The sequence below is a fragment of the Diadema antillarum genome, unplaced genomic scaffold (assembly GCF_040938485.1).
Source record: "Diadema antillarum isolate AM-2024a unplaced genomic scaffold, OU_Dant_1.0 scf00000091, whole genome shotgun sequence".
NCBI lineage: Eukaryota > Metazoa > Echinodermata > Echinoidea > Diadematoida > Diadematidae > Diadema > Diadema antillarum.
The window spans coordinates 501,659-573,747 of record NW_027270980.1 but is presented as its reverse complement, the minus strand read 5'-3'; the positions used below and the strand labels follow the sequence as shown (position 1 = coordinate 573,747).

At 38.4% G+C, this 72,089-nt stretch overlaps 2 protein-coding genes across 2 annotated transcripts; one reads left to right on the top strand and one right to left on the bottom strand.

Annotated features, from left to right (window-relative positions):
• Positions 1 to 17,485: 17,485 nt before the first annotated feature.
• On the bottom strand, positions 17,486 to 27,997 carry LOC139718175 (3-oxo-5-alpha-steroid 4-dehydrogenase 1-like). The gene is made up of 5 exons (XM_071629655.1): positions 27,614 to 27,997; positions 22,685 to 22,851; positions 21,098 to 21,199; positions 19,808 to 19,958; positions 17,486 to 18,103 (listed from the first exon to the last, which is right to left on the bottom strand). The coding sequence occupies exons 1-5, from the start codon at positions 27,955 to 27,957 to the stop codon at positions 18,037 to 18,039; spliced, it is 831 nt and encodes a 276-aa protein (XP_071485756.1). The 5' UTR covers positions 27,958 to 27,997; the 3' UTR covers positions 17,486 to 18,036.
• Positions 27,998 to 30,682: 2,685 nt separating this feature from the next.
• On the top strand, positions 30,683 to 60,720 carry LOC139718246 (ribosomal protein S6 kinase delta-1-like). The gene is made up of 12 exons (XM_071629728.1): positions 30,683 to 30,778; positions 39,162 to 39,197; positions 42,925 to 43,042; positions 45,234 to 45,349; positions 47,992 to 48,409; positions 50,238 to 50,786; positions 51,510 to 51,631; positions 52,356 to 52,502; positions 53,005 to 55,445; positions 57,474 to 57,684; positions 58,326 to 58,424; positions 59,994 to 60,720. Exons 1-12 carry the CDS (start codon positions 30,683 to 30,685, stop codon positions 60,102 to 60,104), a joined length of 4,464 nt encoding a protein of 1,487 aa, XP_071485829.1. The 3' UTR covers positions 60,105 to 60,720.
• Positions 60,721 to 72,089: the final 11,369 nt, after the last annotated feature.

The window sequence follows — 72,089 nt, the reverse complement described above, 5'->3', positions numbered from 1 at the left end:
AATCAATGTTAATCATAGAAGTGCCTATAGCTATACAATAGATTGAAAGTGGCTAAACATGCTAAATGGCTAGGATTTTTCTCCCAACAAAATAAGGAGAACATTCAACTCTTGAATATGATATACACCGTCTACCATCCACACAAAACAAGCAGGCAAACACAAAAAGCATGCGCAATAAGACCTTATTTTTTGTGAGAGAGAGAGAAAGTCTGATAAAATCAAGACTGTTTAGAGCAAAAATGTTATTGTGTTGAAACATGTTTCATTTGTGTTTTCCTTTTTTCCCCTCGGTCATCCGGTTTACAGATTAAAATCCCATCGCTCCTGAGCAACATAATGTTAATGAAGATATGAACTACAATAGCAGGGATTGGGCTCGTGCAGGAAATGAGTTTTCCAATACTTAACATTGCTTAAAGTTCTGCATCGCTGATCATTAATTTGCGGTGACCTTGGCTTCAGAAGCAATGAATGAGCAAACTTTTATCTTCTGAGATGGTGCAATATAGATAACTTCATGTACTTAATCATGTTTTTATTAGTTGTGGTTTGGAATACATTTCCATAACAAACTCTCAATTTACATTTGCCATACTGTTGCAGGTAGATATATTGATAAAACAAGAGCACTGGAAGGAAGCAAAGGAATGTAAAATGGAACACGACCCAAGAGCCAAGAATTTTACTGGACTCGAAGTCATCCATGCCTGCAAACTTTGGCAGAAGGCAGTAAATACAATGGCAAAAGCGCTATATTTCACTCACGAATTGACTGGCAATTGTATCTCTTTTGTTGCATTTAATTTAATTTAATTTCACTTTATTGTTTCTGCATGGTACAAATAATCATCTATGATCACTTTCAGAAATATACACATGGTCCATCATAATTCATGGCTGATTTTGCATATGAAAGGTAATCAAATCATTGTGACAGAGAACGGAAACGTAATAAAAGAAAAAAATGCTGATTTCAACTACTATTCTTACTACTTTAATCTTTCTTTATTGATAATGATATTCTTTGCATTGTACATTGTATACGGTATCTTCATTAACTTATGTATAATTTGTTTTGTAAACGGGAATTATAAGTCTTCGTGCTTTTCACGTACCCGTCTGTGGATTTTTTGGATGATAATAAACCTGATCGATTTCAATTTCAATTTCAATGTTAACTATAGATCATGGTGTCTTTAGCGTGAACTTGCTCCGAAGGAAAAGTAAGTCGAATCTTATAGAACAATAATGACTTGTCTTTCAATTATATGCCACGTGCTTTCTTAGCCACACAAGGGCACCTCGCGATTTATACGGAGAAACAGGACTAAATGTTCCAACGTCACCTCTATAAAATCATATTCATATAAAAGTTGAAATACCTACCTAATATGGTATACGGTGAATGGTAAAGACTACTGTCATGCTGTTATTGATTATTTTAAAACAACGCAAATCGAACGTCGGGTTCAGCTCCACCGAATTGATGGAGAAAACAATGGAAGCACTTATTTACAACCACCTTAGCTCTGGAGTCTTTCGACCTTCTGACATTTAACGTCATTGTAATGATTTTCTCCAAGGGGGTAAAACACTGGTCGATTAACGATAGGATTATCGGTTTGTGGTGATGTGGAGAAAGACAAAAGGAAGCCGACACACCGGCACTTCCCATGCCATGTCTTATATTCTGCTTTTAACCGTTCATCTTGTTCAGCTCATATCTTAGCGGCTTTTTCAAATGATGCATCATCAGTACTATTCCGTGCTATTTTTGTTTTTGGTTTGCTCTGTGAACCACTTTGAATCGTAATCAACGAATGCAATCTTGTTTCCAGAACGATAAAATCGGCCGTCAGATATAGGCAAGAGTAGATATTATGTTTTTAATGATTATTATAGAAAAAAATATGTGAGCAGGTTTCCTCCTATAGCGAAAGACTATTTTGGTTTTGTTTTGTTTATCTTTTAATCTCTGCTTATACTTGTTAATGACATTATGAAATAACACTGCTGATCACAAGAGCTGTGGTCAAGAGATACTGCTTTAGTTAGGAAAAAGGAACACATTTTGCTGAAAAAACGGGCTTTTCCCATTAAAAAGAAAAATGTCAAATTCGTTAGAGAGAAAAAAATACTTTAAGTATCCGAGTCGAGAAGCGCCTGTAACCAATCGAGGGGGGGGGGGGGGGGGCTTATACTTCCAAAATCATATTTGCAAATTCACTGCATAGCAGGCATTAAAAAAAAAGTCAGTGCTGCATCGCCGTACGCAAGTGTGTGTGGGGGGGGGGGCGGGAAGCATTTGAATATCGGCTCTAAAAGTGCGAAATGTGTTTGTGTGTGTGTGTGTGTGTGTGTGTGTGAGGGGGGATGCTCAGTACCCCCTTCTCCATACTCTTTTGGTCCATCTTAATTGACTTGATTAGTACACAGTGACGACACGCCCGCGGGGGGGGGGGGGTAGGCGGTGACAGACACAACAATACAGTCATTCACATTTTTCGTGAATATTCATCCACCCTACACACCTTCTCGTTTCCATGCCCCAGATATATATATATATATATATATATATATATATATATATATACATATATATAATATATATATACATGCATATATATTATATATATATATATATATATATATATATATATATATATATATATATATTCTTGCTATTCCTTCGTATGGCCATGACCAGTTGTTACGATTACGACTTAATGGCAGCATCCGGCAGCATCCGGCAGCTGGAGATTTCCGTTTGCAATATCAGCGTTGTCAGAACGACGACATAGAATGATGATTATTCTAAATAATCAAAAAATAATAAAAAAGTTGATAATGAGGGGGGAAAGAGAAGAAGAAGATGAGTAGAGGGAAAAAAAAGTTGTGGTTAGTCAGGTTATTTGTATGAACAATAGAGATTATTTATGAAAATGAGATAACTGATTTTTTTTTGATATGTGTAAGATCTGAAAGTTTTTTAAGTGTTCTAATATGAATATGATTATATATATATATATATATATATATATATATATATAGGCCTATATATCTTTTTTGACAGAGAAGAATATAATCGATGTTTTACTGAAAGTTATATCGCCCATGCACCCTGTGTTTTGTTATTCAAGTTCCGCCTTTTGCAGGCACGCCGAAACTCTCTCTCTTTGATAAAACACTCAACTTTCTTACGAATTCATCATTGTTAAGCTGTTTTTTTTTTCTCTCTCTCTTTGTAATGATGTGTTTGATTATGGGCCCTCCATTCATTCATTTATTTCTGATTTCATCTCAATTTTTTTTTCACTTGCCAGAATTTTTTAGTCTTAAGCAGACTCTTTAGATCAGTTTAGTTACCATATTATGTTCCTTTGTTCTGTGTGATGTGAAATAAGAAATTTGGCAGTTTGAATAATTTTATTGATATTAAACCAATGTTTTATATAATACATTGCAATAATATATATATATATATATATATATATATATATATATATATATATATTGTGAATAGTATATTTTTGATGAATGTATATTGATTGATTTTTTGTAATAGAGAGGTCCTCGTTTTCTTTGCTGTGTTGTTGACATGTCGGCAAATAGAATATCAAGCATCATGGCTTTTAAGCCACTCTAATTAAATAAGGAGAAAGCTGGAGATGTCAATCTTGCAAGATTATTGGAAAATGATGCGGAAAAATTGCGTGAGGATGCTCCTTGCGGTATCACAGTAATTACCCTCATTTGAAATCGCGAGGAAATCTGCACCTGTATTTTCATTCTGCGTGTGTGCGTGTGTATGTGCTCTTTTCCCTTCGCAGTATAGCGGATCACGTTATCCTTATGATAGCTGGAGCAATGAAAAATAAGATTTGAGACACGTTCAAAGAGCGTCATTGTTTATTGCTCATAATTATTGCATGTGTGTGTTTCTTTTAACGCACACTGCATTTCTTAATACTTTGCAATTACCCCATTCCCCTTCGCCGGTCAGGTCAGCTGATGAAAAAAACACACGACAAAGACGGTCAATATAATGTAATAATGAAGATGGACAAGCGAAAAACAGCGCTTGAATACATTGAGTCCTGGCATATTGATATCAACCGTGTACATTAGAACTTATCGTGGTTATGACTTCACTCCAACGAAACCAAAATACAGCTCTTATAGAATGACAATTCATGCATTCATTCATTTATTCATCCATCCACACACGTATTCATTCATTCGTTTAATTATTTTACAATTTCCAACAGAAACATTATGTTTTTATTGTCAAAAAGAGAAGTGCATAAATTAACTTTACAATGTGCAATACGACATAAACAGGTTTGCGACATTGTTGGAAATGGGTGGGCGGGGGATGCTTAAATGCAGTGGTTTTGGAGTGCATTCCCCCAAACATGATGATACAAATAGATTATACTATTATACATGAAAAGTGGAATTACGAAATGTACTTACATATTTAAAAAAAAGACTGTGTATAGCCCTAAACAGGAAAGACCTTGGACAATTCCCAACACTGAGTTGCTGTCACGAAGAAAAGAAAGAAGAGAGAAAGAAAAAAACCAAACAAAAACAAAGAAAAATGACGTGGTGCGAAACTAAAAGGAAAGACAAGAGGTTGTGAATGGTCGGTGGCGCTGAATAAACTCTCGATATTCAAAGAAAAGAAGTTTGATGTTCCAGTACTTTTGCAGCCATCACAAATTAAGTCAGCAAAGTTTTACAATTTAGTTATAGCATTAACATTTATTGTGTGAAATAAACACAAACTTTAATGAATGATGGGACTCAGATTATAAGTTCTTATCGGTAACTAAGAATTTGTTGGGGGGGTTGAAAATTAATTTGGAAAGAGTTTATTTTTCATCTCTTTTTCTTTGCCTTTCCTTTAAAGAGGGAGGGAAAATGGTTAAATATGATGAGATGTTGCGAATAATTATATAAGTATTTCAAGTCATCAATACGGTGTACTGACTGGGGGTTTAGGAAAGAATCGCATAGGCCTATTCAGGGTCCTAAATGCAAAGTCTGTACAAAACTAGAAGTAAGCAAAGAACCTATTATAACCATCTCGATAAGGAACGAAAAGCGAAAACAAGGTCCGCAGCAACAACAGCAACAACAAAGAAAAACGTACGGGGACGTAAGTGCACTCAGTTTATTTTTGGAAACATTGTGTCGATGAGCCAAAACAAGCACAGCATACCAATATACGTCCGTTCATGCAGAGGCCCTAATTAGTAATGATTGTGTTCCTTTCTAAGACGATTAACTCGTTTAAGAAACTCACGTGTCGACTGGTCAACGTGACCGTTTCTCTCGCCGACTCACGTGTCAGCTTCATCGAAGTGACGTCATGATAATGACCGTTACGTGATAACCGCTTTCTTCTTGCATAACACTACCTATACACTCTTTACATAAAAATGTACATTGTATGCATATCATCATTGTTTGGCGGAGGTTGATTGTGCACATTCCAGGGGGCATTTCATAAAGCATTTTGTCAGATATTTTGTGTGACAAACAGTTAAAAGCTACTACAATCCTTGCATCTGATTGGCTGAGAGCAAAATTCCCCGGTTGTCGGACATTTAGAATATATCAGGCGTATTATCATGACATTTGTATCTACAAGGAAGGATCGTTCTTTGGCAAGAGTAACATTTACATCTGGAAGAGAACTTGCCAGTTTAAAACTATGTTTCCTTGTGAATCAACCTCTGATAAATAATAGTAATATCTACTCATTCAATCGACTTGATCATTATGTAACATAAATATATGAGCGAAATAAGGCAACGAGACATCCCTTTAAAGGATCCCTGCGAAAATCGGGCAAACATCCGATCATGACTGCGTGAGTATTCACGAAGCTGTTAAAATCATAAAGTAAAGGCACCTCTTACCTAATATACAGTTGCGTTGGACACGTGATTATGACGTCATCTCTAACATCTATACTTTGTCTCGCATGCTGCTGGACACTCTCTGAATGCGGATTAAAAGTCGTCATCCTCCGAGAAGTTTCCTATTCTTTCTTCGAGATAGATGTTGCAGTTCGTTATTACAAAGGTCCGTTAATACGAAAATGAGAAAAAAAAAGTTCGTTATTCCGAAGGTTCGTTAATCTCAAAAAACGAAATAAGGTTCATAATTCCGCAGCTTTGCTATTAGGCCTATACACACATTAATTTTCTATCTTTTTTGTTTATAATTTTCGGATAAACGAACCTATGGAATAACGAAAACAACAACAACAACAACGACAACAATGCCAATAAACGAACCTTCGGATTAACAAACCATAATTCATATTTGCATTATCGAATCTTTGGAATGACAAATCTTCGGAAAAAAACCACAAATGTTCCCTATTTCATTTTCAGACTATCGAATAGCTATGATAGGTAGACGGAAATTGTGTGTTTCGGAATAACGAATCTTCGGGGAAAAAACCCAGACGTGCTCTATTTCATTTTCAGATTATCAAATAGGCCTAGCTATGATATGTAGACAGAAATTTTGTGTTTCGGAATAACAAATCTTTGGAATAACAAACCTAATTTAATTCTAGGATTAACGAGTCTTCGGAATAACGAAGATCATAAGCGATTACTTTGGATATCTTGTTACTCGCAGTCCTGTCGCAGTATCAATCTTTCCTATCATAACACGTCACTCTGTTCTTTCAAACTAAATCATTCGAGCAAAGCGTCACATCCTTTGGGCAGTATAGGTGCAAAAAAAAAACCCAACAAAAACAACAACCCACACACATAAACAAACAAAAAACGAATGGGAGTTATGACGTACAGCGTATGGTAGCACATTAAAGGGTAAAGCTGTATTGTATTAGAAGCCCTGAGGGCCCAATTATTGTATTACATTCGGCCATTGAGAGGGCTATAGCACTCTATCATTGTTAGCCAGATTTTACTTGCTCTGCTGTTCTAATATTGATGTCATTTTATTCAAATCAACTCTCTCTCTGGGATTAAATTCTCCTTTAGAATGTGATTTAATTTCATGCCCACCCGTTAGTCTTGAAGGTACACACACACACACACACACACACACACACACACAATATATATATATATATATATATATATATATATATATATATATACATACATATATATGTATATGTGTATACATTATATATATAAATGTGTGTGTATATCTTGTATATGTGTATATGTTATATTATATATATATATATATATATATATATATATAACAAAAACATCCTCTTATTGAAAATATTCCTACCTGACAACTGAAAAGGCAAGGTAATGAATGGTAAGTCCTGCATTATTATTTCAATCTATCATCTCCAACATTAAACGGAGTTTCCATGGAACCAAATTTCAATGCAAATCTCTAACTGACTTCATACTCTAAGTTGAAATGATAGCCAATGCACTTTTATATGCCTTTCGATTTTTCTCTTTCTATTCCTTGTCTCTCTCTCTCACACACACAGACAGACAGACAGACAGACACACACACACACTCCTGTTATTTCTGATTATTAGCGTGTTGCCAGGCTCTTGCTCTTCCCTGTTGACGCCCTCCCTTTATACATAATCATAAGCATGTATACTTTCTTGCTTTTTTGTTATCCTTTTTTTCATCAAAACATTGTCGTTACATGACTATGCATGCACACACACACACATACACACTCACATTGATTACATACATAATTATATAAAACATGTTATATATATATATATATATATTCATTTGTCAGTGCGTGTGTGTGCGCGAGCGTGTGTGTACCATATATATGTGTATTTGTTGTCTTCGTATATCTACTGTTGTATCCTATATGATGAATGGAAATAAACTTCGATTAAAAAGGTAATTCTTGCGTGATAGGGTTGTTAAAATCGCTGTCGCAAATGCTAACAAGCATAACATCTACACTATAAACTGAGAGTAGAATTTGCGCATTGATAAATATACAAGGGGGGGGGGTAATAATTTTTTGGAGTGATGCCAGGGACCGCAATAATTAACTCTAAACGAGTTCAGTTTCCACATTTTCAAGTCTACAACTGTACATCAGAACTGAAGAACGTTGGCTTGAGGACGACATGAACGCAAGTATCTTCGACCTGATTCCTCCTCACGTACTCTTGCAGGTGCGGTCAGGTGGGTGACCAAACGAGTCTTAATGCACTTGGATCGATATTATGCTGTCCACTGGGAAAGCTGCCAGCCATAATACTGCAGGTGTGTGTTCGTCGTTCAACGCAGACTTCCAGTGTGGAACGCGCCTTGCACTCGTGTCGCCATACGCCATCTGTGTTGCAGTCAAAGCGATATGAGATCGTGGATTTGGTTTAAGTAAAAACATGCACATAAGTGAGACTGTGGATTTGGTTTGAATAAAAACATGAAGGCCTACATAATCATGAATACATCTAAGTGCAAGCATATTTTCTTATATATTTTTTTCATTGTTATTTCTTTCTATAAAGAGAATTAATTGATTCAATTATGCAACACAGAAATCCCTCACTCCATGCGCCCCCCCCCCCCTCAGTATTCAATTCAATTCAATTCAAATGATTTTATTTTCATATAAAGTAATACAAAACATTATAGGCTACATAACGCTTACATGAAGACATAATATTTCAGGGAACTTTGAATCACATAAGTTCCAACAAAACATGGAGACAATATCCATGTTTTATTGAAACCTATGTACCGTAGTATCATCTAGGGTACGCATTATGCTCGTTCCTTCCCATTGAAAGCACCCCTATCTCCGCACTGCCAAAATTTCTGAACTCTCCTTTCGAGGGCTTTCCGCATGCTTTTCTTGACCCCCCCCCCTCCAATACAGAACAATGCTCAATGCACTACTCTCTAAAAAAAATATCGAGTGAAAATTTTCACTCTTGAAGAAGTGAATACAAAAAAAAGAGTGAATTTAGAGTGAAATTGGAGTGAATTTCGAGTGAAAATTTTCATTTATTTTTCACTCGTTTTAGAGTGACGTCAGGGATTACTCCATAATCTTTGAGTGATCCCTGAGGTCACTCCAAAATGAGTGAAAATGTACGTTTTCACTCGAAATTCACTCCAATTTCACTCTAAATTCACTCTTGTTTGCATTCACCCCTTCAAGAGTGAATATTTTCACTCGATTTTTTTTTTTAGAGAGTACCCCCCCCCCCCCCCCCCAACTCAGGTAAGCTGTCATTTAACTACCTTTTAAGACCGATTTCTTTTTGTGTTTGAACTGGAATTCAATTCATTCGTTTAATTTCATTCTTCATAAAAAGCATAATAACAAACATTCATATAATATATACTCAATAAATCATGTACAGATAAAACAACAATAAGCATCATAATAAAGAAATATGAACTTGGATGTATCAGCAAAAGCATATGAGGCTTGACAGGTAGATGCACCCATTATGGCATAAATTTACAGCACACATTATTAACTCATGTGTGTTTGAGATCTTACAGAACCTATAAGAAACCAAACAAATGAGAAAATCTCATGTATATTTCTCGTCAGGAAACAAAAACGCACCGTCTCTCTTTTATCAGAAATCTCCAGGCGAAAAGTCACAACACACCCTTCTTTTTCTAAACAATTCTGTGGACGGATTTCGTCCTCGAAGAGTACCCCTTTATCGGAGATTTAGGGGGCACGCACGCGGTCGATGACTCTATACGTGATCAATGCATACGTGCGACGTCTTCGGTGAATATGTACACTCTACATCTGCACAAAATGTGGCTTGCTTCTCTTATCACAGAATGTTGTCTGCGCCAAGACTAACCAAAAACGATGAGAGCAAAAAAAAAAAAAAAAAAAAAAAGTGGAGGAGCAAAGCTAAAAAAATGGACTCTAATCAACTCAGCCATTATCTTCGTTGTTATGCTTGGGTAGTTTTCATTTTGTTTGCCTGTTTTATTTTTCAAAAATCGTACAAGTGTACTTCTTGCGCGATTGTACATGTATTTCCTTTCCGCTCATATTATTATCATAATTATTATCATTATTATCATTGTTATTATTATTATTATTATTATTATTATTATTATTATTATTATTATTATTATCATCATCATCATCATCATCATTATTATTATCATTATCATTGTCATTATTGTTATCATTATTATAGTTCGGGCACAACAAATGCTACATGAAGCTAAATCATCAAAACATTTACACTGTATTCAACTTAAAGAAAAACACATGCACATTGCACACACACACGCACACACACACACACACATAGATACATGTATATGTATATAGATAGCACGAGAAGAACGGGAGACAGAAAAAAAAAGAAAGGGAGAAAGAAGGTGGGAGAAAGAAGACTTGACTATCTCACGTGGCTATAGAGATACGGTGATTGTGCATAAACCGGTTTCGTAATGACATACACTGTGTTTCTTTTTTCAATCAGATGTTTTGCCAATGTACCTATTTTCAGTATTTCTCATTTCATGCCGACAGTGCATTAATATTTGATAATCAGTTCTACCACATTCACTGTCAGTTCTATACAATCATGCTCTGGTCGATAATATCTTCCACACTACATTATTGGATCAGCATTATCAATAACTCTGACATCACTTAAATGTTCATATATCCAGTTTCATTTAGAAATGGCAGTCACTATTCATTCACCGGCACACTTTTATTTCACTTTGCATAATCTTATGCTTAGCAGCATCAGCATTACAAATATACAACTCAAAATATGATTATAATATACAATTTTAACATAAGGTACAATTTTAAAATAAGGCACATAAGACAATAATTTCATTTTCCTGTTTATTCAAAGTACAAAACACCAGAAATTACATTTGACGCACATTGCACATCATTGTTAGTCAGTATTCTTGGCTCCAGTCACCCTAAATAAATCTGGCACCAAAAATTAGTAACAGTTAACGACATACAACATAAAATCTAGAAGAAAACCTTAATCCTTTGGTTGCATGTTGAATCAAAGTTAGCGAATCTTTCACAGCACACTGCACATAGACTAAAATAGGACACATTTTGCACATCATCAAGCTTGTGTGAGGAAGAATGCTGCCACATCATAACCTGGCAGACATTGCAAAGAATGAGGAGTCAGAAAACAGACAGACACACACACAAAGATCACATTCAATCATTTTGTAGACAGGTGGGAAATTATAATTTTGTTGGAAATTAAAGGGAGCGTACAGTTTCGGTTAGGACCTAACTTCAGGTTTTTAACATTTTTGGTGAGATAATGAGGCACCGCTTATGAAATATGAAAGAGCTTGTAATTCTAAGAGGAATTCAGCATTTATTTGATGAAAAATGGTTATGAAATGGCCGAGATATCCAAACAAGAGCGATCCTAATAAAAGGTGGGACCCACCTTTTATTTCAATCACTTTGTTTTACTTTGTTTTTCGGTGCCTCAGCCATTACAAAGCTGATTTCCATCAAATAAACTTTGAATTCCTCTTAGAATGGTATCCTCTGTGCTATTTCATTAGTGGTTTCTTGGCATCTCACAAAAAGTTAAAAGCCCAATTCTCATCTCCACCAATACTATACCATCCCTTTAAGCTAATCACCTTTAAAGGACAAGTTCACCTTCATAAACATAAGGATTGAGAGAATGCAGCAATATTAATAGAACACATCAGTGAACGTTTGAGGAAAATTGGACAATCGATGCAAAAGTTATGAATTTTTAAAATGTTTGTGTTGGAACCGCTGGATGAGGAGACTACTGTAGCTTATGAGTCATATGCGTACAACAGTATAAAGAAAATGTAAAAAAAATTCAACATATTTTCACTTTTTTCGCATAATAAAAGAGCACTTGACTTGCCTCTTTCTAAGGGCAGGGGGAATAATATTACCCATAACATATGTCGGTAACGAGTCAAGGGAATGTGTACTTTTTTCAAAAGATGAAATTTTGTGAAAATCCCTTTATATTTTCCTTATATTGTTGTACGCATGTGACATCTAAGTTATTCATACACTGCAGTAGTCTTCTCATCCAGCGGTTACTGCACAAAAACTTCAAAAATTCATAACTTTTGAACGGATTGTCCGATTTTCCTCAAACTTTCAATGATGTGTTCTACTGATATTGCTACATTCTATCAATCCTTATGTTTATGAGGGTGAACTTGTCCTTTAAAATAGGGAGCTGCCCTCCCCCTCTTTACAAACAGAAACACAAAAATCAAAACATCGATAACAGGAAATGATGTTTGGACATATTGCTTTCACTTTTCACAAAATCTAGTATATGATTATGTTAACAGTATTCTACTGGGTTTGTGCAGTTTTCTTTCCAATCTTCTAGATTTGAATAATTGTGACATCAGTCTATGCACAAAATAATGCTTCAATTAGCAAAATTGTTCTGATCAAGGACTAACTTTAATTTAGCATATTACCAATTAACCACACTATACTTGCACCAACGCAAATCATCTCTTTAAGCAAACCATTTCAACTACATGTACATTGTAATTCCATGAAGAAATAAAGAAAGTCATTGCAGTTGAATCAACTTAAATGAGCATACTGAAAAAGAAAGAGTTAATGTACCACTCAATTGTTTTGTTGTTATTTATGTTCATATATGAATTATAAGGTCCTACATACTTTAATCAATAATGATGCATTGAAGGGCAAACTGAATCTACAGTCTTACATTCCTCATAACCAGACTAATCAACTCTTTGCATACTGAAAATTCCCAATGCATTCTGTACATAATAAACACATTTCCAATAAGCAGTACGTTAACACAAACCAATGCAATGAAAGCCTTCCATAGGATATGGTGAAAACAACTGAATACATTTGTTAAGACACCGACAGATTCACTTCACACAATGAGGCTATGGAATCCATTATATGCTATTAAATTGCACTGCTCTTAATAGCCAAATTCTGGAAATTATGATAAACAAGAGGCATATACACGTAAATTAAGAAAACAAAAACAACTAGAAATGTCGCTAAGGCGACTGCTATGCCTCCGCCATAATGCATGATTCTCCTAATAGGTCTATAGTACATGTGGACACATTTTCACAATATTGGCAAAATATTGAAATTACATGTTTGTCACAAATGTGTTGAATGTTCACCTTCCTTTACCTAGGTTTAATTAGATGAATAGGAGAGCATGTATTTGGGGATTCAAGGACTTTAACTTGACTTTGACCCATTCATAAGTGTATGAATACTGTAATGTTCAAGGTATGGAGAAAAAGTGTAATTTCTGTATTGAAAAGTACACTGTTACCATTTTCTTTTGGCCTTTGACCCTAAAATTCATAGGATAATCACTGTCAGGCAGAACATGCACAAATATGTAGTAAGTTTCAAGATAACTTGAGCAACTTCTGAGATATGGAGAAAAAAATTAGTTCAGCACTTTCCCTTGATCTTTGCCCTTCTGACCTTTGAGGCAAACCCTGCCCCCCCCCCAAAAAAAAAAAAGAGAAAAAGAAAATTTCCAGATAATCTAGGTTATACATGCATACACCAAGTGTAAAAAAAAAAAAAAAAAAAAAAAAAAAATCGCTGGCATTACATAAATACATGTATGAGGGAAATAGTAAAAATTTGAAGTGTTGCACTTGACCTTTGACCCCTGACCTTTGACCCTATGAACCCTAGATTCTCTAGATAATAACTGCCAGTCAGTACGTGTATATATACTATGTTCCATGAAGATACCTTGAACAATTTCCAAGGTACGGAGAAAAAAGCGAAGTTTTAATATTTTAACTTGACCTTTTGACCTTTGACCTTTGACCTCATGACCAAAAACTTTCACCAGAGAATCTTAATTGGGTAATACATGTATACACTAAGTTTCAAGAAAATATCTTCAGGCATTGCATAGATATGGAGGAAATAGTGAAATTTTGCGTATTTGACCTTGACCTTTTGACCTTTGACCTTGACCATGTGCACCCAAAAGTTGATAGGCACAACTTCACCCCCTAATACACATACAGGCCAAGTTTCATTAGGATACCTTAAAAGGTTTTGATAGTTACCCTGTCCACAAAATTTATTATGGACGGACGGAAGGACGGACGGACGGAAGGACGGACGGACGGACGGACGGACAACCCGAAAACATAATGCCTCCGGCACCACTTCGTGGCGGAGGCATAAAAACCCAAACACACACACACACACACACACACACATGGATATCAATGCCCTTATATGTCTGTGCGTGCAAACATTAAAGACTTCTTTTCTACAGGAATTTGTACCACCATCTGCCGATAAAACATGATTTGACCATGACAATAGTCAATGAATTATTCACAAAAAAAAACAAAAAACAAAAAACAACATAGCATAACAGGAAATGAAGAGTACTGGTAGGTGAGACAATTTGCTTTTTTCATTCTTTTTGTCTGGCTTCAAAGTCCCGGAACGAAATTCACCTTGCCTGAGATTTTTCCACATTCCTGAAGAACTTGAATTCTTCTAACACACAGCAAGGACAGCAAGGTACTGATTACAAGAATACAATGTAGGTGGTTGTTGATACATGCTCACTTCGAATGTGCTCAGAAAGCACAGATCTGGTCAATATCATAGCAGTTTTCCACAAACCCTGTAGATATAACAATTGTGGCTCACCAGAATAGTGTAAGTATCCAGATTAAAATTTGTAATGTTATAGAACCCATGTTACACCATATTTTTCCTTCCTACAAAGCCTTTTTTGAGGAGTTACGTGAATGCTGAAACTGCCCTTACTCACAATCATAACAAGTCCTTTAAAATAAGAAAGAAAAAGAAAATTAGACTTAGATAAAGATCACCATTACAAATATTCAATACAGTGTGATTTTGTTCCTTGGACCATTTCTGACCTTTCAAAAAAAGTCATTCAATTTTTAATTCTATCTTTTTCTCCTTCTCTGTATGCAACTGCTCATGAACATGCAAGTGATCCAACCAGCAAATGATAGATGAAACATAACTGCCTTGATAGCAGTGAATAACTTTCATGTCCACATCAAATTTTTCACCTGCATGCAGCCTGGGACCCTTTCACCTCCAAAAACATCAAAGAGCTTGAACGAGTCCAACATGCTGCAGCCAGGTTCACCACATCAACTTATGGCAAGGATACAAGTGTCTCATCACTTAAGGACTCCCTTGGTTGGTCGCCACTACAAGAGAGACGACGGGCAAATAGACTAACCTGCTTCTACAAAATGTTGAATGGGAATGGGATCCTGGATATTGACCATCGTAAATACATAAACCCAAAGACCCACACAATAACAAGAGGACACGACAGGCAATTCCAGTTGAATCATACAAGAACTGATGTCTACGCAAATTCATTTTTCCCAAGAACTGTAAGGGAATGGAACGACCTCCCTTCTACTGTAGTCTCTGCAAAAACAATTGATGCTTTTAAGCGCAAACTATCCAACCAACTAACCACAAACTAAGTTAACCGAAAGTAATGACCACTCAAAGCCACATCTCCAGTTAAAAATTCCCTGGTGGAATGTTCCGGAGGCTACTAATCCAAGATCCAAGATAAATCAAAACGAAATTCAACATCAAACTACTTCATAATATCCCAGTGGATACAAAGGAAGGATTTTCAAGGTGTCTATCATCAGGTTAACCCATTAAGGACACGCTGATTTTGCCATAACATGCATTTTCCATAGACACCTGTCCAAGTATACTCGGGACTCGTCTACAACGGGTTAAGATATTAGCACAATATGTGAGTATGAACTATGATATTTGCCTTTCACAATTTCACATCTTTGCAGTTTTAAAACATGTGCTTTTGTGATTTGAAAACCTAACCACACCATATCTGTCCCTTACTCAAACAGTGCAAATCGACATTCTAAAAAAAAAGAAGAAAACAAACACTTGGTCTTCTAATTCTTCTCCAATTTTCAGAAAACTTGTACAGGCTGGTGAGGGAGGGAGGGTTTGGCTTGAAGAATGGTCTATTATTAGCACAGTGTGGACAATAGCTCTCACTTAGCTTTGTAACCCATTTAGTGCCCCAAGCACTCAGCTGAACTTGCCAGGCTCTTTCAGCAGCATTCTCCAATGCACCCAAATTGACCTTATTGTGAAGTTCAATAGGGAAGCCTAATATAAGCACTATGTGCCTGGGACTAAGGAGGAAGGTCATGGTGACACAATAGGGACTAGGATTAGGACTAGATAATCCCTATGGACTGACAATTAGTTTACATGTCAGGGACATGACAGGTGATGTCTTTTACAGTACATGACAGCACATGGCGGGTGAGGGCTGTCAAGAAACAACGCTGACACAAGTTTGGCGGGCTCTCTCTCTCCTTTGTCAGATAGGCGGCTGTGATGTCAGTCATTGGCCTGGCTCGACAATTCCAAAGAAATTGAAGGTACATGAAAAGGGTTCCTACTTCCCACACTCATCACAACGCTGTCAAACCACAAGTTGTCATTTTAGCAAACTGGCCAATAGCTGGCGCTCTCCTTCTTGTCTTCATTTTTAGTTGCTGTTGTATGAACTTCTACTACCATACAATAAGTTTTAATATTAGCAATCATGATGTGTTTGATATATAGAGCTCTTGCTTTCACATGTTGTCCACTCAATTTACCCTCTCATCTCCTTCACAGTTGTAGGAAAATCTTATTTTCTTGTGGGTTTTTACCTGAGCACAAACACAGACAAAAAGAAGAAAAAAATACACCACCCTCTGAATGATGGAATTCCATTTAAAGGTCAGTCAAAAAGACCTACTAGTGTAAGCTACAGCCAAAGGAATGTGGTGCCACTTGCTCTTTTGTTTGCTTGCTATCAAGTGATGTAACAACATAAATGCCCCTTTGACTCCCAGAAATGTTTCTTTTCATGAATCACATGGTATGCTGCAGATGCAATGTCCTCTCTAAAACACTGAAGCATAGTCAATACTCCCAACTATTTCTATTCTTACAGTGGTCTCTACTGATAGCTTTTTTTTTCTTCAAAGTTCTATGCTTTACTGTCGCAATCATGTGACTTTTGTCGGGTGAGAATGAGAAGGGCGTTAAGTTGCCACTAAACCCATAGGCCCGAATTCACGAAGGTGGTACAAATGAAACCATGGCTTAAAACATGGACAAAAACCATGGAGCGCCAAGTGTTGCATGGAATATTGTGTTACGAAATCAGTCATTTTGTTGATGAAGTGATTATTTTGTAACAGAATGACATTTTGTAACTAAGTGAACATTTCGTCCATGAAATGAAAATTTCATTAACAAAATGGTCATTTTGTCAACGAAATGACCAATTCCGTAACAAATTATTCTGAGCGACACTTGGTGCTCCATGGTTTTTGTCCATGGTTTAAACAACGGTTTCATTTGTACCACCTTCGTGAATTTGGGCCCATAGTGTTCAAGACAACTTAATGCCCTTCTCATTCTCAACTGACATTATGAGCAGGACTATATGGCAGTTTTCATGATGTGACATATTGCTAGTTGTTTCCTGACATTAACAAGGTCACAAATGTTTCCTTTTAATCATTCCTCTCATTCTGCTCAAATTTCCACTCATATGTTGCTCCACAATTCCTGACCTCCTCAGCATGCAGTTCCCTCGAGAAACAAACTCTTCCCACTAAAAAACTACTTTGAAAGTTTGCCAGTGTAAGCCATACTGGCTTTGAATTCAAGTGCATTAATGAGTGCTTTTACCAGCACATTTTCTGTCTCATCCATATTACATCATCTTTGTCCATCAATAACTGCCCTTTTTTCCCCAATAGAAGACGAAAAGTTATTGCAAGAAGCATTGCATTCTCCATTTTATCATTCTTTCCATAAGTACTACAATGATGAACACTGCTCAACAAGAGCTATCAACCATCTAACCTCCACCAAATTGACAATGCCCCTCTTGCCAATGATAAGATCACTATAATGATGTTACATTTCAAAATTCAGAGAACAAATGGGATGAGGGCCTTCCTGGACTTGGGGTAGTCTTCAAATTTCTCCAAATAGTACCTGGGCAGAAATGATATGATTTAAAAAACAACAACAACAACAATTAAAAAGTCATGTGAATAATTACGGATTTCAAAAATTCATTGTTGATACAGAATGTGCAAGGGTACCTATGCGGGAGCTGAACACACAGAATATGTATTCCATTTAAAAGTATTGAAATACTATGCCTAGACTTTATAATATGGTGGGCAGAATACAAAATGTTCCATTCTAAAAGATTGAAATGCTATTTCTGGACTTTATAATACTCTCTCTGACGGAGAATTTCATGCTTCTAGGGTTAAAAGAACATTGTGTATCTAGGAAAGTAAAAAATTCAGTTTCTGTTATATCACAAGGGCTGTTGTACTCTATACAAACACTGTCACCAGTTTCCCAAAATCTCACTATGAGGCACATCACAAGGTATCGGTCACTTCAGTATTTCTCATTTTGTAAAATATGATTTTCAAAGAATGATGATAATAACTAGAAATGTCGCTATGGCACCTGGTATGCCTCTGCCATAATGCATGGTTCTCCCAACAGGTCTATAGCACATCTTGACAATGTGTGATAACAGTTTAACATAATTGGTAAAATATCAAAATGACAGTTTTGTCACAAATGTGTTGAATGTTCACTTTCCTTACACTAGATTTACCTGGATGAATGGCTATATTGTCTATGAGTGCAGATATTTGGGGATTTGAGGATCTTTACTTGACTTTTGACCCTTTTATAAGTTTATGCATTGAATAATTTCCAAGGTACGGACAACCCCAAAACATAATGCCTCCAGTGACACTTCATGGCGGAGGCATAAAAACATGAATATTCATTATCATTTAAACTCAATATGCTTACAGTTCTCAAATATGGTACAGAGTTGCACAGAAAATCTAAAATTTCATATTTCTACAGATTCTGTGGACTATTCTGCTCAACAAACAAAACAAGAGACAGATAAGGGAAATGTAACACTTTGTTCATGGGACATTCAAAGTGGATCTCTTGAGATCTGATTCTCTGTATGATAAACTGAGTGGACTGTTTCAACTTTGCAAAAAATTCCAGACACCATACATCTCACAAACTGCTCAGTATCACAGACTTTGCAATCACACTTTGTTGTGCAAACGTAATGTAGGAATATTGAAAGGATCCACAATACACTATTAGAGGAGTTATCCAATGACTGCAGATGAATGAAAAAGATGTCATTAATGACACTTTTAATCTTATTCAAATTTCATGACAACTGTGGTACTAGCCCATTCTCTAGTACGCATTTGTGAAAGGGTTTTACTTTGTCTTGTTTAATTTTGTCTTTTAATTAAAGAGACACATATCTATCGCGATATTGGTTAGAAAGGTAGGATTAAAAACCTGACATACCTCACAGTTCTCAACAGGCACTCACAACCAAATATAGACAGATTTTACTGAGAAAATCTTGGTGATATATACAGTAAACCTTGCAAAAATCAATGTACACAGAACCTGAGATAATCTGTTGACATACATGAGAGTCAACTTTATGCAGAAGTCAACAAAATAATAAAAGAAAAAGGAATGAAAAAAAAAAGGATTTTTCTCAGTGACTTTACTTTGCAGTTTATGCAATGTGTCTACAAAAGACTGACTGTTTATGAAATTGTAACTTTTATGGCCAAGACTTTTGCACAACTGCAGTAAGTACACCAACTCCAAATCACTTACTTGTGATGTGCAATGGCCCTGGGACCAATCACACATGAGGTGAAGGCGGCAAACGCAAAGCCTTGTAGTGACCAGCAGGCGACAGCATACCCTGACCACTCGAGGATCTCGCCCAAAAAGTTGGCTCCCGAGACGTAGTCAAACAATCCACCTGGAGCCCATGCATAACAATACAGCAGTTGACTCATTAGTATACAAAAAGATAATAAGAGCGACAGCAGTTGCAACAGCACAAGATTTCGCAGGTGAAAAATAATGTGCTCCATGGACTATTAAAATGAAGAGAAGTCGTGCTGAATAGAACAATGCTTCACCTTTCACAAAATGCGTAATTTTGTTCCAGAAGACAACTGCAGACCATTGAATTGTTATTTTTTTTTTCAACATCTTGTATGTATTGATCATGGTCCACAGCATCTAAATGTGATGAAAAATATTTCTCAAGGCATGGGAATTGCACACCAGTGAGAAGTAGAGCCTATTGCAACAATGCACAAATGTGACCACCCAGCTCAAAACCCACAAAAAGCAGGCCAAAAAGAATTGTGACTCTTCTAAATAGTTTTAAAGAGTTGGATTTAAGCCTGATAACTTATTAAAATTGGACCATCCTAACCCATTCAAAAATTGATTGAAATAAGAGAGAGTTAAGAGTTGCTGTTTCATTGAAAAGGGAGTACAGAGGACTTTGATAAAGCTTACAGTCACTCAGGCGTACTGTGCAGAAAGTATCAATGAGGACATGTTCTATTGCACACTGAACACAGCTCCTCTTTCTCTCTCTCTTTCTCTCTCTCAAAAAAATTATGGTCAAGAAAAACTGCTAATACCTCAATTTTGGTATTGGTTTAAGCCATCATATTTTGACAGTAGGTAGCGAAAAGTCACTAAACCCAAACAACATATTTTGGTCCATGACAGGGAGTCCTCAATGGCAACTTTTTGTGGGTTTTTAGCTGGACGGTCACATATGTGGTTAGTGAGGTCATCACGCAGTATTGACAAACAAGAGACAGTATTTGTATGCTCCACAACAAATGCCAGCAATTGCTAATTGGTGCACTTTGGTGACAGACATGTCATGAGCTTTTTTCAGGTGTTTTGTAAAAAAAAAAAAAAAAAAAAAAAAAAGTTGTCCTTGTATCTTTTCCTTCACGTGCTCCTTCTGTACATTACACATTTCAGAATCTGTATTCTAATGTATCCACTTATTTGTAACCACACTTTACTGCAATTGTTTTCAGTCAACTTGGAAAAGAATACGTTGATATAAAAAGAACAGATTATTACCACATGGTATCTTGTAACCAGTTTCTCCAGGCTTACGTAGATTCCTCAAGATGGTGTCTGAATGGATATTAATTGCCATGCCTGTAAAGAATAGGACTGCCCCTGTAGAGAAAATAAAAAATGGCAATGAAACAAAACAAATGAAGTCATAGAGTTATAGTAGTGCATCAAACAACAACATAAATGATCCAGTAGATTTTTTCTGCAGAAAGCAGCAGGTCAAATCTTAGTCCAAGAGTGAAATATGAAAGTGCAAATCTTCATTTACGATTGGGGTGGGGGTATTCAGTAAAGACCCATTGTCTATCAAAATGTCATGCTTTCATGTATATATCCAGATTATCTCTATCCATGCAACTATTCATGAGACATTGGACATTACCTCATCTATTTGTAATCAAAACTGAAGTTGTGAAGTACTATACATTTCATCATGGACTCTACTCTAAATTTGGCCATGCATCACAAAACCTGCAAAAATGTGCACACCCTGATTATAACTGAGGACAAAATAGGTGAAATGGGCCAGTCAAGTCAATCTTTACTTGTTTATACTTTTGAACGAGCAATTCTTCTTCTACCAATTTCTAAAATATAGGGTTAAGAAAAAAAGAACAGAAAATTATTTTTTGCAGTATTCTACAATACATTTTTCTAGAACATCGTGATTAGGTGTGACGTACAAGCCCCTTTACATTCTGTACAAATCCCACAAATAATCTTCCCTTTCAACTGCAATACCTCTTGATAGGATGGTGCTACTGTTCGGATAGTTAGTATAAGTTATAAATAAAATGTTTTTATAGAGTTCACAAAATTTCAGCTTAATTTGTAATCCTTTTCATTGTGGTTGCTGTGGAGTTTCTCTTCCTACTTTTGTCCCATTCACTGTGCACACAGAGCACAGCTTTGTGAGATTTACACAGGCACTTTAATTATCCCTTACCCTCAAAACCTCTTTTCACAGCAAATACTTTTCCACAGTAAGTGCTCTCATTCCATTGTTAAGGTAGGTTAGGAATGTCCATTGGTACAGAGTTTAATATATATCCCTATTAAAGCTTAGAGTCGAGCTTTTTCAGAATATGCCCTCACCTACAGGGACAGGGCTGTGTACAGTTAAATGCGGTGTTAAATGCAATAATGCTATCAAACACAGTACTCAGTAGATAAAGATGGAAAGCTCTTTGGTGGCTTTGTGGTGCAGGGTCACAAATGAAGTCTGATAATTTCAAGAATCAACCACAAAGGGCAATTTTACATCTATCTCTTTATGCAGTGACACACAAATAATATACTATATATCATCCATTGAAGTCATATAATTTGAGACTCACAAAGTCAGGATAAAACATTGAAGTCAATTCTACAAGATAGAACTCATCCAATGTATGCACAGTAGATGAAACTAAGGCACTTAATTTTCTAACTCACGTTGAAGTAGGTGTGTGTGTCATTTGTATGGAATGACACACACTCAAGACAAAAGAAGAGACTGACAAATATGAATGTACAAATAACTTCAAGCACTGCAATAGTAGTTATACACAACATCACTGTAATTACTTCCCAACCACAGTACCTTACCTGTGATAAATCTAGGATCCCTAATCCAATCCTTGTCATACACTGCATACTGTGTGAGGTACCTCCCTTGCATGTAGCCATTGTAGGAGCAGAAAATGCAGGCCAGGATGAAGGGAAGGAGAGGGGTTTCCTTGCCTCCACGAATCAGCAGTGAAAAGATGAAGGTCCTATGAGAAGACACAATTCAGCTGGATATCGGTATCAAGAACTCATCCGTATGTCAGTATCCCTCAGACAAAAGTTTTTAGAAGTAACACGCTATGGCCTATAATCAACTGAATACTAAAACATGTTGTACCCCGGTATCTTTATTCCACATGCATTTCCACAAGTTTAACAATTATTCTGATGATCAACTTTACTCATTACTGTGAGTAAATCAACTTCACTCATTAATTGGACTGCAGTTGATACTACAGTCCAAGACTCTTTGAATGTAAAATCTAGAGCGACAAATAAGGTACGATAATAGTATGTTTCATGACTTCTGTGAAATAAGGTCAGGAAGGTCTGTGAAGTAAGTACAGGAAACAACCTGGTCACACGCCCAAATTATCACATGGACAGATATGGTGGGAAAGGAAGAGGAAGTAATCTGTTGACCATGCAAATCATATAAAATGCGTGCACCAGTGCTGCATTCAGTAATTGATAAACATCATTCCACATTATTCTGTGTTAAGCTACAACAGTCTTGATATATACTGGTCAGTAGAATAAACAGGTTAGTGTGTAGCCCTGTAACATATGTTACAGGGCTACACACTAACCCATTTATTTCACTGATCCAACCTGTCCCTGTTGGACCTGTGGAGATATCAAGTTTTCAATTTCATACCGGTATTAACATATTACTGGTCATGTTCCTTTTTTTTTTTTTTGACTAGCCCCAGCAATGTTTTGTTGTTTTTGTTGTTTTTTTTACTGGTCATGTCAGACATTCGTAGACAAGTGTAATTGGTAATTCCTGAAAAGTTACTGGTCCAACAGTGATTTCCACTGGTCTGGGAACATCGGACCAGTGCCAGTGTTAAACTACACTGTACACATCAAATATTTCGCGAGATTTCTAATTTCGCAAATTTCGTGAGTCAGGTGCTATTTGTGAATTTAAAGACACACAAAATATTGATAATACTCCTGATATGAATGTGACGTGCACATTTCTTGGTTCAGTGCTGTACTTCACAATCGCAAATTTAACCACAGTTTGCGAAATCGTCAGCACGTCCTAATTCGTGAATCACTATATATATGGCATATATGTAGTATTACTAGAAGTCGCTGCGGTGACAAGACCTTGTATCTTATATTCTGATGAAAATCACTTGTCATTGGTAAAACGATGAGGTCTCATTTATTCAGGGTAGCCTATTCAGTGTTGCCACTGCTCTACTAGAGGGCCCTGTACCATTATATTTACCCTAGCATTGCCAGGTACCCATCTATACACCTGGGTATGAGGGACATGGTGAGTACTGTTGTTACAGTAGTGCAAGACAAATATTGCAGTGAGAGAACGATCTGAACTCCAGTGTGTAGCCGAGGTGTGTACATGCTACATACTATTCTAGAATGATTGCAGTGCTCTGTTGACAATGATCACTACAATGTACACATTTTACAAATCCACTACCGGTATGTAAGTGGTGAGAAAAATCTAAAAAAAGGAAAATCACTACAGGTGGCCCTTTCTTCTGAAGTTTATACTCAACTTTACGTGAGAACCTTTTCTATCACAATATACCAAGTCCCGCTTCAGAGAGACTAAATATTCCAAGCTTTATTCTTGTCACTGACATCAAATTTGTTTACTTTCTGGTTAATCATTAACATTATAGATAGAGGGCTCCATATTATGAGACCCCTGATTTCTGTACTTACTTCAATGATACCTCCACCTTACATGGAGTCCTACCACTACCACTACAATTAAGTTTGGCATTTTGCAGTTACACGATCACTCCAGTTTTACCTGATGGATACAGAGGTATTACTTATTTTACTCCAAACCCAAATCTCTAATCCCCATCCTTGGGTGTACCTGTAGTAATTTATTATTGGGATCAAGGTCTGCAATCTGAATACTGAACTCTGTGTGGCAATAGACGGGCAGGCAGTCAAAACTCGGCTCTAACATTTGAGGATGTCTGATGTTGGGTGATGCAGGGGTTCTCATATTTTTGTGGCATTGTCTCCCTGATTTTCATTTTATAGTGTTTTTGTAAAGAATCATCTATTTTCCCTACAAGCCCCTGTGTTGTATACAGAGGCTTGTCTCTTCTATTCCGTGAATCATAGCACATGAAAATATATAAATTAGAATAAAACACAACAAACTTCACCACATAAGTATGAAAATGCTATAACTCCTATGTCATCATCCTTGTTCAGTGTAATTTGTTTTTAGGGTTTTTTTTTCTCTAAAGTATTGTTTCTCTGCTCAAGAACCACAATAAATTCTAAAAATATATACATGGAGCTCTTGATTTATGTACTACATGATGTGAAATTATGAAAATCATCTGGAATGCCCCATTAACGGCTGGCACCATAACCTGACTAAATTTTTTTGCTACCTGGTACTTTCAGGTGAGTAGCGATAAAGAGCATTATATGATTTCCCTATGCTTCAGCAATGTTCATGAGCATTTATGTATGTAATTTCAAACCGCAAACCACAGTCAGAGACATAAATTCAGTGGAGAAGGCAACAGTGACACATACCATTTTGTGACAATACATAACCATGAGTACCGGTAAAGGTAATTTTGAATTCATAATTACCTCCGTCGAGGAGGTTATGTTGTCATCACGGGCGGATCTAGCTTTTTCCCAAGGGGAGTTCAGGGGCTGAGCTGGGTATTGCGGAGGAGCATAGCGACCGAGCCCAAGCAAGCGAAGCGAGCGAGGGGGGGGGGGGAGGGTGTGGAAGGGGAGTATTCCCCTTCCCACAGTAGGGAGATTTTTCATTTTTAGGGTCCGCCAGCTTGCGATTTTAAGCATACTTACATGCTCTATTTTTTCTATTTTTCCCATATTACATTACATATAGCCTACTACACATATCACAGGAAAAGGTAAAATACTGTTTTTCCCCAAAATATATTCCTTTTCAGCCCTCCAAATACTGCAATTTCTGTTTTAAGGTTGCCATCCCTCCATACTGTTTATGCCTGACAAAAGCCCTGCAGTCCCTGGGTTTGACGCAACAACGATGCAGAGCACTGTCCACAAGGCGCAAAGCGGCGATGTCTGTGAGCCGCGTAGCGGTGTGCCAATTTTTTTTTTTTGCTATTTGAACCCCCGTAAGTGATGTTTTCCAGGCATCTACTAATGCAATGGAGACCATACAAAGAAGTCCATGATAACGCAGAGACTCCAACTCTCCCGCTTTCGACGGGAGATCTCCCGCCGAAAGCACTTTTTTTGCAGAATCTCCCGTTCTCCCGCTTGAGATTTAATTTCTCCCGTTTGAAATGATTTCTTACTTAATTTCATTGTATGTTGAAAAATAAGCCTTAAATAGCGTGAGAGAGCATCTAGAACCCTAGACCGCAAGGGACTTTGCGCTCGTGAAGTGCGCAAGACGGAGTCTCCCGTTTGCTAGGGGTTTCAGGCGGGAGAATCTCCAGATCAGAAGGTGCTTGAGGTTGGAGTCTCTGATAATGTCTTTTTAGATCAAGTAACATTTTAATACCCACTTTTGTCCAGAGTTATCATGTGTTCGGTCTTTGGTTATTAACTAGTGAGTCTGGACATATTATGAATATGACAGTGTTTTCCTATGCACATTAAATTGTTACTTGGCAGCCCAAGGGCTAACCCTAACCCCCCCCCCCCCCCCCCCCCCCGATCTGCCACTGGTCATTACTGTTTGTTGGTTGGTTGGTTTGTCCATGTGCAAAATAATTCAAAAACTTGTGAACAGATTTGAATGAAACTTGCAGAAAAGGTTGAGAATGACACAGGGGACAGACGATTAAATGGATTTTAACGTCAATTACGGTATGGTCGCCACTGCGGTAAGGTCGCCAGACATTCACATCGCATGTAACGCACGCCGCGATCGGAGATCAGTTTGGGCGACGCATTTTCATCACTCTTAAAATACATTCGTAATTCACCTTTTTCCTCCGTAAAAACACAAATAATTTTAATCAAAATATATTTTACCATATGTAACAGGTGATAAAACCATTTTTAATGCGAGGATTTTTTTGATTTAGAATGGATTTCAGGTGGCAGATTAAGGGAGATTTTCAAACGCGGTGACCGACAATGCCTCCTTCATTGAAGCGTATGTATAGCACACACGCTAATAATATGTGGCAGGCTATGGGCGGCGAACTAATTCAGTGCCGATATTAGTTCGCCAGCCCGGACGTGCACAAGAACTACACACAAGTGGCGACCATACGGTAATTGACGCTACTTATCCACATGACATAGCTACATACATAAGACTATAAGAGCAACTTTGGCCACGAATTCTGAGATATATGTATTCAGATTATCGAACGTTATGTGAGGACTTATATGAAACAGACCCCTCTCTGGCTCTCCTGGATCACAAAAACACAAAGCAAAGGGGGGGGGGGGGCTGTTTAAAAATGTTACTAACACTCAACAGCAGCTAGCAGATAAGAAACAGACAGTGTTGGTATTCTATTAAAGACAAGGCAATACATAAAATTATGTTTTATACATTCACTTGAGCATGATACAATTTTAATTTAAGAACTGTGTAGCGTATTAATGCTACACTACTGCACTGCACTTCACAGTAGACATCTCTACTCAACTGTGTCCGTGCGTGGACGAGGAAAGAATACACATTTAGAACTCCAACAACTATTTTCTAGTCTAGTCTATAATAAGTCCTTTTGTTTTACCGAAATGCATGAATACCTGAGCATGAAGAGTTACCTCTGGAAATAATGAAGAGTGTAGAAGCCAATTAGCAGCAAATTCGGCATCGCAGTTCGGTACTGGCCTTGGCTCAAAAGTATAAGCAAGACTGGAACTGCGAAGGACGGCAGCTCTTGAATAAACCAGGCCGTGCGGGTCTCAACACCCCTGCCGAACTTCGGGTTCGCGTAGCGACCGTACGGGGTGCGGCCGCCCGACATTTGATTTTTCAGTGTCATGACACCGCATGCAATCATAACATACGCCATGATATCTAAGAAATGTCTTTCACCTCCACCAACGACGCTAATGATTGTCTCCAAAAATGGCACAGGAACCACTCCTGAATCTCTAGCTGACATTTTACGTCTCTCAACCAGCTACTCACGGGTGGGAATGTAATATAATCGACTTTTAAGGAGCTTGATGATGCCGCGTGATGAAACACAGTTTGCCCGTATCTCAATCTTGTGTACGTAGCAGCCGCATTTGGCAAGTTTTCGATTTACACCACGAATGGCGCTCTACGACCACATAACTTGTAGTCGTGATTTAATCATTCTTTCACTTTCTATTTTGTTCTTTTCTTTTTAGCTCAATTCATTTTGGCTCAATTCAGTTCAGTTCATACATTTTGATATCGGAAGAAAATTTCACTAGCAAATCTATCAAGGAGTTTGGTTCATATCACATTGTGTTAAACTCGTGCGCGATGATAAAATCTGTGATCGTGACTCGTGAGGTAACTGCACATTATACAACAAAAGTATGAAGCCTAAACAGAGATACCAAAGAATACAGATAATTAGAAATGTCGCGACTCTTATGATTTTGGTTGAGACCTATGACTTCAGGCTTTTAGGCTTTTCTAACATTTTTGGCGAGATCCTGAGAAACCTCATAGGAAATATGAATAGAATGTAAACCATTTGATGAAAATTGGTTTTGGAATGGCTGAGATATCCAAATAGAGGGATCCTAATAAAAGGTGGGACCCACCTTTTATTACGATGGCCTTGGTTTAGTTTGTTTTTGGATGTCTCAGCCATTCCAAAACCAATTTTCATGAAATAGATTCCTCTTAGAATGGTATGCTGGGTATCCATATCGACATGCATGGTTTCTTGGTATCTCACTCAAAGTTAAAATCCTAATACTCTGGCTGCACCAATACTATATCGTCCCTTTAAAGCAGCACATAATCCTGTCCTATGCAGGATCAAATTGATGTGCCAGAGGTATGATGGATATAAAGTTATTGGAACAAGAACTTGTCTGAGTGTGGCACACTGCCACACATCACCGTGTCGATTGGCGTATGTCACTAAAAATACATTTAAGAAGCAATTAAAGTTACTTGTTCGAATCAAACTTAAGTTTATGAAATAGTTTATTCCTCAACGCAATATTTTATTTTACTTCCTGTTGGAATCTATAGGCCTATATAGGATGAAATATTTCAGAAATCTGTACTTATTGATCTGTTTTTGTTTTTGTTTTTGTTTGTTTGTTTGTTTGTTTGTTTATTGTGGTTTCTATTTTGATTCTCAGTGTATGTTTCTCAGGTATGCCGGACTGCTTACTTCAAGCTTTCGTATAGCATTGCAGCTATATTATAGATGTCTGCTTACGAGGACAAAAAGCTTCATCCTCATCCTTAACTCATTAATCAAGACGGGATTTTCGTAACGGTCTTTAAAAACCTCTAGCTGGCAACCTTGAACACACTTCAAGCAGTATACTGTATTAACAGAATGCAGCGGCGCGTTTACTCACTGGGCTGAGAAAGTACAGTGGCGGATCCAGAGGGGGCGCAACCGGCGCACGCCCCCCTTATTTTTCATTAAAAACAAAAGAAATAAAAAGAAAAAATGAAATGAAACCCGGAAGTGGCACCAGAAATATTAGTCACGCCCTAACCCCCCCCCCCCTTTACATAATTCCTGGATCCGCCACTGATGAAGTATGATCACATCATCCACCCTGTCCTCGACGCTGCATTGGCTTCCCATCAAGAACAGAAAAATTGATATCTTAGAAAGATCCCACTTCTCACTTTTAAGGCCATTCATAATAGTCGATCCCCAGGAGGATACCTGCATGTCTTTCCTAATCGATCGACGTCCCAGCCTCACCCTGGCCTGAAGTTCATCTGGCCTTAGACCCTCCAGATGCCTATCACATCTCAAAGGATATGGACACCGGGCATTTCCTCCATTGCCTATGGAACTCGATCCCTCCCATCCGCTTGTTAGACAAACTGGCGCACTTCAAAGACTCACAAACAAAGACTAATATTTTTCGCCATAACCCTCTCTTGGAGGAGTCTGCCCTTTGAATGTTTATATAGCAGATATAGCGCTATATATTAATGCTGTGGATCAATATTATTACATATCTTATTTTGACTCATATAGTCAAGTTCTCATTAAAAAAAAGAAACATCAAGAGGACGTTTTCATGCCGTAATCCCAGTCATGCGACTTCAATCGAGTGATGATGCCCGTAATGATGTCCTCCACATGTATTATCTTAAACAATGAAATGAATGATACTCTTCTTTGGTTAATCTTGTTTAGATTGTAAGTTAAAATTTGTGATTTTGTCATAATTTGACCAAGTGTGGAGAAATAAAACAAATTGAAACTGAAATTGGAGTTTTAGGGTTTCCTAAATGCATTCAATCGTCCCACGATATCCGATGGGAGTCAGGATATGGAATAGCAATGCCTGGGCAATCACACAGAAAAAGCAAGCAAACAAACAAAAACCAGATCAATAAGTAGGCTACATATTTCTGAAATATTTCAACCTACAGTTTTGTGACGATATTGGAAGTATTGTAATAATCTATCATTAAGTCCTACTTTAAAAATAAACTGTTTGCATTAACAAGTCAGTTTGATTTAGTGATGTATTATTTATTCAGGCTTAGTGGGGCAGGAAAAATGCCTGTATCTATCTGGGAACTATGATATTGTCCGGGTTTCTAAACACTCCAGGATGAACGCTAGTGCGGTGTGAACCCAAGCAGAAAATGAATTATGACCCAGACCGTGTGAAAACAAAAATTCGTGTTTGCGGAAAATGGCATCGTCTAAAGATACCTGGATCAGAAGCTTTAATGTGTCAGAACCCACAAAACATGAAAAGGGTTTTACAGTATACAAGGTGACATATAGGGTGAGTTGATAGTACACTGTTCGGCATAATCGTGATATAGTCCCCACGTCTCCGTTGGGGACTATTGGAATCCCCCTGTACCTACCTATTGAGAGTGTAGCACATATTGCGTGTGTAGAGCTGTACCTGTCTGCCTCCCTCTTGCGGATTTTGATGCATTAGCTGACGTCATGATTGGTCAATAGCCGTGAGACAACACACACTAAAGTGACACACACACACTCTTCATACAGTACTGCGTATCTCCGTGTATCTCCCACTATTATATGGTCGTGATATAGTCCCCACTCTATGGGAAACTGCGTGCGAATTACACGTGGTGGGGACAATTTCACGACCATAGAGTAGCCACTCCCCTTCTGTTATGCCCGTGATATAGTCCCCACACAACGACGAACTGTGCGTGTTTTGAATGGAGGTGGGGATTATTCCAACAGTATATATACTCGTGTTATAGTCCCCCCTCCACAGCGAACCGGCTACGTTATGTATGTCGGTGGGGACAATTTCCACAAATAAAAGTTGATGTGTTATATACTAGTATATATATATATATATATATATATATATATTGTCAGTTTCCCTTTCTTTTTTTTAATCGATTTTCATTTGTGTCATTGTTTTCGTTAAAATTACACTGCACTCTCGGCAACGATGATGGTGATGATGGTGCTGTTGACGATTATTATATTTTTCTCATTATCATTATATGGTTAATCTGTTATCATTTTGCAATTATTGAAGTTCATGTTCCTCGTCAATCAACTCCTTATTGGTTAGTATATACTTTCTTTCTTTCTTTTTTTCATCGATTTTTCATTTGTGACATTGATTAAGTGAAAATTACACTGTACTCTCACCTCAAGTATCCAATACTCTGAGCTATGTGTTGAAAACGATTATTAGCATTTTTTGCAGGCCAAAAAATAAAGTAATGCTATAGTAACCAACCCCTGTTTTGGTGCCCTAATGATGATGCTGATGATGATGCTTTAACCCTAAAAAGACTGGGCTATTTTGGTAGCTCGAAAGACTGGGGGGGGGGGGGGGCCTAAAGGGCCCCCCCTTAAGATCTCGGCCGTGGATCGCGCGATCGCCGCGGAAATTTGCACAATGGTAGTGTGCGATGTAATCTACAAGACCATATATTTAAATTTTACAAAATAGTCTTCTTTTATTTTATTTTGATTAATTATGCTAATTTATGCAAGAAATCAGACTCTTTGATCTAAATCAGTAAATAAAGCTCCAAAAGTGCTCATTTTTCGTCTAATTATTCTTTGTGGCATTCTCAGCAAATGTACTTGAAAAAAAATTCGGTATCAAAATTAATTTCTTATTTATTTTATTGTTTTATGAATTTCTTATGTATTTCTTTGTTTTTTCGACCTTTTGTTTCTGTTGTTTTTTTTAACAAAATTTGTGGCAGACACTTTTTGAAGCATAATACTCCTAAAAGAAATTAATTTTAGCCATTGAGAGTAAAAATAAGCATATTTATATGAACCATGTGAAAAAACTCAATTTGCATTGACTTTGTACACAAAATCACATTTTTGAGCCATTTTCGGCCTCACGTGCATGTACAAAAAGTTATGTAACTTCAGAACCGTACCCCCGGGCGTCACAAATTTGGTGTCAAAATGTGCGGGAAACTCGAAAGAAAAAAGTCATAGAGCATCGCGGCGAGAGCATTGTGTGTTGCTGAGTAATCGCGCGAAATGTCGAGGGGGGGCCTTTTAGGCCCCCCCCCCCAGTCTTTTTAGGGTTAAGACCATTATTGTTTTTATCATGATTATCATTGTGCCAATTGTAGTTAATAACACTCTCACTCTGTCATTATTCTAGTTGTTGTATCAAAATATTCCTGGTATTACTTTAAGAATATAATTATAAATTGTATATTTAAGTTGCAACCGAAATTTAATAAGCTTTTGTGTGAGAAGGGTGTCTAAATTTCATCAAATTCTAAGGGTAGAGCTATACTGCAATATAAATTGATAGAAAAGGGGAGATTTTTATAAGAAGAGTGATCGAGATTCGGATTCTTATATAGAGATTCTTATAAGAAGATAAGTGATGGATAAAGAAATAGACAGAAAGTAATACCAGAAAAGATGTAGGGAAATCTTAAGTGAGAATAGATCAAAGAATATAATTCATAATTATATAAATTATTGAGGCATTGAGAGAGTCATCTTCTGATTTCTTTTTTGGAAGTGTGTTGGCTCTGAAAAGAGCCGTTGGGTTTGGACAGTGAATGAGTTCACTGTTGGAAGTCTTCGTCCGAAGACATGTCACTCGGCAGAGTGACGAAGGCATCTCTCCCGTACGGGTTGCTTGGTCGTCGTCGTTGACCAGCCACTAGAGTAGGGGCATTCACGTGACGAAAGCCTGTCGGGTGGCAGACTTTCTTGTACGGCGAGCGCTTCCTCTTCTTGTTCGGTCCTGACTGGTTTGGCCCAGCGGTGGCGGCGGCGGCGGTGGCGGAGGCGGTGGCGGTCGCGGCGACGGTGCCGGAGGCGGTTTTCGGCTTCGGGGTCGATGTGCGAGGAGATGGTTCTCCATTGTCGTCGCCATCCTCGTCATCGTCCAGCTCTGCGTCGCTCAGTCTCTGGATGGAGGTGTCCGCATTGCAGGTCGACCAGGTATCGAAAAGGGGTTGCCTTGTCTCCAGCTGCCTAGGCCCTGTGAGAGGGAAGTACTTCCCCAGAAGGTCGCGGAAGAAGGCTTCGAAAATGTTCTGGCCTCTGACATGATTCCTCCATATGATCTCGGCCATATGGGCTTCGAAGTTGGACAGCTTCGTCCCATTGATACGTCGAAAGTGGTCCTTCGCGTGTTTCCAGGCCCCCTCGATCGTGTTCGTCGTCACCTCCTTCCTCTCCCCGGTTTCCACATTCTCGAAGACTGCCTTGAATTGGTCCTTGTGGACCACCGAGAAGTGCTGGTAACCCAGCTTGTTGAGTTGGACGTATCCGCTCCACCCGTCAGTGTAAATCGTTGTCCCGGGGACGACGTGGCGACGGATGATGCTGGTAAGCGTCTTTTCCGATCGGTCGTCGACCGGGTACAAGACGAGCTTGTTCGTCTCTCGCTCGACGAGTCCCACCACCCAGACTTTGACACCTTTCGTGCCATCGCCCCTGTGGTATTTGCACCTACGCCCGAAGAGGGATTCGTCGATTTCCACCTCGCCACGGAGGAGGACTGGGGTCTCCCCGTTGTAGAGATCATCGACGAATTTTTTGAAGGGGTCGCGGACGAAGTTCGCCCAGTCGACAGATGTTTTCTTATAGTCCATCCCTGCTTGGATGGAACACCCCTTCAGTGAGCCCTGGAGGAGAAACGCCCTGATGAATTCCATCACGTCCTGGACGAGGAAATGAGTGTGTTCGAAGAAGGAGTACCTCAAGACGCTATACTCCTTCTCGTGTTTCCCTTCCCCCTTAGTCCGCCGACATCGCCACGTGTACCCGTGGTGCTTCTTTTCTCGTCTAGTCCAGACGCACTCCGAACCGCAGACCTCGCAGGCCATCCTCGATGCGATAATATTGTTCGCCTTCATCCAATTCATGACGGAGTCATGCTCGCCAAGGAACAGAGCATGGAAGCTCCACGGATTATAGAAATCGGCGAGAGTACACTCGTTCGGTGACACGCGTTTACGGAAGTTCCCGGCCATGATGCATCTAGAACAACATTCTTAGAAAAATTATGTCTATATATATCCCTTTCAAGGATCCAGACAACTTTACCAAAATCTAATGTCATCCAATCACCTATCCCTGCCTCGATTCACTGCATTATGATTGGTCATTATTTCAGTAGCTGAAGAGAACTCTTCCCGCCAAAGTATAGAAGAGGAAAGGGGGAGAGTGATGCCCAATAGCGAAGAGATGTCAAAAAGTTGAGTTGCTTCCCTTCACGTCCGCAGCGATATCTCGAAAAACATTTAAAGACATAATTGACCATTGACAGAAGAAACAAAAAAAAAAACAGCATTAGTGCTTTGAAATGATTCCAAAATGTGAGTTTGGGATAGACCCAACCATTGTAAAATATATCATCAATGTTAATTTAAGTATTGTTAAATAGACAAAATATGAACAATAGTAATCATGTCAGTGTTGCCAAACTAAACCGTCTAAAGTTGTGTTTTGATAAGAAAAATACTGATATCTCCTTATACTGTATCTTAGGCTTTTTTGCCAAAAGTTTGTAAGGTAGGATGTTTTGTGAAACAAGAGACCTACACATATCAAGTTTTGTGTTTCAAATTTATTTTCCACATCTCATAAAACGAAAGTGAAAATGAAATCAATGTTATTTCATGTAAGCAAGGCAAAATACATGTATACATACAGAAAAAACAGTCATTAACAAAATAGTGCACATGAAAATAAAAAAAGTTGTGACTCAGGATAAGTGACGGGTGTGGAGGGGAACAGCAATAGGCCATTGACATTTCGAGGCTGAACCCCAAAGACAAGATGAAAGTAGTGAGTCATTAAGAATATCATAATTACCAGTTATAAATGAAGGCGTTACATAATAGTTAACAACAAGCAAACAGTACAATAACAAGGATTACACATGCATCAAATGTGATATCTTGAACATTATTATAAATCGCTGTTCCCAAAGGCAAACAAGACCTTTAATTTCAAGTAACACGCTTATCGTTTATCCATTTGCACATAGCATGACCGCCATAAGTACCACGAGATAGCCTGCTCCATGCCCTGCCACAAAACGTGTTCGGAAGGAAGCTGGATTGCCAGGCCCGCGCAGCCGACATTCAGCGAATCACAGACGCCATCCCAGACACACCCTCCCCACGCCCACCAGCAGACTGACTGACACGCGAACACGGCGAGTTTCCAGGGCGAGCTCAGGCACACGTTACGCAATATCAAACCAAGCCGAGGGGTGCATTTTACATATGTGTAAACTCAATGCTCATTGTGTGTTCCCCATCACTCGGGAGGGACATTTCACAATGACATTTCAAAATCTGCTGTTTTCATGGCCGTTAAGATAAGAAGAGAATGATTAGTTTCATTTACATTAAGCTTTATTCATTTCTCAACCTGTACATAACATGAAAGCATAACAACATCAAACACTTTATTCACAAATCATAAAAATACAAACAAAATTTCACATGACAAATATGTAATCATGTGAAGTAATACGTGAATTTCATTAAAAACATTATAAGTATGCAAGTTGGGGAAGACCGTTATCAATAAGAAAATCGCTTGCTTTGGACAACGGCCTCTGAACATTATGCCTTAATTGTAACATTTTTGTTTCTTTTTAACTAAAGGAACGGGAACGGAACACATGTAGAACACATTATTGCATAACACAAAATCTGTTTTGTGCACAAACTTCATCGAAAATTATGAGGATGTTTTATAACTAAATAAATAAGATAATAAATGAAAAAGAAATAAATGAAGAAATAGAACAGATAAATCCACCCGTGTGAAAGCCTTTCTATTCAAAGTAGTTTTCACATTATTCAAAAATGTAATAAAATAGAAAATTAACTATAGAAATTATATCAGGGTAAAGGGAAAATAAGGAAAATGCATTCAATTGACATGTTAATAATATGTAGTATCATAAAAACAATGATAATGTTGATAATGACAAAAATAACAGCAATGACAAAGATCATGATCATAATTATCATCATCATAAATCAATATAAATACCACGACGCATGCACCCGACCTGTGCGTGCATGCCTCGTGATTTAAGACGGGCACACCGAATAGTTAATTGTTATGGGGTTATTGAAACACTTTTTTTTTCGTTTGTACTGCTAAAAATATATTAGGCTACTTGTTTTCATCAAATAATTCAGTGTAGCAAATGGATTCTGCATGAAATTGTGTCGTTGTTGTTTTTTCCTTTCTCTCTCCCTCTCTCTCCCTCTCTTTCTCATTCTTTCACTCAAAAAGCAATCCCGAACAATGCTCTAAACGCGTAAAGAGGGGAAAAATTTAAGTCACAAACTGACGAGAAAAGTGGTGATCATGTTGACAAGAGGGAATTTGAACTTCAAGCCCACACGGGAGTGCTATGTTAGTCACTCACTAACCACAACAATTATTTGTCCGATAAATCCAAGCAAGATCAACTTTGTGGAAATTGTCCCCATCGCCATACATAACGCAACGAGTTTGCCGTGGAGGGGGGACTATATCACGAGTATATATACTGTTGGAATGATCCCCACCTCAATTCAAAGCACGCACAGTTTATCGTTGTGTGGGGACTATTTCACGAGCATAACATAGCGAGAGGGGCTACTCTATGGTCGTGAAATCGTCCCCACCACATGCAATTCGCACGCAGTTTCCCATAGAGTGGGGACTATATCACGACCATAATAGACGGAGAAACTGTACACGGAGATACTAGTAATAAAGAGTGTGAGCTTCTACAGGAAGCGTCTTTGGTGAAGACTAGATGCGCGCGTTGACCAATCAACTCCCGAGCAGACAAGCGGTGCACAAGAAGAAGATACATGTACTTTGTACTGATGTACGTTGTAAAGTGTCAGTTGTGTGCAAGGGAGTAGCTGTCGGGATTCTATTAGTCCCCACCGGTGACGTTATACTCGAGGTGGGGACTATATCACGATTATGCCCACTGTTCTGTGTTATTGATTCCCATTTGTGTATTTTCTTCCCTTGAATTCATTCATAAAATGATTTAACTAACGCCACTTCCATGGGGTGTTTACGTTTCTGTTAAGTCCCATCCCTTCACTTTCGTGTCCGTTATAAACTCCAAATGTACAGAGACACAGCACAGCAAAGTGAGTGTGATTGTGACTGTGCGTGTATGTGGAGACTTCAGTGGGTGGGTTTAATACTAGTAGATGTTATTGAATTCTAGCATCATTGCCATGCGAGTTCGTAGATTACGCAGGTGATACACTCGAGTATTACTACGACACTAGTCTATTGGATGTTTTGAACCCAGTGGCTATTCTGCATCATCACACTTGCACTGCAAGTCCCCCAAGGTTGCAGCATCCGTAGCACAGCACAAAAACGTACAGCACACATATCGCGACAAAAATAAAATGATTGGATCTAAAGACACAGCTGGAGACAAGAATTTAGAAAACTAGCAACATAGATACAAGCTGTGGATTAGGTTATCAACATGGAAATGGTAGGTGCGTGTGCATGGCGCACATTTTACATGGTTACCCAACGTGATAAATTCTACTAGACGAGTCTATAACGTCTAGAGATACATTATATATATATATATATATATATATAACTGTTTTATCTACTTACAAGTAGGAAATCTATACCATAATAGACCCTACAATGATGATTTGGTCATGCTCATGGTTAAATTGTTCATGTTAGACCTTTTATTGTAACAAGTTACAGTATGAAATTTGAACCTCATTTGCCATTTTTCCCTTCATCGTCCACTTGGTGCTAATGTGTACAGTGAATCGCAGATGTGATTAATGATTATGGTGCATGAATACTGTAAAAGTGGAAATTTTCTCGCATTTCGCGCAATAAAAAACTAGCGCGAAAATAAAAGCACGCAAATATTTTTGCTTGCCATATGTTCCTGTAGTTGATGTCTTGATACCGCGGAATTAAAAACACGCGAAACTCTTCTTACCACGCCAAGGGCGAAAAATTAGTCGCGCGAAAATATCCACTTTTACAGTAAGATACATGTGAAAGATGTTGATTATTCCATTACGAAAATCATGTCCAGAATTTTTTACAATGTGATTTTGCACCGCACTCACTAAAAGATCACTTTTAGAGGGGTTTACTTGAACTATTTTTTCAAAAAACTGGAATGAATAATTTACATAATTTTGCAAAATTGGTAATTTTCAGGATATTGTGAGTAGTTTGTGTTATTTTTGCTAGAAAATTCATCCTCTGAGTACAGAATTTAGAGCGACAAAAAACAAGCATCCAGTAATACAATCCACTCTAGCTAAATGTGCATGTGTGATGTAAATTTATGCTCAAATCTTTGTGGTAAATAAAGATGGTCATGGAATGCTACAAGTGTTTTCTGAATGTAATTGTTTAATCAATTGATTCATCATTACAGTAAATTATCTAAACATACATCTCGTTTTTTGAAGACTTACTAAGATACTACAATTAGTGTGTTTGATTATTTACTTTCATTTTTTTTTTTAAGATTATTTTAAAGAGCTCCATAACAACCCATGGTAATAACACGTGCAGTTTAACATGACATTTGCTCGTATGAGCATTTCGCAACATTTTGACAATTAGCTGTCTGCCTCTCTGGTACTTTGACGTATTAACAGTCATTGTGTATATCTTTCCTTTGATTGTAGGCATTCAGGTTGGATAAACCGGAAGAAGTCATTGAGGTAGGTGCTATTTTTAGTAGCCTAGCCTTTTCATGCATGTATCCATATCCATGATATGCATTAATTTTGAATGTCCACACTTAAGTGTAGTAAAGACATTTTAGGTATTAAATATTGATGTCTGTCTTGGCTTTTTTAAGCATAGCTTTTCATCGAAAGTGCACACTGCACTGAACCATGGTGTAATAAAAAGTTATATCATTTTTATTCATGATTTTCAGAGCAAAATATAATTGATGGAATTAAGATTGATGCTGTAGATGCACAACATGGTGGTAGGACAACATAGAAATTGTTTTATCCTATAGATGGGTTAAGAAGTCTGTTCTTAACCATATGAAGGGAATGCTATATTCTTTTGAAGTCAACACATACAGGAAGATTGATTTGGGGTATACAGGGCAAGTCCAAGTTACGTATGGGACATTCAGAGACTTTTATGACCTGAAAAATAGTGTTAATGGCATTTAATCATATTGAACTTCATCATGGTGATTGATATCTAGGAGAAGTATAAACATGTAAAGAATTGAGAAAAATGACCTTGACAATTATATTCTAGAAGACAAAATACAGTGGCGCTCACGTCCAACTTGACACAGCGTGTAGACGCGTTTCAAACGCATCCAGGCGCGTTTCATACTAGTTTGCCGACGACAAAGAGACAAACGCGTTCGGCGCCGAACGCGTTTGTCTCTTTGTCGCCGCGGCGAGGATAGATATTTTTTCTTACAAATGCTCACGGAAACTTGATTACTGCCATCTGCGGCAAAAGAAAATTATTTGCAGACACGGGCGTAACACATGGCTACGACATAATGTGCATGTAAGTTACGCAAATGCAGAATGACGGAGCCGATGTATACATGTCTGCAGAACATCAACAAACGCGTTCAAACGCGCTTAGCCCATCGACGTACGTTCGTACCTGTGAGGATCTACATGTATGTGCCGTTACGTATGGGACCAGAAAACTTTTGTTTTTTTTTGAAAAATTTTTTCAACCTCAAAACTCTCTGAAAGTATTTCATTTTACAACTTGTAACTCACTGTGATGAAAGTCACAACACTCAAGATTATCACAGGTAAGTTTCATGTCATTAGGCAAAAAGCTCTAATTACAGGTTCTAATGAAAGACAGACATGACATGTTACGTATGGGACAGTTACGTGTGGGACAGTTTGTCCCCCATTCATTTAGTGTGTGAAGAACCATTTTTATGGGTATTTTGCATAATTATTGTAGGAAAATCAGTTGAAACTACTCAAATACTGATCCAGATTGTCAAGGAAACATTATTCCCCAAATATTCACCATCATAATCATATTCAATCATATTTTTATATTTTTATGACCAACCTGAGTATGCATGCCCTTTGTCCCCCATTCGTTTAGTGTGTGGAGAACCAAGTTTATATGGTTATTTTGCAAAATAATTTTGCAAAATACCCATAAACAAATTTTTGCATAATCATTGAGGTAGAATCAGTAGAAATTACTCAAATGCTGTTCCAGATTGACAAGGGAACAATATTCCCCATATATTTACCATCATAATCATATTTAATCATATTCTATATTTTTTAATGACCAACCTGAGTATGTATGCCCTATTTTTATCAGGATAGTTACTACTGAAAAATTGAATAGTTTAAAGTGTTTACTTCCATTGATGAAGGGCAGCTTGCCATTTATTTTCAATAAAAAATGACTTGACACAAGAAATATTAATTTTAATAAATAAGCAATACCTGCTGCGTGGAACCCCAGTGATCGAGTAGATATATGATGTCTGTCTAGCAGTCAGGTCATTGATTCGAGTCGCAACTCAGTATGTATACCCATGAATTTTGTTCGTGGCTACTATTGAAACTGAATAAGGACAATTTGTGTATCACTTGCAATAAAAAGGAATCATTTTACTTTATATATTTTTTTGTATATGTCACAACCATTTCAAATTGGATCTCCGTCACATAAACTTTGAATTCCTCTAGTCTTAGGATTGTATGCTCTTTAGTAATTCATATTTACTTGGTTTCCAATCATCTCATTAAATGTTGAAAACTGAATCCCCATTTCTACAAAAACTATACCATCCCTTTAATGCTGATTTTTCATTTTGTATTTTGCCATTTTCCCCTCCCCCTTTCTGAAAATTGTTCAGTCAAGTGCATGCATTGTTTCAAGTGTCTAAAACTCAAAAAGTAGCTACAATATTGGGATGCTTTCTTCAGGATGATTTACCATTTGTGTACTGAGAGACCTTCCCAGCTAGCTACATGCATTCACATGCAATATGTATGAGGATGTCCCATACGTAACGTATTTGTCCCATATGTAACATTATTTCAATGCAGAGACTCCAACTCTCCCGTTTTCGACGGGAGATCTCCCGCCAAAAACCCATTTTTGCAAAATCTCCCATTCTCCCGTTTGAGATTTGATTTCTCCCGCCCTGGCTCTGTGTCTCCCGTTGGAAAGGATTTCTTACTTATTGCTATCGTATGTTGAAAAAATAAGCCTTAGATAGCATCAGAGAGCATCTAGAACCCTATAACTATAGGAACTTCGCGCTTCGCACACATCAACTTGGAGTCTCCCGTTTGCTAGGGGTTTCGGGCGGGAGAATCTCCAGATCAGAAGGTGCTTGGGGTTGGAGTCTCTGTCAATGCCAAATAGAATATATTTCTTTTACTGTTTTTTCTTTTTTCTATGGTATTTAATTTCTCTAAACAATAAATTAGAACTTTCCAAAAGGGCATTAAAATATCCTTAGCAATTTCAGAAAAAACCTAAAAAATGACCTCAATTTGTTACGTATGGGACATCTCATGATAGGACATGAGCTAATTTGCATAATCATTTGCATAATCCCTACATTTTTATACCAAGTTAAACTATTTGATGAACTTCTTATGTTCACATATTAATCAAATATCATTTGCTTTCCTTTGAATTAATATGAATTTCTATAAATGTCCCATACGTAACGCTGTGTTTCACATTTACATGTATGCAAATGAAGCCCTTGAAATTTGCATAAACTTACTTAATATCATATTTTCCTCCATGGAAATCAAAACTTCAACTCATAAGCTTCAAAATGATACCAAACATGTCAATATTGAGCAAAGATGAAATTTTGCCTTCTGAGGGGACCTTATCTTGGACTTGCCCTACAATAGTCAGTGTGAATTGGACAAATAATGAAAAAAAAGATCCTCAGAATGGAAAACAGAATGGAAAAGAAAGTGCAGCAATAGCATTAGGAAATTTATTTGATCTTTGTTGTATTAGCCATCAGATGATATCATGCGTGACCCTGATATGTCTGTCTGTTCTTGAATTAATTCATACGTAACAGTGATTTGTAATTGAAATGAAAAATGGCTGTCTGATTTCGTCAGCCAAAACAGCATCTCCTTCAGAGAATGACAGAAAGGAGTGCTCTGTGTGCATCTGTAATAGATCAAGCAATTGGTATCAGAATAAGCATCTTTTCGCTATTTACTCACTTCTGCATCTAGTTCAATTTCCTTTATACCTGTGGCAATGATAGTTCACTGTGAAGAGGTACAGTATTTGAGAGACTTTGAGAAGTTGGAGCAGTACTGTTGGCTCGAACATTTTCAAGAATTCTGATGTTCTTATGTTTTGTTATGTGCACTCACCCATGGTGGCCCACTCTGATGTCTGAAATGTTCAACATATATCTAACAATAGGTCACTGTTTGGAAGCGCTACAATGACTTCAAGAAATTATATCAAGCATTGTCCCTCATCCACTACCATTTGAGAAGACCAGAGAAGTTTCCTGACTTTGCCAAGGCCAGATTTTTTGGTAAGAAATTTATTATCATGTTCATTAGTCACCTATATTGTGGGGGTTTGAATGTGTGGTAGTTTCAGTGTTTTTTTTGCATTTTTTTCTTTCGTTTCTTATTTTCATTTTTTTTTCCTTTGGTTTACTTTGGAAAGAAAAGATCTCTGTATTTGTGCGTGTGTGTGTGCCTATATACAATGCTCAAAGTTAGAGGTGGCCCGGTGGCCCATTGACCCAGGGCCATCGGAAGTCAATGTCCGGCCACCATTCAATCGGGCCACCAAAATTTTCCAAGTGTGTGTGTACATTGTTTTTCTCATCCAGAAAAGGGCAGAATAACTCATGGTTTTGCAACTTCATGCACCTCAGCTAGATGTAGCACCGGGGGTTGTCAGATTGCTGCTACCGGTACTCTTCTTGTGGCCGAACTCAGTGTATTTTATGGCCAAATTCAGCCAAATTGAGTTTTTTTTCCCCTCATGGCCAAATTTAACAACCAGAGTTTATTGATCTACAAAGTAGGTATACTTCTAGTTTCCTGATGTTAACTTATTTCATTTCATGAATACAGGTAGATGTAATATCATTTAAAAGGAAAAAAAAAAAGAATCATGTGTATCAAATGCCTCAATACAATATCGAATGTGTCAGACTTAGTGAACTTAGGCACCGTACATGGTATATAAAGCCCTTTAATCATACCTGCCTATTCATAATAGTCATGGTTATTATTGTTTTAATGTCTTCTCAAATTACTTCATTTTTTGTGTTTGTCTTTCATACTTCCTAGTCACAGTATGTTACATTTGAAGCCCTTTATTATACCTGTTATTTTTTAACAGTGATCATGAATTGTAATTTTTTCAATGGTTTATTCAGTTATTCCTATTTTCATTTATCTTATTAATTTTTAAGGGCCACCACATTTCATTGTCAGGCCACCAAAAGAAAAAAGAAGAAGAAAAAGAAGAAGAAGAAGAAGAAGAAGAAGAAGAAGAAGAAGAAGAAGAAGAAGAAGAAGAAGAAGAAATTTGATGATTTTAGTGGCCCAAATGGGCCACAATGAAAATAAGCTAATGTTGAGCCCTGATTATGAATATGCATACCCAGTACACATATGACATTAGACAATCATTGCCCTGTATGCCATACTTGTGATTTGCTGTCATTTTACATAACGATGAACTGTACTTGAAATGTCTTACAAATTAAGGTAACAGCTACTTTTGTTTGAGCTGATAAGGCAGCTTTGTCACTGTAGAGTGTGCACAACAAAACTGTTTTTTAAACATTAAGAAGCAAGACATTTAAACTATCTAGAAATGGGTTAGATTTGTCTTGACCCCTGTACTCATCTGGGACAAATGACAATGTAGCAAACCAGCTTTCTGAATGTTGTATAAAGGGTAAGTTCATTCTCATTAGCATGTTGTACCACAAAATGACTTAGAGAGAAATTCTACAATGCTATTCGGCAGCCATAACTTTCTGTTCAATCTCTGTTGATGCAGGAAGCAATGTAAATGGACTTTGTCCAGGAAGGCAATTATATCATTAGTATGGCTTGTCTTTTCAGTTTCATACAGCATGGTAAGGTATTGCATTTGAAATTGAAGGTGGGTGCAAAAGTCAGTTTAACCTACAGGGTATTTATCTTTGCAGGGTGTCCTCCTAACATAACGATTAATGTGTGTTCTTCCAGAGCAGAACTACATCTAATGTGTTCTATGATGAGTGAACTTGAAAAAGAAGTTGTAATGCTTAGTTTGCATCAGGTTCTCCATATGTCATGGTAGGGATGAGAAAACAGTGACCAAAACAAAGAACAAAACTGGGAGATCAAATAGTGAACATATGTCTTGCACAGTTGTGAACCTACAATATGTGTTGTCCGATTCTTTCATTCCCCAAGCATGCAATACCCATAATATGTCATGGTAGAGATGAATACACATAGACCAAAACAAGGAAGTCAAATACAGCAGTGAATGTCTATCTTGCACATTTATGAACCTAATGTCTGATTCATTCATCCACTAGGTGTATAATACCTGTAATATGTTCGCTTTTGACAGTGTACTGCTGGAACATGCTGGCTAAGCACACTCCCTTCGCATGACAATGGTACCTGCTAATCTTCTCCCTTTGAAACTTGTACACATTGAAGATGTGCACTGATTGCACTCTTTTTACTCAAATTATGTTTCAGGGAGATTTGAGGAGAGTGTCATTGAAGAGAGGAGGCAGAGTGCTCTGAGACTTCTGGAATTCACAGTCAAAGTACCTCCCCTGGCCAAGGCTAATCAGTTTGTGGAGTTTTTCAAGGTAAAGTTTCAAGTGCTCATTATAGGTGCATAGATTGCACTTTTCACATTTTTTCATGTCACATCACCTGTGCACACTTCTGGGGCTGTAAATGTTGGTGATCTACAATGGCGTAGACAAGTGATTATAGTAACATGCTCAAGATATATTATGTTTATGCTGACATAAGCTGAACGTTACTGCGTGTAAGTAGCATTACATGCAGCAATATTGATAATGATAACATTGAAAGATGGTTATGTATTGATGCATGTACAAGTTAACCTCCTATTGCACAGAAATGCACAATGCTTTGTGATTGTTTTTCCACTTTGGGCATGCCTTTCAATCTTAAAGTCATTCGGTCATTTTTGTCGAGTCTGTCTGTCCGTCGTCCGTCTGTCTGTCGTCTGTTCGTAACGCTATAAAAACTTGAATAACTCTGTCCTCTGGGCTTCAATTTGAATCAAACTTGGAGGGAAGAGTGGTCATACAAAGTTTTACCTTTTACCAAGTATGAAGATCACCTCAAGGTTAAAGGTCACAGGCAGGGGTCAATGAACTTTTAGGACCCAATGTTAATATATCGATGTAGATTTTGATTCATCCAGGTAATATGCTAAAAGCGTGTAAATTAAATCTGTTCGACTGGACTTACTTGTGAAAAACACGGAGAAAACAGTTTCGTGACTCGTCCGAGTCACTTCTTCAGCTCTGTCTGGCTGGCGAGCATTCACCCGTGGAGGGTGAATGGGCGATGTTACTGCCTTTATTGTCTGTACGTCGAGGAATTTTCCGGATCACCGACTTGTATGTTGGTGAAAGGTTCAGTCTCCCTTTCTTGGATTGCTTGATCACGGTCAACAAGGATGGCACCTTATGTTCTTCAGTTTATCGCAAACCCACACACACAGACCAGTACTTGTTGTTCGACTCCCACCACCCACTTATTCACAAACTTGAAGTTGTAAGAACTCTGTTTCACAAAGCATCCTACCTCCCTTCCTCTGAAGAGACAAAGGAAAAGGAACATCAACACCTACGAACCGTCCGGAAAAACTGCGGTTACAAACACTGGAGCATTGAGAAAGCCCTTCACCCTCGCAAACGGGACGTCAGAGACAAGGCTTCCAGTAGCACAACCCAGCAACGAGGCAGAGGGGTTTCAGTCCCATACTGCCAAGGACTGTCGGAGAAAATCCAACTTTTCAATTTCCAATTTTCAGCTTCTACCGAATTCCTGTATATTTCAAGCCGACCAACACTCTTCGACAGAGACTAGTTCATCCTAAAGACAAAGTCCCAAAACACAAACGGAACAATGTAATTTACAGGATAAAGTGTCAGGGAAAAGACTGCAAAGAAAACTACATCGGCAAAACCAAACAACCTCTCCACAAACGTCTCTACCAACATCGTAGATCCAGCTCAGCTGGGAACGAGTCGGCCGTGTTCACCCACCTGAAGAACACGGGGCACCATTGTGAAGACAAAGAGGTCGACATCATTGACAAGGAAACCAGATAGTTTGAAAGAGGAGTCCGTGAAGCTGTGTATGTGAATGCGGAAAATCCTTCACTCAACAGGGGAGGGGGACTCCGACACAACCTTTCACCAACATACAAGTCGGTGATCCGGAAAATTCCTGGACGTACAGACAATAAAGGCAGTAACATCGCCCATTCACCCTCCACGGGTGAATGCTCGCCAGCCAGACAGAGCTGAAGAAGTGACTCGGACGAGTCACGAAACTGTTTTCTCCGTGTTTTTCACAAGTAAGTCCAGTCGAACAGATTTGATATACACGCTTTTTGACCCAATGTTAAGTTTTTAGGGCGCGTTTCGATTATGGGCCATAACTTTTGATCCGTAATTGTATTTGTGACCAAACTTGGATGGTACATGTACCTTGTGGAGTTGATGGTCACCACAAGGTCAAAGATCACAGGCAGGGGTCAATGAACTTTTAGGGCCCAATGTTAAGTTTTTAGGGCGCGTTTCGATATGGGTCATAACTTTTGATCCATAAGTCGGTTTGTGACTAAACTTGGGTGGTAGATGTCCCTTGATGAGTTGATGGTCACCACAAGGTCAAAGGTCACAGGCAGGGTTCAATGAACTTTTAGGGCCCAATGTTAGTTTTTTGGGCGCGTTTCGATTATGGACTATAACTTTTGATCCGTTAGTCTATTTGTGACCAAACTTAGATGGTAGATGTACGTTGGGGAGTTAATGGTCACCACAAGGTCAAAGGTCACAGACCGGGGTCAATGAACTTTTAGGGCCCAATGTTAAGTTTTTAGGGCATGTTTCGATTATGGGTCATAACTTTTGATCCGTAAGTCTATTTGTGACCAAACTTGGATGGTAGATGTACCTTTGGGAGTTGATGGTCACCACAAGGTCAAAGGTCACAGACGGGTCAATGAACTTTTAGGGCCCAATGTACTGTGCATTTAATTATGACTCCTAACTTTTGATCCATAGGTCCATTTGTGAACAAAAAAAAAAAATAGGTGTTGTACGTTTGTGGGCGAGACACGTTACGGCACTTGCCTTGTTTGGGGAAGAGTACAAACTTAAAGATGGAGAACAGCACACGTCTTGTTTTCCTATGTTATGGTTCAGGTAAGAATGTAGATTTTGTTTCCCCTTGTTTATAGGGAGGTGAGTCTGTCACAAGAAGAAAGGTTTCAGAGACTGATGCCATTCTCCAGCCCCAGGTCATTCATGCTCGAGTGCAAGACACCTCTTCAGTGGCCCAGGGAGCGAGCAAAACCGCAACCCCGTCCGTGGTAGTGGCGTCCATTCCCCGAACTGGTGGCGAGGGGCAGGAAAACCAGACAGAGGTGCCCCCAGCACCCAGTCAAAGTCAAGGGGACGAGCTGGGCGGGGTCTGGCTCCACCGGCAGATGGAGGATGACCTGGGGATGGAGGGCAAGGAGGAGCAGAAGGAGGGGGCCGACACCTACGATGACAGCGAAGACGACAGCAGAACCACCTTCAGTGAGGACTCCATGCCTAGCACTCCCCTTCCTCAGCTGGAGGACCTGACCTTGTTTGATCCGTTGTCCAGTGATGGTGAGAGCACAGATTTAAGCACAGATTTAAGCAGCAGATTCCTACACTTAACTGCGATGGTCTTACCAAATCAACATCTTGTTGATACTTTACATAAACAGCTCACTGATGGTAATAGCTATAGTAGAATTGGAATCGGTAAGTATAGAATAGTCAAAATATACCTGTCAAAATTAGTACTGTAAGGGTTGTATTCACAAAGAAAGAGATGACTATGTGATCCCAAGTTCAGAGATAAGAGTCAGTGTGAAGTCGGCTGTCATGGTTGTCATTTTTGTCTCGCCCACCGGAGGTGAAGGCGAGACTAAGGGATCCAAATGGCGTCCGTCCGTCGTCTGTCGTCCGTCGTCCGTCCGTCGTCCGTCCGTCGTCCGTCCGTTGTCCGTCACAAATGTTAAAGTTTACCTGCAAGACTCTCTTATGATGCATAACTTGGCATCTGTTACAGCAATGGCAGCCACACTTGGGTGATAGAAGCACTAGGGGTATCTTCATGTTATGGTGTTGTCAGAGGTCATGTGATGATGTCAAAGGTCATTTGAGGTCATAAATTAAAGAGTATGTGCAAGACTCTCTTTTCTATGTTAAAGTTTACCTGCAAGACTCTCTTTTGACAAATAACTTCACATAAGTTGCTTGGATTACAACCTAACTTGGGTCATAGATGCACTGGGGGTACCTTCATGTTATGGTGCCGTTGGAGGTCACAGGATAAGGTCAAAGGTCATTTGAGGTCAAACGTTAAAGTTTACTTGCAAGACTCTCTTATCACATGTAACTCGACACATGTTGCTACAATGGCAATCAAACTTGGGTGATGGATGCACTAGGGGTACCTTCATGTTATGGTGCCGTAAGAGGTCACATGATAAGGTCAAAGGTCATTTGAGGTCATACGTTTAAGTTTACTTGCAAGACTCTCTTATCACACGTAACTCAGCACATGTTGCTACAATGGCAATCAAACTTGGGTGATGGTAGATGTCTCTTGGGAAGTTGAAGGTAACCACAAGGTCAAAGGTTACAGACAGGGGTCAACGAACTTTTAGGGCCCAATGTTAAGTTTTTAGGGCACATTTCGTTTATGGCTCATAACTTTTGATCCCTTTGTCCGTTTGTGACCAAACTTCGATGGAAGATGTCCCTTGGGGAGGTGAAGGTCGTCACAAGGTCAAAGGTCACAGACGGGTCAACAAACTTTTAGGGCCCAATGTTATTTTTTAGGGCACGTTTTGATTGTGGCTCATAACTTTTGATTCCTATGTCCGTATGTGACCAAACTTGGACGGTAGATGTCCCTTGGGGAGTTAAAGGTCATCACAAGGTCAAAGGTCACAGAAAGGGGTCAACAAATTTTTAGGGCCCAATGTTAAGTTTTTATGGCGCGTTTCGATTATGGCTCATTACTTTTGATCCCTTTGTCCGTTTGTGACCAAACTTGGATGGTGAATGTCCCTTAGGGTGTTGAAGGTCACTACAAGGTCAAAGGTCATAAGCAGGTCAATTAACTTGTGGGAGTTATAAAAGATATTAATTCCTTGTACGCGAATGGGCGAGACACAATTCGGCGATTGCCTTGTTGTATATCTCTCTCTTTCTTGTGTCTGTGTCTAGTTGAACCTGAATTTGATTTATTTAAGGGATGTACACTGTATCAAGCATCATTTCTGTTTGTGATACCGTAATATAACATAAAACAAAATGCCTTGCCATCACCATCTAATGATGTTGTTGTTGTTGTTGTTTTTTTAGAGAGATGGAGGTAAGGTTTGCTGCTGTTCAAAATATGTTTGTTTTGAATGAAGGTTTTATTATGCATTCTCTGCAGCTCCAGCTAGCGTGGAGTCGAACACACTGCCACACTCAAATAGCTGGTTGTTCCAGGCTATGGACATCTGTGCTGAAATAAATGGTGACTCTCCTGACCTGGAGTCAACACCAGGGTCGTCCACTCCTTCAGAAAGCATAGTGAATGGCTCAACAGACAGCGGCATTACTGTGAGTGTAACGCCATCTCTCCCGTCCAGCGAGTCTTACTCCACTTTCTCACCGGCAAGCAGCATGCCAGCTAGCCGAAGCAGCCACAGCTCACTGGCCAGGGCTTACCTCAACTCCTTGCGAGCTCAGCAGGCTGCTGACGAGGATGCCAGAGTTGTTGATGCTGGCAGCATTGTGTCGGGGAGTGGCAAATCCGGGCGGAGCCGCCATGTGTCCAGTGACAGCATCACCAAATGGGACATGAGTGGGCAAGATGATTACCTTTATCAAGCAGCCGAGAAGATCAGCCTAGCTTTGGATAATCAGAGCATCGGCAACTACCAGGCATCCTTTGATGCCTACAAAGCGGGCGTGGCAGTCCTCCTGAAGGGTGTTGTGGGTCAGTACCAACCCTATCTGTTATGATTGCCAATGTTGTGGTAGTCCTCATCAACACTTATAATCATGCCTGGACAAGGAGGATAGTTTGTGATTAGTTACACTATAGGAGACACCACATCTCTTAAGTTGGTTTAGGAGTAGCCGTCACAGTCCATGTCATTTTGTTCTACAGTATTTCATCTTTATGTGCTGTAAATAGTCATATACAGGAGTGTGCCAAGCAAGCTTGATCTTCATTATATGAAATAACATATGTATATTATTGATTCTTATGGCTTTAATGACTTGATATTCACAGAAAAAAAACCCAAAACCAAATGTATACAAAACTTAGTTCAAGACTGAATAGACCTACATTAATCAGAGAATTATTTCTCTTTTCTGAGATGAATTTTTCCTAACGAAACCTGTTAATTCTAAACATAGTAACCCATTGAGGACAAGTCCCAAGTATGCTCAGGCAAGCTTGTATGGAAAATGTGTGTCGCAGCAAAATCAAACCATCCTCAGCAGGTTAAGAGAAACGTGTGATTTCTTGGCCTTAGCAAATTACATGTATAGTGAAAGTTGGAAAAATCCAATGAATATTTCATCCTTCAAGAGTATTCCTCATAGGGAAGGACTTATGAGGGAGTGTGATTGTTGGAAAGAGCTGGTCATTGCCAGGATTAAATGTGTGCCTCACTGTCATGTCGCGCTGTATGTGTTCTTCTATTCCCAGATGATAAGAGCAAGACTCGGAGAGAGGCGGTGAGGAAGAAGACAGCCCAGTATCTTATGAAAGCGGAGGACATCTACAACAAGTATCTCTCAGTAGAGGCATCCAATGCCAGGCGATGGGAGGTGAGATCAGTAACCTCCTCAAAAAAGTGTGTTGACCCCATACAGAAGAGAGTCGAAATGTCAAAGAATCAAATAAGCAAAGCCAGGGCAAAAGTGTAGCCAGTCACCACAGGCAAAACTATTCAAGGTTTTAGTGATGGTAATCTACTCATACTTCTGGTCTCTAGCAGGTAAAAAATGTAAATGTCCAACAGCGTACAAAAGAATGGACAATGTGCGTAAACAACATGAATGGATCTATTATCATGTTACAAATATCTCCAAGTTTCAGCTGCGTACAAAACTATGTGTAGTTTCATGAGAAGTGAGAAACTTCCAAAGTACATGAAGAAAGTTTCACAGGAAGTTTTGCTGGTATCTTCATGAGTAGTCGCACTATGCAAACTATGGGAATGAAAATACCGGGTCGTGAAATTACACAAAGTTTCACATAGGTAGTGTGACTGTGCCTTATGTGTTACCTCTTTCAATTCAATTGTAAATATAAATGGTGTTAAGTCTGAAGAAAATCATATAACATTTTCATGACTGACATATTGCCAAGTGGTAATTGCCTTTAGAGCCTGGACCAAGCAACAACCACAAGTTGTCACAACAAACATACCACATCCACAAAATTTCAGATCTAATTGTCAGCATGCTTCTAATGTTTATTATTCTTTCACTTTGACCATGATTACTTTTTCTTCACTTTCTGTTTCTCGTCTTTCACTTTCCCCTTAAGTCGGAAAAGGTCATGATGGAAGTTGACCCCTCCTCGGCCCATCTCCGAGGGTCGACAGATGAGCTGAAGAACTTCAAAGTCCTTGGTTGCATTAACTCAGTCCTTCTAGTGCTGGACATGACAACCTACCAGTCTTTCATTATAAAAGTAAGCAGATCATGTACCGCCTATAATTTCACAAGCATTTTGTATTAAACAAAATGTTTGTTTGATTGTTTGTTTGTTTGTTTGTTTGTTTGTTTGTTTGTTTGTTTGTTTGTTTGTTTGTATTGATATTAGTAGTAGCAGAAGGTAACTATCTTTAAATGTCAAGTAAGCTGTAAGTTATGTTTTAAATGTTGTTGTTGCATTTTAAAGAAAGAGGAGAGAGAGAAGAATTGAGGCTATGTAAAATGTTAATCATCTGCATTTCAAGAATGCAGCAGATTATGCTAATTTTATATGTGTGTCAATCCTTTTCAGTCCCTTGTATGACCAAATGTGTTCTGCTTATGTGATGCTCATGTTGTATGATGAACAGCCCATATTTTGGCACAAGGCAGATCATGTTTGTAACTGGCTTGTAAACTAGGAAGAAATCCCTTGAGTTAGGATAGCAAATGAACCTAAAACACTTATTTGGTTCCTCCTATTATTCTGTTATCAACAGTCCCTCAGCAAATGCAGCATTCCAAATGAGAAAGTGACAACCCGTGTTCCTGCATTCTGCCCTTATATGGTGAGGCTCTATCGCTACATTGAGACAGAAAGTACCATCTTCCTCCTCTTGGAGCATGCCACAGGGGGAAGGCTGTGGGATTATGCAAGCCCCTACTTGCAGCAGGCCAAGGATTCAAAGCTCAGACAGGGGGTCGGTGAAAGCCTGAAAAGCAGCAGCACCAGTCGCCAAACTCAGCGCTCGCGGTCGAGCAGCTGCATCAGTAGGAAGGAAGGAGGTGCGGGAATTCTGGCCGCAGGAGATGAGGGAACGTCGTCTGACCCAAGGTCAGTGATCAGTGGTGGGACTGAGTTGGGTGAGTTAACCCAAAGTGCACAGGAGCATGAAGTCAATGATGATGCAGCATTTGTTGGAAGCCTTGATGAGAAGCTAACCACACCCTCGGACATTGCCAGCAGCTATGTTAATCTGCTGGATGCTTGTGGAGAGAAGGTGGACAGTGGTAGTGCCTTCGTTGATGAGAATGTGAACCCAAAGCGATTGTCCGATGCCAACCTTAATGATTTGGTGAACGAGAGCTCAAACTATGACAGTTTTAATGTGAGCCTATCTGTTTCCCATAGTGAGAATGTTCCAAACGATGATAGTGTATTCATGAGCGATACTCAAGTGGAGGAGGATGAATTCAACGTTCACGGGGCAGGCTGGTCCACCCCAAACAAGACAGAGTTCCCTTGCATTTCAGAGATAACATCAAACAGCCAACCTCCTTCCATGGCACTATTCAGTATCGACAGCATTGAAAGCCCTAATGACTTCAACGTCAGCGAGATGGGTGATTCTTCAGTCTTTGGCTTTGACTCCAATTCTCAAAGTGAACCAAAGTTGGAGAAGGGGCATAATGTGACCCCAGAGGATATCTCTCAGGACAGTGCTGACAAGCAGTGCAGCAGGGGAACTGCAGACTTGGATCCAAGCAAAGTGGTATTTGAAGCCTTAGCTGTAGTGCAAGAAGTGGAGCACATGCGGGAACAGGATGCAGAGATAGGGGCCAGTGGATTGCTAACTGGAATGCAGGAAGACTCCCTTTCAAATCTGATTGGTGAGATTAATGCAAGTGCAGAAGCAAAGACATTTAGAGGAAAAGGAGCATTGCTGGACACGAGAGGATTTGGGGTCTTTAAGGAGGAGGAGACAGCACCGGGTGTGGACCTGGCTGAATTCTTTGAGTCAGAAGCGGGTGCAAGCAAGTCCAGAACACATTCGTGTCCTCCAGAGCCGGGCATTGTGTCTGGCAAGCCCAGTTTCACAGGAGGTGTGCATCGTCGACACTTGGAACACAGTGCTAGCATGTTTGAAATCCTGCCTTCAGGCAGCAGAGGACAACAGCAACTATCTCCTGGCAGGTCACAGTCTGTGACCCAAGAACCTCACGAAAAGAATGACTGGAGTTCTTTCTTTAAAAGTGACCTTCCAGAAACCAAAGGTTTTGGGTTTCAGTCTGAGGAGAAGGAAGACTCCGCACCAAGGCTGACCGCGTCTGAAATTTGTGATGATGTCCTCGCTGCACATGACGGCGAGGAGTTTCAGGTGAACGATGTTGATTTGCTTAAGCTACCAGATGTGCCTTCCCGTGTGGCACCCAATGTTAGTGATGAACCAGAAAGGACTTCTGATTCACCAAGTGAGGAAGATCAGGTATATGGACTGTCCCGACAAAACCCAGATGGAGCACCCTCTGAGGAACTTGATCTTGAAAGAAAAGCTAACAAGTCTTCAAAAGACACTAAACCTCCATGCAGCACACCAAAGGAAGATGTTCATTTGCACGTCAATCCGTTTGACAGCGAAAGCCAGCTTGTGCTGACGGAGAACAAGGGCCTTGAGTGCCCAACAACATATGTAAGTGTGAATCCAAAGGATGCAAACCTTCCTTCTACAGTTGTCCTCAGAGACCAGTCCAGTTCTCCAGGAGGCTCTGCCCAGTCAACACCAAAGCACACCTTCAAAGCCATCGATACCAGTCCTCAGAACTCAGCCGCTGTGCATTCGTCCAAATTCACGAGTGGCCTTGAGACTGATGCCAATGCTTCAGGAACAATGGCTCACACTAGATCTCTTGAAAATAGCGTAAAAGGAAGAGCGGACTCTGACAACAGGGCTTCAGACGGCACGCATTCCAACCCTCAGTCAGACATAGACATGGACAAGACACCGACACACTCCCGCACCTCAACTCTTGGAGCAGAGGGAGCGGGCAAGCAGGAGACGGGTCTGCCTTCTCTGTCCAGGCTGTTTTCTTACCTCGATGACGTGCAACGAGCAAGGTCAGAGAGCGGCGCTACCACGCTCCCAGAGTCATGCATCCGCATCTGGGCTTCAGAGATCTTGGTGGCGCTCAGAACACTGCATGCTGCTGGGATTGTGTGCAGGTAGGAACATTTTTTAATCAAGACTTTCTTTTTTTTTTTTTTTGGGTATACCCATTGTAAAGAAAGCAAGCAGGCACATGGATATGTATGCATTTGTTCACACTGAATTTCACCAGTTTCCAGAGAAGGTAACTGTGTATGGGTTTGTGTTGGAAGTTTGAAGGCACTCTGTTTAAGCATTCTATCAAATGAACAATTTAGCCCCTGCTTTGGTCAATAAATGGACGTTGACACACAAAACCCAATTGAACAGAAGCTGTTGGTTATGCAGGAGAAACTTCAGTCCTTGTGCATTGCAAAAAGATCTCATTCTATATTTTTAAGCCCATTGAGTATGTTTTCAACCTAAGTGGCATCCTGTTTTGATGTATTTCTTGAAGTAGTAATATTCCCAAAAGAAGCAACGTTATTTCTGAAAATGGCGTCCTTGATATGTACTTTCAAGAGAAAAGCTACACAAGTGATGGTTATTACGCTCAATCCTATAAGGATTCAAGAGACTCTAATCGTATGGCAAAGTACATATGATTCATCAACTGTGGAATTTCAACCCACAACAAGTTATATTTTATGTTTCCATAGATGTAGTGGAAACATCAATGCCTTTTCATAATTATGGAGTAGCACACACACACATACATACACAAACAAACACAACTCTTTAACGCTATCAGGTAGATTTAATATAGGAGAGCAAATGAAAGATGCAGCTTATGGAATTTTTATATATTTATTTAATTTTTTTTTCAGTTGAGTTGAGTTGAAAAGAACTGTGTTCCAAACAGGGATTGATTCTGCTGGCTACTACAGTAGTGAACCTGCCACAACAACCAACATCTTTGCAACTGATTGACAAATTGCCCTACATCGACGTAAATAAGCACTGAATTGATCAGTGTTTTAGTAGTAGCGATGATAAAAAATGGGCGTACATACTCGAGCAGGACTCGAACCTATGACCTCCTGATCTCTGGACAGGCATCATCTCCACTAGACCACCGAGCTTCTAACAGATGCAACAGATGCAATTAGAAATCATCCTGCTCCATTTGTGAATATTAAAGACATCATAAATCATCATTTTTCAAATGGCCAGCATAGCTAGAAAGCTGCATGATTACCAAGGTGGCTGTGTGAGTTTGTAGTGTCTTGTTACTTTAATTGAATTGCAGTTTCAATGTGCCAAGTGGTGTACATTATCATGTGCATGCATGATGTCGTCAAAATGAATGAGTTCATGGAGCCATGATTGTGGAGCTCCTCGGTACATAGCAAAGTGAAAGTCATACTCTCATAGTCATTTCTGACCTGGAGCAAATTTTACCATACGAGGTAGATCCCTAGAAGACTTTAATAGCACTGAAATAATGATTTCTTTTCCTTATTTACATTGTTATTTCAGTATGTCCTCTGTCATTAAACGTACAAAGTGTATAAGCATGAATGTACCAGGCCCTTTCACATCTTGTAGTTGGATGCATTCTTGATCCATTTCTTGATGGCTGTGGCATGGTGCTGTATAATGGTTACAATGAGTTTCAAATGCCTCATGATGGTTAACCAAGAATTTTTCTATGGTAATCGAACAGTCCCCCCCCCCCCCCCCACCCCCCGCCCATGTATTTAAAGCATACTGGAATAGGAAGTATGAATCTTGCAAAATGCACAGAATTCAGATTGGCACAAAATCCTCATGAAAGCCCAGGCAGTGTTTCAGTTTTGGTCTGTAGAGTGTGGATATTGCTGTATCATGGAATTCCTTTTGTTTGGGGGGGAGGGCCTTGCATTCTGACATTGATTATGTCATTTTTGCATGAATGCAACAGACATATTGACTGCAACAGACATATTGACTGCAAGCGACTGTGTGAATTCTGAATCCATTTCTTTCTTTTTTCTTTTCTTTTTTTTTGACAGCTGTGACCCATTGTAATTATATTGCATGCCTATGGATTTCAATACGTCTCATACATTGTACATATGTACTTCGCACACCCCTCTCCTCCTCCTCTCCTGTCCAAATCTCAGAGACCTCAACCCGAGCAACATTCTCCTTACCGAGGGTGGCCACATCCGCCTGACCTACTTCTGCCAGTGGAAGTGGGTCAGCAGGGAGAGCAACCAAGATGCTGCCAAGCGCCTCTATGTCGCTCCAGAGGCTCGGGGAATCTTCCAGCCGGGGCCAGCCTGCGATTGGTGGAGCTATGGGGCTATCCTCTTTGAACTTCTCACTGGCCAGGTATGATAAAGTAGAGATATGATCAAGTTTCTGCTTGTACAATCTATCTTTTCATCTTTTCATACAACCAACTGCAGAAAGAGATGTTATAGTTTGAACTTTGTCATATGCACTGTTGATGCACTAAAATCAATTTTACTCTTGAAAAAATGGCAAAAGAAATTAGAAAAAATTTGTTACAAAAATCATGAAATCCATGACATTCTGAGAGTGTTCAACCCAGAAATTCTTCTCATCAAATGGTACATTGCACATTGATCCTTGACCTCCCATTGGCCCACAGACTCAAACAAGCAAAAGCCCCCACAAAAGATGATGGGTACTATTTTATTTTACCCAACAGAAGTCTTTTATTGACTTTTCTTTTCTTATTTTTTGGGGGAGAATACAGATCATTGTCATTTGAGTAGCTAAACGCTGCTTGTCTAACGATTCAAGGGCTTTACTTTGAAAGAAGAGGAAAGCATAGTTTTCTTGAGTAATGGGATTATTTTTGTCTTTCTGGATATAATCCATATACAAAACTTCATAATTGTAATCAAACATACATCAAATACAATTGAAATGTTTATAAACCTTGAAGACAAAGCCGCAAGATGTAGAAGTGGAATTTTGTGTCTTTGATTTTTTTTGAACCAAAGTCTCTATTCAGCTGTCATCCCAGTGGAATAAACAGCCACACACAGTTGCATATACCTGGTGACCACATATCACCTGAAGCCAAGGCTCTCCTAACTCAGGTAAGAAGCAATGTTTTAAGGACCTGGCTTGATTTTCTGTCACAATCTTTCCTTCTATCAATCTGTTTATCTTTCTGTTATTCTCTCTCCTTCTTCATTATTGTCTGTGTAGAGTCTCTTTTAGTTTTATATTTCAATAGAAACTGCTGAAGAAGAAGAAGAAGAAAAAAAATGCTACATATAGCCCCTCTCCTGTAGCAACATTGATATAATGTCAGTGAAAACTTTATTGTGTAGAATTGCAGAACTTTCCTAGTGGCGTGGAGAAACATGGATGGTCTGATTGAATCAATTTCCATTTGCTGCCCACTGGGGTACATTAAAGGGATGGTACAGTATTGGTGGAGATGAGAATTGGGCTTTTAACTTTTTGTGAGATACCAAGAAAACACTTATGATATTGAACAGAACATACCATTTTAAGAGGAATTCAAAGTTTATTTGATGAAAATCGGGTGTGGAATGACTGAAACATCCCAAAACAAAGTAAAACAAATCGATCATAATAAAGTGTGGGTCCCACACTTTATTAGAATCGCTCTTTTTTGGATATCTCAGCAGCCATTTCAAAACCAATTTTCATCAAATAAACGTTGAATTCCTCATAGAATTACATGTTCTTTCATATTTCATAAGAGGCTTCTCATTATCTCACCCAAAAATGTTAGAAACATGAAATTAGGTCTCAACCAAAACTATACGATCCCTGCAAATGTGTGAAACCACGATTGACAAATAGCGCCTGTCAGCCACGTGTCAACAGATACATGCATTGAAGTGTATGCTCATCTGTAACGGATGACTCCAATCAAGATTCTTTGGCTGTTTGTGTGCTTACACGTTCAGTGATAAAACTGTACACATTTTGTTGTGGGAATTCTCGAATATGTCCAAACTGGGCCAGCCTTTCCACTCCATGAATCCCCATGTTACAGGATCGTTGAAGGAAATCAAAAACCCAAAGAGAAGTGTGGATTGAGTGAAAGCAGCAACATCAGTAGAACACATCTGTGAAAGTTTGAGGAAAACTGGACAATCTGTTCAAAATTGAACATGTTTTCACTTTTCTAGCATGAGGAAAGAACACTTGACTAACCGCTTTCAGAAAGCAATACTACCCTTAACATACTGTATGCCAGTATCAAGTTAATGGAATGTGTAATTATCATGAAAAATGAATTTTTGTTGAATTCTCCATATGTTTTCTTTATATTGTTCTCCTTGCATGATGTCATGAACTCTGGTAGTCTCCTTATCCAGTGGTTACAAGACCAAAACTTTGAAAATTAATAACTTTTGCATCGATTGTCCAATTTTCCTCAAACTTTCACTGATGTGTTCTAATAATGTTGCTGCTTTCACTCAATTCACATAGCTCTTTGGGTTTGGGTTTCCTGTAAGTCCAGTGCTAGATACCACTCCAGGACATTTTGTGCAGTTTGCCAGCTGTCCAGTAGGTCAGTGAGGACAGAGTGGTCTTTGTGCTTTTTGAATGACCTTGTCCATAGCAGTTTTAGCAGTGAGGAAGGGCCTTTTGGAATTATGATCGCATAATACCTCTTACCACAGCTGCTGCAAGTGAATCCCTTTGAGCGGCTGGGAGGGAGCCACTCGGGAGCGGAGGATGTCAAATCTCACCCATTCTTCAAAGGTGTTAACTGGTCCAATCTACTGGGCTAAACTAGGATCATCCTGCACTGCACAATGTACGCCACAGGGTGGATAACACTGAGAGCAAGCTCGACTTGGTCGCTAGGAACCCAGTGATGTCAACACGTACCTGTTGCTTGAAGGAATCCACTGGTCTGTTCCCGATGGCTAACGAAGGTCAGTGTGCTCCATAGGCACATGTTGGGTGCGCAAGAGCTGCAGAAAGTGGACAACCTTTCCTCAGCCATGTGGTGGCTGATGATGTCGCGTTGAAACCTGCCACTCAAAAGGGGTCAGGCGGTCCTGTATCCTGGGCCACACACCTGTCCTCAATGTCTTTCCATCTCAAACCTCATGCCAAATTAAAGTGGAATATAAAAATGTAGCATTTTCAGTTGTTATATGTGTATGTGTGTGTGTATGTGTTTGAGTGAGAATGATTAATCATAATTCTCACTCAATGTATGACAGATACTGAGAAGTCCTCTTTTGCTGACATTTTGTAGTTTGGTTTGCTTTATTTGGAAAAAGTGTAGCTTATCAGGCATCTCATCAAGGATGGAATATCTCTTGATCCAAATATTATTTTTAGTCACTTGGGTATTGTCAGTGATATTTCCCATCATGGAATTATACATGTGGGACTGTGAAGCAACCTGTTCAGAGATCAGGCAGCACACATATATACATTGCAATGTTTAAGACGTTATTTGTCAAACTCTTACAGTACATTGACATTATGCAATGGCAAGCACAAACTGATCTCACAAAAGTTTGTAAATTTCAAAACTTTTGTGAGTGAGCAAGGCACAATTTTATGTACATGCGGATTAAGTTGTTGAAATATCAGAAGCAGTAAGTAACAATTCTGTGATTGTAAACAAAGAAATCATTCAACTAAACCTGTGTGGGTACACTTTTCATTTTGTCCTTTGATCTTTAATGGTCATGTTACCAAAGATTCATGTTCCAAGTTTAGCATAAACTACATTTTCAACCAGTCAGAACTCATTGTGTACAGCTGTAGGACACTGTGTCTTATGGGGACACTGAAAATCAAGTGATCGACTTTTCGTGCAGCAGGAATATGTGAAGTTAATATCAAACACTGAAATATTTCATTTTGAGTACAATGCATCTTGAAACTATAATTGTGGAGCCACTCACAAATCCTCGACAAGTCATTTGTTTGCATTTTTGAAATGCCATCTTGTTTCTTTGTCCATTTGAAATGAATTGCCTTCTCATGCTTTTATATTCCTCGACTGTTTTGTCGAGTGCAAGCTTTTATTTGTCTTGTTCTTTTTCTTAGTGAGGCACAGTACTTGATTCTTATTCGTACCCAATCAGAGTATATGTTTAGACAGAGATGGTATGCATATAAGGTGTGAAAGACCCAGTATGTGTTTTTGCATGATGCACTGTAAATCTAGTAGGGAATTCTGGATTTTCAACTACTGAATGGCAATAATGAGGATTGGATGTAGAAGGCAAACATTTATTGCAGACTACTAGAATCTCATAGATTTGTGGGGCAATGTGCCAATCATAGCTCTATGATTATCGGTATGATGCCCAAACTATTGTTTCCTGCTCAGTGAAGTGGTCCACAAGAGACCTACTTTAGACAACTCAAATTTACCAATCAATTTTACCAGGAAATTAACTTCTAGAAATAGGGAAGAGGTATGAATGAGTTCATGTGGAGAAATAGCTGATCTCTTGCAGTAATCAAAAACCTGGCATGATGCAAACATGGGAATGTACAGTTACATGATGCTTCAGATTATAAAGTCAACTGCACAAACCCAGATCTTATTTGACACATCAGTTGATGGTACAGTGCATTCCCGTTATAACGAACACAGTTATAACGAAACAAAGTGAAAATTCAGACCGCAACATTATCAGCCTTATGTATTATTATTGTTTATTTGTTCAGTAATAACAAAATTGCGATATAACAAAAGAAAACTGCCTGTCCCGAGGACTTTGTTATAACGGGAGCCCACTGTATGTCTTTTTTCATGGGGGATGACTTCAAGCATGAAGCTACAGTCAACCTTGTCTAAGTCAAATGTATTTGGACTGAAGAAATAGCTGCAACTCAGAGAAATTTCGACCCTAAGGTGGGATTGAAATTGATAGAATATGAAGAGAAGAGGACTTTAAGAGACCTTCAACTTAGGCTATTATTTGAGTTATTCGAGGTTGACATAAGCAACGTTGACTGTATGTGAATTTCCACTTTCATTGTTGATTTGCCTTTTACTGCTTAATGTCTGTATGCCAAATCAAAGTGTACTTTCAGTTCTGTATAGGTTTTATTACATCTGATTTTTTTTTCATTATTCTTTTTTTCATCTATCATATTTACAACATAAACATAAAGGCTTGATACAATCACATTTGGCTGAAATAGTTCATAGTTGATAAGATTTTACCCAAGGGAGCATTTAATCCTTATAAAGCAGGCAACCAAGGGACTGACAGCTATGAGTCCCCTATAAAAGACCATATTGAGCTAAATTTGTAAAAAATTATTGCTAATTCTGGACATAATATAATCATGAAAGGATTCATATTCTTGTCCATAGGAAGCATTTCTTATGGTTCATCAGATTTCAAAAACAATAATAGAAAAGAAGCTCTCTATGTGTGGTCTTAACATCGACTGGTCGACAGTGTAAGAAGCTAGTGGGACTATTTAACAAGACAGGATTGTGACGACAGTCTTATTGTGCGACATACTCTCTAGTCCATTTCAGTGTATTTGCATGTGTGTGTGGGTGCATATAATATTGCAGTGGAGTGCTTGACATAGGTCGTTATGCACCGTTGCTAAAGTTGAAGCTGTCCTTAAAGGGATGGTACAGTTTCGGTTGAGATGGGACTTCAGGTTTTTGAGGGATAATGAGATCTCTCTCTTGAAATGCAAAAGAGCATGAAATTCCAAGAGGAATTCAAAGTTCATCTGAAGAAAACTGATTTTGAAGTGGCTGAGATATCCAAAACAAGGCAATTCTAATAAAAGGTGGGACCCATCTTTTATTAGGATCACTTTGTTTTACTTTGTTAATGGATATCTCAGCCATTTCAAAACCAATTTTCACGGTAGACTTTTAATTTCTCATAGAATTGTATGCTCAAAGATTTAATATTTTTATTATGTGGTTTCTAAAGTATCTCACAAAAAGTTAAAGCTGAATCCTCACCTCAACCAATACTATACCATCCCTTTAAGGGGGAAGAAAGTTTGTATCCCAGCCCCTCCCAATCTGTAACCCAAAGCCATGGAATTGTTCACCTACATTTTATTTCCATGGTATGCAGAGTTCATGTTGATATTTTGTCTGATATTTTATCATTGTTAATTTTCACTTTGTGTTTCTCTGTCAACTATTGCCTTTATAATTTGTGCCTTCAAGCTTCTGTACTCGAGGCGTACATATGCACAAATTATGTTGTTATGTATTAATTGCATTTGCAGACTGATAACGAGCAGTGCGGCAGTGACTAATGAATGATTACTGATAGTCAGATGCAATTGTAGTGATGTGTTATCAAGTCATCCTCAAGAGTTGATCATTTTTGATATGCAATTCGGTTGATCTGTACAGCAGCACTTGGTGTCACTGATTTCTCAGTGGCCAAAAGATTGCTCATATGGATATATCCCATCACAAATATGTGTACCATCATATCTATCCTTTCATAGTCTATATCAGCTTGGGTGATTCGCTACAGCCATGTTCTTAACACACATTACAAAGGGCTGAATGCATCTCATGCAGCCAAGCACACGATGCTATTCAAGCCAACTGATGGTATGTAGGATCTGTAGGCACTAGAGGGCAGTGTGTAAGATTCAAATGACATGTGCTGACAAATACATGGAGCATTCAATTCTTGACAACATTTGATAGTGAAATTTCATGAAATCTTGATTTGAGTTTGGATTTCAAGTTTTACTCAATTCATTGTGATGTACAAGAAGATCTTGAAAAAAAAAATGAAGTATCAAAAGGTGATTAGCTTGTAACCCTAATGCTTTCGTTGGATACAGAAGATTATCGCAACTTTAATGGTTCATTCATGCAGTATCTTCCAATGTGAATATCTTTGACTATTGTTGTGTTACATACATTATATGTAAGGGACTAATGTGACTGGTATCTCAACACAAGTGGAGTGTATTGAACCATTTGCTTGAAATAGGGGGAAAAATAATGCAGAGGAATGTTTGTGTCATGTTAATCCTCTGGTATTTTAAGTAAGAATTCTGCACATGCCAATCTGACTGGAGCCATAATTTTTAGATACTGTAAAACATGATATATTCGCGAATTGGAGCTGACAGCCTTTTTCATGGCATGAAATTTTCGCGAAGTGCCACTAGCGTTCAATCAATATAGTGTAAACAGGAACTTTCGCGTGCATTTTAATTTCGCGAATCTTGGCGCTCGCGAAATTCGCGAAATTAAAGTGCATGCGAAAATTCCTCGTTTTACAGTAATACTGTAAAACATGATATATTCGCGGTATGAAATTTTCGCGAATTGGAGCCGACAGCCTCTTTCGTGGCATGAAATTTTCGCGAATTGCTACTGGCATTCAATGCATGTAGTGTAGACAAAAACTTTCGCGTGCATTTTAATTTCGCGAATTTTGGCGCTCGCGAAATTTGCGAAATTAAAATGCATGTGAAAATTTCACGTTTTACAGTATGTGATATAGGGCTTGCTTGAAAGAGAAAGGAAAGAAAAAAAGAGCCTAATATCTGAAAAGTTATAACTTTCCAGATTAGCAAGTGGTGGACATTTTGAATATATAGTATTACATATTTGTGAGGAGCAATATTCATCTGTAATCACCCTATATTCTCATCTACTTTTTGACTAAAACCATTTGAATCTCATTTATTTCTTTGTTCATCTTCCATGCCATGTTGGCACAGAAAAGTAGAAATTGCACATATGTGGATAACTTGATACGAGAAAAAAAAAATTGTGACCTAGCTGATGTTATAGAATAGTTTTGAAATATTTTTGAAATAGTGCAATAGGGAAAACATGTCGCAAGAAAGATTCTGCATTTTAGACGTCAAATCTGTATGACTTCTATCTCTTGCACCATAATCTTAATTCAGTGTTACTTGCCATCATCTTCATGCTCTCATATTGTGATTTTTTTCCCAGCTTGTAAGAAATTCTCAAATAAGTCATTGTGTTGAGTAGGAAAAATGGCAGCCACAATAATATTATACTTCTGATAGTCTCTGTTGGTGATTATTTGGATACTGCTTTTATCAAAAATTAAACGCTTGCTGAATTGAAGAAAAAAATGGATTAATGATATGGTGATAAGTGTGTATATGTTTGTATGAAAAAAAAAAGTATAAACAGGTAAGAAAATATCTGTTTGATTTATATTTTTCATTCTTTGTCTACCATTGATGGGAGAAATAATTCCTGAATCTTTTGCAACTGTTTCATTATTAAAGATGTTTATTCATCGAGGAGTACTAGAGGCTGAAGCATATGCAATTTCTGTATCAGTGTTGATTATATTGCCAGACTGTGAATTAATGTCACTGTATGGATGAATGCTGGTGTAAACAGCAGTAAATTCCAGCAGAGAAAAATATCTGTAATTTACAACTGAAGAGGGCTTAAGATGGCCTTGAGTATGTCAAGACATTAAAAACACAGAATCTGACATTTAGAATGTATATCAGAGCCATGTTTAATGTTAGAAGGTTTGGTGGTCAAAGGCTTACTGTGCACCACGTATTTTCCACGTATTGGGTATGTATGTGGCCATGAAGTTATGTTAGAGCCATGTTCGATGTTTGAAGTTACATTTGAGAGCCATATACGGTGTTTGATGTTCAATATTTGTAGTTGCATGCCCAAAGTCTGACACCATTGCATTGTCTCAAGGGTTATAGAGATTATCATTAAGTGACTTGACTTATGATGGAGGTGATGACTTTACCAAAGCTTTATGAATTTCCTGCACAAAATGAATTTATTGGTGTATGAGAGAAAAATAATCAGGAATGCCAGGTATAGGAATGCCAGATATAGCAGAAGAGATGTCACCAAATTGTAAAATTGTTGTGTGAAGCTATATTTCACTGCTACATGTACATCCAATGTCGATATATTATATTTGGCATGAACTTTTGTAAGCTTTAACTTACCTCTTTAGCCAGATGATTAACAGGGAAACCTCTTCATCTGTAATACTAGGTGTTACAAAAAACATTTCCCACTTTTGATCTTTAATAGTTCAAAAACCATATGTCAGATAACCCTGACATTGATGTGAACAATAGCTGAATATTGTACAATTTTGTTGGAGGTAGTTTAAAAATGATAGCATAAATCAGTTTCATTAAATTCAAGATTTATGTTTAAGTTACTTGTATGTTTCAGATTTTGCTCTGTTTTCAAGCCTCTGTACAAAATTTTAGTTTTGCACAGGGGTCAATTGGTATGTATGGGAGTGTGTACTAAACGAAAGTGATTCATGCTCTCATATTCAAATCACCTCCAACTAAATTGTACACTATTCAGCTATTACTCATATCAGTGACAGTGTTATCTGATGTACAGTTTTTGAACTATTAAGGATCAAAATTGGGGAATGTTTTTTGTAACACCTAGTATATTTAAAGGCAGCTGCATTGCATGATGTCCAAATGTAGGAAAATATTTTGAATAAATTGAGGTGATCAGGTCTGCAAGGAGCATGGTCTTTTAACATTATACATGGCATAGATCTTACTTCTTGATCTGCATCCCATAATATCAAAATCTGGAAAAATGATAGTATTGAGTGTAAAGAAAAGAAAGGCTGCCATCACATACAGAAAAAATTCATTATATAATTTCACTGATGAGCAAAATATGCTGACTCTTTATTTGCTTAAAAGAAGTGAGGTTTGTTTTGTTTTGTTGTTGTTGTTTTTTTTTTTCGCTTCCTGCGAAGATATTGAGAGTCTCAACTGTGACGAAATGGAAAGGAGCCGGACATGGGCAGTGGAAATGAAATCTTCAGACTGTGCATTTTAACTCACTGGTTGTACTCATATAACCTTTTTTTTTTTAACATTACATGGTACATTTACATGACTGTGATGATATTGATGGATTCGAATTTGTGTAACATTTTTGTGTGTTTTGTTTAACAAATTTTGTTTTCAAATATTCATGAAGTGTTATACCAATATTGTGCATTATTATGCAATATTTTGTAAGAAAAGAGGGGAATAAAAACTCATACTACAGCAAAATGCATAAGCCTATCTTGCAGAGAAATGTGACAAAATATCTATATTTGACTCTATGTTGTGATGTGCAATTGAATCTTGCTCTGTTCAAAGATTACATAATTATGAAAGCGTATATAGGATTAAGTTGATCGGTTCTGCTGCTAAAAGTAATTGCTAAGCCATATCAGAGTATGCACTCTTTGGCCTTTTCTTGTCTATCAAGTTTTCTCGCCAAGTCACGAGAATGGTGGCAGCTAATCTCAGGAAAAGCTAAACACTTGAATAAACCGTTTGATAGTGTATCCAAAATGACCTGGTATCGATTTAGCTTCATAGTTTTATCGTCTCCCATCCATAAAAAGTAATCAAACCAACATCCTTGTTTTCTTCAAGGCATTGCTCTCAATGTAATGGTAGAATAGTTCAAGGGGATTACCAGTTACGACTGGGGATAAAACTTAGTGAGAGAAACACTAGCTGTACAGGCACTTTCACCATTTAAATCTATTTTATTCTGTCTCTGTGTAAGCAGCTATATGGTGAATACAAAATGATGTTGTTTTTTACTCTCTCGTGTCCTCCCCTTCTTTCTCTCTCTCTCTCTCTCCCTCTCTCTCTCTCTCTCTCTCTCCCTCTCTCTCTCCTTGTCTTTCTCCCTGTCACGTGCTCCTACCCAGCGGTATATTTGGTGACAACGTTAATTTTGCGTCGCAAAATCGAACAACATTACACATCAATAATGAACGTTTCCCAAACTCTTGTTATCACAAGCGCCCGCCGTGTCCACTTTTATTCTTCACGACTTCACAGGGTGGTATTAAAAAGCAATAACGTATGCTCGCTCACCGTGTCCGCTTCTTGATTAATCCCGTTTTAGTGGATACGAGGTGTCCTTACTGACGTGTTGGACCCGATAGGCGAAAAAACAAAGACAAGACAAAACAAAACCAACAACAAAACCCCTGCATTTTGACGTACATGTATATGAAGAACTATTACGTTTGATGCTTTAACTCTATAATGCCGTCAAAAATTATGTGCACTATACAGAAGGGCAGTGCACTGTATTAATCGGCGTCGTGTATATTAGGCTTTGCTTCGCAACATAAACGGTTCGCTGCTCTTAATGCACGCTTAACTATATGCAAAGCGAGTGGATACTAGGGCTCTATGCTAGTAAAGCAAGCAGTCAGAATATTAAAGGGAAAGTCCAGACGATTTTCATAATTTTACATCATTTAGTACATAGAGCGACAGCTCAAAGTATGGATTTGTGGAATTTATTGTGATCCTCGATAAGAGAAACTAATACATATACTCTGAAGAAAAAACAACAACAAATAAACTCATTACACTAAACGAGGATGATGACATACGAAGCTCACAGACAATGTAGGCCTACTTATTCCAGAAAATGTGTAATTCCGTACAATGCTGCTTGCTGAACAAGTTCACCTGTGTAGAATTTACACGCTTTCTTTTTTATTCTGCTTCATTGAGCCCCTGCTCATGCTTTCTTCTTGTGAAGCTGCCATGTCATCATTCTTGTTCATTGTGATTTGTTATGAGTTTTCCAATAATTATAAATTCTGAAACTCTGTACTAATTATAAACAATTTATAGTTTTGCAAATGTAAAAGTCTGAAAAACATCTGGATGTTTCCTTTATCAAAAGTTGAATTACTCTTTCAAAAGGAAAGTTGCCGTATAATGTTTGTAATTATGAAATAGCTAATGAAATTTGATTTTTTTTCATAATTAATTTACAATACTTCATGCATGCACACGCACGCACATAATATTGCACACACACAAAACCAACCATTTTATGTAGAAAAGAGGATAGTAAATTGGTTTTGTATCTATATTCTGAGCGATGTACGCAAGATTGTCACAGGGAGACTAATTTGCATGAGTGAGAAAAAGAGCAAAAGCAGCTTTCTCTTTTTTAGTCATATGTATAAAACAATGTTCATTGCAGTGATTGTGGATTTTTTTTTTTAAATCTGAGCACGAAAACGAAAAGTTACCTACATTTTTGTGTGTGTGTGTGTGTGTGATTGCGTAGCAAGTAAGGCAATAAGGAGATTTCCAAAGTACTTGAAAACATTCCTTATTCCCTCCCCCTACACACACACACACACACACACACACACACACACACGCACGCACATGTGCAATCATTATTTCAACGCATGCGTGAGAAAAATTCATTCGCATGATGCAACTAGAATGTCTACTCCTTAAGAACTTCCTGACAGAAGCTTGAAAGGCTCGTAACGAATGGATTTCTCACCGGCGGGTTATACTTAGATAAACAAAATATCGCGGACTGTTTTGATTCCATGAGCGAAGTACATTGACATAAGTCCGATGAACTTGCGATGGAGAGCGATCTGCCTGTAAAGCTATAGCATTCGAAAACGAAGCTTTCCTTCTTTTTCCCAAACTGCAGCTCGTCTAAATAACCGCTCTTCCATCCGCCCCTCTTTTCCGTGATCACAATATTATCACCATCGCTGTGAGCAGTGTGCTTCATTTAAAGCTAATAGAAAAATAGTGCCGATATTGGGACAGTATCCAAACATCGTGAAAACGAAAGTGATGCGCCGCAGTGCTTGTTGCAGTTGGCTATGTTTTTATTTGTATTAAAAAAATCGCAAGGGGCATGAACGTTTGTGTAAAAAGATACTCTTTAAAAAAATGAAATGGCAAATCCAACATTTTTAGTGTCAGATTTAATAGTTGCAAGAGGTTCGAGGAGTGACATTTAAGATGTTAGATTTACCACAGCTATTTAATATTTTAGAGTGAAGGAGGGCAGTGGCTTAATTATTGTCATCATTATTCAAAGGACTTTATACCCTTGCTTTGCAAGGAACTATTTAGCAAGCAGATGGAGAATAATGAAATGGTAAGTTCATCGTACTTATCCGGCATATTATTGTATTTTTAAAATTCTGTGATGAAATTGTAAACAAAAAAAAAACAACAACCACAAATATACATGCACTGCGAAGGATTATGCAGACCTATTGTTTTCTAATGTACGCCAATATTATTTTTTCCCCACACTGTCTGTCTCTCTTTCAGTCTGTCCTTCGTTTCTAACTCTTTAATTCTTTCCTATATTGTAATCAAATATGGCACGACAATAATTATTGCAGGGTGAATGTATAACGCAAAATGGTGCCGGCATATATTTCACGCCATTTCTTTGTACTGTCATGAAAATAATGATCATAATGAGAAATGATACTAAAGAATTGTAAATATCAGTAACAAATACTAATGGCAGTGATTTAAAAAAAAGAAAAACCTTTCCATGTGCATGTCATCTTGCCACGTAGCATACCTAACATGTTAAGGATCGTTGGACATGGGGCGCATGTAATAACTGAAGAAAAACAATGCCTTTAGGCAAGCAGTAAACAAAATCCTTGCCTCCTGGCATAGTTTTATTAATGGTATCATGTTACGGACTTGCAGGTATCCTGTCTGTAAGTGGTAGTTTAGAAACCAGTGATCGCAATGAAGATAAAGACGAATTAAGGCTTTTATACAGCTTTATGATATTATTATGCAACAGTAGTCCCATTATGATCTTTACGGGTACTTAAAATTTGAGATGATGCCAGCAAATAAGACCGGTTATGCAATATGAGGAGCTACAGACTGCCGTGAAAGATGGTTAAAATAACATGTAAGGGATTTGACAATGCCTGTGGAAACACTCTCTATAATACAATACGCAATGGAAGCATTATTCATACGTATTGAAATCGATTCTTTGAAGAATTCAGTAAATCGGACAAGAATAATTATGATAGAAGTTAGCTATATACAGCTGTATATCAATTCAGACTTCTGACTCATGAAAGCTGTCCTCAAAATAGCCATTTTGGAAACTTGACTGTCACCTCACTTTGTCACGTTACGAGCGCGTTTATATTCAATGGATTTTTTTTAATACTGTTTTTTTCCTCTTTTTGCTCGAACATCTGCAACCTCCTTTCTTTTTATGCATAGGGTTATACCGAAAGAAGAAGAATATACCGCCATTCTTTGGTCACAGCTCCTCCGGCGCAATACAAGTCACGTGCAAATTCCTTCTTTACTTTTTAACGAAAGCTTATAGCTCTGTGGATTCCCTCGCTTTGAAAAAAAAAATGAAAAAGAATGCTGCTCACGTGACGTAAGTTCGTAACCACGACATTCCTCGCCCTAACGAAGTGAGTAGTTTTGTACATACGTACACACACAAACACACACACACACACACACACACACACACACACACACACACACATATATATATATATATATATATATATATATATATGCATACGTAATTATAAACTACATGACGGTAACAAAATAGGTTGATTACCTCTGCCTCGTTCAATATGATTCATTGCTATCCTACCTGACATCTACATCCTGTATTGTTGCCGATAATTAAACATACAGTCTGGAGCATCATCCACAATGCACATTGTTGTCACGTTGCACTCCAGTGCTTGTTATCTTTATCGATTCATTATTGATCGCACGCTTTGCACGACAAAAGGGCAATATAGCCAGACATTATTGTCGTCTCAGTGAGGGAGGTTGGAAACTACATCAATCGTGATGATCATTTCCTTTTACAATTCCACCAACTTTGAGGCTGAAACGTTCTGACATATATAAATAATAATCTCTCAGAGTAGACGTAAAATTATTTCAACTGGCAG

What these genes read in the sequence shown, in the direction of transcription:
- LOC139718175 (XM_071629655.1), bottom strand. Translation starts at nt 27,957, where the DNA reads ATGTCAGCTAGAGATTCAGGAGTGGTTCCTGTGCCATTTTTGGAGACA. An exon ending in ACTCTTCATTATTTCCAGAG is followed by an intron (nt 22,852 to 27,613) that starts GTAACTCTTCAT and finishes GTCTTCTCATAG; the next exon opens with GACCTTCATCTTTTCACTGC. An exon ending in AGGGCCATTGCACATCACAA is followed by an intron (nt 18,104 to 19,807) that starts GTAAGTGATTTG and finishes ATTTCTGCCCAG; the next exon opens with GTACTATTTGGAGAAATTTG.
- LOC139718246 (XM_071629728.1), top strand. Translation starts at nt 30,683, where the DNA reads ATGGCATCGTCTAAAGATACCTGGATCAGAAGCTTTAATGTGTCAGAA. An exon ending in TATACAAGGTGACATATAGG is followed by an intron (nt 30,779 to 39,161) that starts GTGAGTTGATAG and finishes CTTTGATTGTAG; the next exon opens with GCATTCAGGTTGGATAAACC. An exon ending in AGTTTGTGGAGTTTTTCAAG is followed by an intron (nt 45,350 to 47,991) that starts GTAAAGTTTCAA and finishes CCTTGTTTATAG; the next exon opens with GGAGGTGAGTCTGTCACAAG.